Source organism: Colobus angolensis, unplaced genomic scaffold, assembly GCF_000951035.1.
Source record: "Colobus angolensis palliatus isolate OR3802 unplaced genomic scaffold, Cang.pa_1.0 Scaffold247, whole genome shotgun sequence".
In the NCBI taxonomy this organism is placed as follows: domain Eukaryota; kingdom Metazoa; phylum Chordata; class Mammalia; order Primates; family Cercopithecidae; genus Colobus; species Colobus angolensis.
Window position 1 is genome coordinate 2,759,817 of NW_012115677.1, and position 72,089 is coordinate 2,831,905.

Below are 72,089 nucleotides of genomic sequence, written 5' to 3' on the forward strand. Positions count from 1 at the left end.
TTGGTCTTTTAAGCTAGAGTCAGTGACGCTACTGGATGGTCCAAGTGTTTCCTAGGAGAGAAGCTTTTCAGAAAATGGAAGAACTGTAATAATTGAGGCACAAAAAAATAACTGAGGCTGGGCACAGTGGCTCATACCTTTAATCCAAGCACTTTGGGAGGCCAAGGCAGGCAGATCAGGAATTCGAGACCAGCCTGACCAATGTGGTGAAACCCTGTTTCTACTAAAAATACAAAAATTAGCCAGGTATGATGGCACATGCCTGTAATCCCAGCTACTTGAGAGGCTGAGGCATGAAAATCACTTGAACCCTGGAGGCAGAGGTTGCAGTGAGCCAAGATCGTGCCACTACACTCTAGCCTGGGCAACAGAGTGAGACTCTGTCTCGAAAAAATAATAATGAAATAAAAAGAATAACTGAAAAGATCCACTGGCAGGCAAACATGGAAGGTGATTCTATAAAGAGAAGAGAGTGCTGGGACTCTCTGATGACTACAGCTTCCTCTTCTCCTGTGGTCCCTTGTCCTCAAGCCTCAGGCATGGGCCACTCCAGGCTCTGGGTGACACAGACAATGTTAAGATGGTGCAGGTGTCACAGAGAATCAGAATACCCTCTGTCTTAGTAGGAGGACATGGTACTCGATCATGTTTATCCGCCAAACAAAAGCAAGACCTGTGACTGAAGTCACCAGCGGCCAAACTTGTACAGCTGTCCCACAAAGAGAGGTGGCAGCAAGGGCAGCCAGAAAGTCATGGGAGAGCCCCACCTGTGGATAATGAGCCAGGGTGAGGTCTGAGCTTGGCAGCCTCTCTGCTGGGCACTCGTGAGGCCTGTTGGCAAAGCCTTGCGTGCTGGGGCTGGGAGCTGGGCCAGGCTGGTCTGTTCTATTAGATTGGGAGACAAAGAAAAATCTAACCAAGGCTAGAAGATCTTACTTTGGACTACGGTCATTTTTTTGACAACTACACTAGGCCTTGGTTTCATATGGACACAGAGGGAACTGTATTAGAAGGGAACTCCCTTGAGGGTCCTCCATGCCTTCTTGTTCTGCGATTGAATGAAATAAACAGGACAAAGTCCTTGGTGAACTGGAAGCTGCTCCTCATGTGCACATTTTCGGGTCCCCAACGTGATCTCAGGGCACCTTGGTATGCAATAGGCACCATACACTTCTTTGGACACGTGTTGGGAGGCAATGAGGGCAACCCTCAGAACATGCGGTAGAGTGGGCGGTGCTGTTTGTGAATCTATGTGTGTCTGTGAGTGTGTGTGACTGTGTGTGTGGACGTGTGTGTGTGTTTCTAACCTAGTTTTGCTCATGAGGAGCTGCCAACAGGAAGAAGGAAGGATTGTTTTGCCACAAGGAGAGCTTGAGTGCAGTTGCTGGATTTTGTTTCCAGGAATACAGGGCCTTACCCAGGCTTTGTAGCTCCTGCTCGAGTTCCTGCCGCCTCCACCCTGCTCACACACTCTCGTCACCCAGACAATTACCTCTTGTCCCCTCAACAATTTTATTCCTTTGGATACTCAAACAGGTTCCTTTCTTGTGGCTCTTCCATGAAAATCTCGGAACCACACTTGAGGCCCTCATCGGCCAGGAAGCCACTCAGGGCCCCTCTGGCTTCTTTTGCAGGCTCTGTTTGTTTCCGCATCATCTGAGGTGCAATGGTAAACTCTTCCCAAAGCAGTCTTGCCTCTTCTAGTGACTATTTGCTCAGGCTGCCATCTCTTTTGCTTGCTGCTATCAAGAAGGGCCTTTAAAAATACTACCTCCCGTCAGTAGTATTTAAAAATACTACTGATGTCAGGCTGAGCTTGGCATCAGTGGAGTGGCTGTGGACATTCTGGGGAGATGAGGCAGGGTGAGGAAGGGGAGAGGTGATGCTACTCAGGCCTTTAAGGACCAGAGAGCAGAGAGGAGCAGAGACTGAGGCAGAACAAGGGTAATGGACGGGCTTTGCAGATCTGGGCAAATCAGGTTAATGTTGCTGTGGGTTTGTACTTTCATCAGAGGTGTTATGAACTCCAGCAATTTAAACATACTTGTTTTACAATATCTTCCATAGCCAGAAATGGCTTATGGATTATTGACTGTTTTTTATTATCTACATCTGTTTTTATATGAACTGGGGCACATTTATGCTGAACTTCTCATCGAGACTGTTTGGGATGTAACAGCAATGTACCTGAGCCAGGGAAAGAAGAAAGGGGGGAAAAAAAAAAAAAAAAAGAAAGAAGAAAGGGGGAATGTCTCACAGGACACAAGGATGTGTCATGACGGGAGGAATGTTGTCGAGGCCTCAGAGGAGTCTGGAACCAGAAAGGGCAGAGCATCCGTGGGCAGGGCAGCCATCTTTTCAGTCTCTGTGGATAGGGACACACAGGGTCTGGTGACTCTTTGTCTCCTGTTCTATTCGTCCTCCTTTTTCTTCAGAGATATAGATGGCTTACATTGCCTGGATTTACAGGTGCTGTGAATCACAATTCGATTCTCAGGAGAGAGAATTTGGCTCAGCTTGGTTAGGTGTCCACTCCTGGTCCAACTGTCTCTGGCAGAGTGGTGGGTGGGTGATGATGTGTAAATATGGCCACCGGGTGCCATAGCTGTGGGAGGAGGTAGTTCTCAGAGAAAGCAGGTCACCGTGGGCTGGAGAGATATCCCAGATGTGTCTTTTATAGCTGTTCAAAAATACATGTAACCTCTGTGTGCCTTTTACTTTCTCTCTGAATGCCCACATTAATCATTTGTTCAGCTGGTTTCTCCTCCATGTTGAAAGTTCCTGGAGGCCAGGGATTTGGTCTGTCTAGTGCTAGAAACCAGCAGGTTGACTTACACAATGTTCTGCATCTTATGAGAGTTCGCAATAGAGAATATAAGCAGGATATTTAACATCTTTTCAAACTTGTGCTTCACCAAGATTAGACACATCTTGTTCTGTTAGAAAATTTAGAATCAGTGGAATTTTAAGAGACTTGTGATTTGCACAAGGGTAAGACTTGTTCCTAATCCAAAAGTACAATAATATTGTAACAGGCTTTCTCTGATACTAACCTAGGGGAAAAGGGCAGCTATTAGTAGTAAGAATGTTATGAGTTTCCCCCTGTGGCGGCCAGGTTCAAGGACCTCACATAAGGACCTATACCTGGAGAAATTAAGTAATGAAGAAACTAAGAGACATGCTTTTGGGGGAATTGTTGGCAGAGCTGAGACACAAATGAGATCCTCTGCTCAGATCCTGTGCTCTGGCCTCTGATTGGCCCCTCATGGGTATCAGTGCAGACAAGATTGTGTTGTGAGATGTTCCTCATAGACACAATGCCCTCATAGGCAAGAAAATAAACTTTGGGGCCACTTGCTCTTGCAAACTGTGTGACCCTTCCAATACGATAAAACCACCAGGCAAGAAGAGTTCCATTTTAGAAAAGAGACCAAATTATCGCAGCAAGCAATATTATATCACTAAAGTTGACCAAAGTTATTTGACCTTAAATAAGTTTTCCCTGTAACCACTTAAAGGAGCAGGAGACTATAGAGGAATGAGTTAAGTTCCATATAACTGAGAATACACTGATAAAGTTGTTGATGGCTTTTTTTTTTTTTATTGGGTGGTCATCTTGCAGATTGCTTCTGTCAAAAACCTTTGTTTCAAATTCTAATATTTGAGTTGTAGGTTTGGCTTATTGACCCTGTTCAAGAGAATGAATGTGTATCAGTTCCACAGAAGGCAAATTTAGATTCAGACAGCCTTAGGTCAGATCACAGCCCCTGAACATAACTATATATAGTAAAAGACTGATGTCAAGCTCTGTGCTGATAAGGCAGGTACCTGTCTTGTCCCCAGCACCACTCCTGCATCTAGAACCGTTAGCACACTAACCCAAGGAAATGCTCAACGTCTCGCTCACTCCACTACCCAGTTCACCTAAGTGACCTCAGAGGTGTCTGCTGATCCTGGAGATGGGCCATCATCCCTGTCCCCTGCCTGTCCTGGAGGCATGCTGGAAAGCCACAAATAGGCCTTCATAGCAGCAAGAGGCAGCGGAACAGTGCCACTGCAATGTTGTCATCACTCTTGGTGTCTCAAGCTCTTTCCATCCTCAGCCCCTCCGTCCAGGTTTGGGTCTTTCAAGCTGATTCTCAAGTGTGGCCCCAGTGATAAGAGCCAGAAGTGCTGCTGTCTTCATTGCGGCAATTTTAAGGCAAGTCAGGAGTGATTCAGGCTCTTTCTGTTGATAGAAGGTTGTGAGGAAGATGGTGTGGCAGGCGCTGTGAAGGGCTGACCTTGAGGGTATCTGGAGTAGGAATGTTGTACAGCTTGTGTGCTCAGGAGCAGGCAAAGGGAAGATAAACAGAGATGAAGATGTGGTTGGTCAGGGCACAGTGATTCTCCCTGATGACCTCCATCTCTTTATACCCTATCATCAGCAGCTTGAGGCAGGGAAGGACTTGAAATGTCATATAGTCCAATAACCTACCCAACACTTGTATCCTATCTATTCCATACCTGTGATGGAATACTTCCAGGGCTGGGCAACTCAATACCTTCCATAGCCGTCTATCTCTGGAGACAATAGCTAGAAAGTGCTTCTGTTAAAATGGAAATAATCTACAAGTCCAAAAGTAGGGGAATGGTTAAATGTGTAATATCCATGTGGGATATTATGCAGCTGCTGAAAATAGTATCTTCAAGGAGTTTGAAAATGATATGTAAAGATAGTACAAATGCTAAATGAGAAAACCAGGAACTAAAACTATTTATAATACACAATTCCACATTTGTGAAAATTTGTGTGTGGGTATATGGGCTTATAGAAACATATGTATATTTGCATTAGAAAGACTAAGCCAGGCTGGATGTGGTAGCTCATGCCTGTAATCCCAGCATTTTGGGAGGATGAGGCAAGAGGATCATTTGAGACCAGGAGTTGAAGATGAGCCTGGGCAAAAAAGCAAGACCCCATCTTTACAAAAAATTTAAAAATTGGCTGGGCATCATGGCACATGGCACTTGGAACACTGAGGTGGGAGGATCACTGGAGCCCGGGAGTTTGAGGCTGCAGTGAGCTTTGGTCATGCCATTGCATTCCAGCCTGGGCAGCACAGTGAAATCCTGTCTCAAAAAATAAAACAATAAATTTAAAAAAAAAGACTAAGCTAATCTATGGGTTGAATCACAGGTGATTTTGTTGTGGTAGACACTGTTGGGGGCAACTGAAAAGCCATCTCCTTATCCTTGCTAGTCTTCTATTGTGTAGGTTGGAAAAGCCAGATAGTTTTTTTTCTAGCCTCTCTTGCAACCAGAATTGGCCATATAACCCAATGTGGCCAAAGAGATATACAAGGACATCTGAGAAATTATTTTATTTTCTTTTCTTCTTTTGAGACAGGATCCCATTATTGCCCAGGCTGGAGTGTACTGGCCCAGTCATAGCTTACTGCAGCCTTGAACTGCTGGACTCAAGTAATCCTTCCACCTTAGCCTCCCCGGTAGCTGGGACCACAGGCGCACACCACCACACTTGGCTAATTTTTGTATTGTGTGTAGAGACAAGTTTTTGCCATGTTGCCCAGGCTGGTCTTGAACTCCTGGGCTCGGATGATCCACCCACCTTTGACTCCCAAAAGGGTAGGATTACAGGCACGAGCCACCACCACACCTGGCCCAGTTATTTTCTTTTCTGACAAAATGATAGCACCATTAAGGAAAAGGTCCTCTTTGCTACGTTGGCTACCCTCTCGCTGTCACCCTCCTCCCTCACTTTGCGCGCAGGCTTGTGTTGTTAGAACTTCAGCAGCCATCTTGTGACCATGAGGCCACAGACAGAAGGATGAGGCCAACACTGAGGATGATGGAGAAGAAGGTTGGAGAAAGCCTAGAGCTTTAACCACAGGCTATTTCTAGTCTTCTTTTTAAGTAGCAAAAATTTTTCTTTGGTGAAGTCATTATTAATCAGGTTTTCTGTTACTTACAGTTAAACCAATACTAATGGGTGCGTTGGGTTTCTTCATTATACATTTCTCCAATATATCCCTGAAGTATCCACTCACTGTCCTGAGTTCACTCCTCAGAGCCAGACATTACAAGCCCAGTCTTTCTCCATGCAGTAGAATTGTAGATGTTTATAGAGAATTCTTGAGTCACCAGGAAGCTTGTTGATATGGTTTGGATGTTTGTCCCCTCCAAATCTCATGTTGACATGTGATCTCGAATGTTGGAGGTCACGGTGGAGCCTGGTGGGAGGTATTTGCTTCATGGAGTTGGATCCCTCATGAACCACTTGGTGTGCCCTCCCAGTGGTAATGCCTTCCCTTCATGTGAGATTTGATTGTTACAAAGTCTGGGATTTCCTCCTCCGTCTTGCTTCTCCTCACCATGTGACACACCTGTTCCCTGTTTGCCTTTCACTGTGATTGTAAGCTTCCTGAGGCCCTCACTCCAGAGGCAGATGCTGGTGCCATCCTTCTTGTATAGTCTGCAAAACTGTGAGCCAAATAAATCTTTCCTTATAAATTACCTGGTTTCAGGCATCCCTTTTTAGCAATGCAAAATAGACTAATAGTCTTGTCTTCTCCAGCTAAACAGCACTATTCCTACATTGTGCGATCCAGGGCTCTGTGAATCACACTAGCCATTTATTCTCCGAATGTATTCTGGTTTGCATCCTTCTAAACGGACAGTAGGCAGACCTGAAGTTGATATTCTGGGAGTCTAACCAGGAAAAATGGAACCGATTACCTATTCCCTCCTTTGTATCTTATTTTTCTATCAGAACAGCTTCAGATTTAGCTTTTCAGGTGCCCTCATCTGAGTTAAACCCTTGACCCTTTTTCATGTGTTTGCATGGACAGTTTGTTTTATTTTGGTTTATGTATTTATTTTATTCTCTCAAGTGCAGGACATTCCCTCATCCTTATTAAGTTTTCTCTTATTAAATTCAGGCTGGCATTCTAGCTTGTTGAGACTTTTGGGGATTCTAATTGGGTGTTTGCTGTTCCTTTCAGCTTCCTGTCCTCCCCAAATTTGATAAGCATGCCTCCTGTGTCTTCATTTCAACTCCTTGATAACAAGTGCAGCCCAGATGTCAGCTGACGTCACCCTGTCCTTTGAGATTTAAAATAAAATTAGCTCAAGCCCCCGTCACACATCCTGTGGGAAGTTGGAGGCCTCCTGCCAAAGATCTTCGCAAAGCTTCAGGGCTTTCATGGTCACTTGTGGTTCCAAGGCCTCCTCCAGCTGGCCTTGGGCTCACACACACCCCACCTCTGGCTGCTCTCCTCTTCAGCCCATGCCAACCAGACTCTTTCCTTGATTTCTTTAAGGAAACTGCTTATATAAGACATGTAGGTGTGTGGCAGACTTCACTCAAGACTTGCAGATACAGGGTGCGTTTGGAGCGAAGTTGTGGTTGCGCAACAGGTACTTATATTTGAATTATTAGGTATCCTTTTTCTGTCCTGGAAAGCTCCTCAGTAATAACAGCACCAGGACCTTCTCCCTAGCTTCCTTTTTCCAGGTGCTCCTCAAAACTGCCCGGAAAACCCAGATCCCAAGTTTTCCCATTAACAGCCCTTGCCCTGGTCAGGGTTTGGGGAGGAGAGTGAGCAATGGGAAACATAAGGGTAGACCCTGGGCAAATTTGTGAAGGAGTGTTTAAGATGCCCCCAGCCTCCCTTTTCAATTCAAAAGTTAATAATATATTGCATTTAACCAACATAATCAAAATATAATTTTACCATGTGTTATGGGCTGAATTGTATTCCCTCAAGATTCATATGCTGAAGCCCTAAGCCCCAGTGCCTCAGACTGTGGCTGTATTTGAGATAGGGCCTTTAGAAAGGTAATTAAGGTAAAATGAGGCTCTTAGGGTGGGCCTGGCTCCAATTTGTCTGATGTTCTTATAAGAAGAGAAAATTTAGACACACAATAGACCATGAGAAGAGGTAGCAAGAGGACAGTCATCTGCAGGTGAAAAAGAGAGGCCTCAGGGGGCACCAACCCTGCCGGCACCTTGATCTTGGACTTCCAATCTCCTAAGCAGTGAGAAAATAAATTCCTGTTGTTTAAGCCAGCCAATCAGTGGTATTTCGTTATGGCAGTCCTAGTAAACTAATGTGACATGTGGTCAACATAAAAAAAAAATTTTATATACATATATATATATATATATGTTAAGGAGTATAATGGGTTGAAATGTGCTCCTCCAAAGGTTGTGTCCATGTACTAACCCTTGGAACCAGTGAATGTGACCTTATTTGGAAGAAGGGTCTTTGCAGATGTAAATAAATTTAGGATCTCAAGATGAGATCATCCTGGATTAGCAGGGTGGACCCTAAGTCCAATGACAAGTGTCTCTGTAAGAGAAGAGAAGAAAATACAGAGACAGAGGGGCAAAGGCCATGTGAAGACAGAGGGGAAGATGGGAATTATGCAGCCACAAGCCAAGGAATTCCTGGGGGTGTCCAAGAATTAGGAGGCTCTATTAACATCTTGGTTTCGGACTTCGGGCCTTCAGAACTGGGAGAGAATAAGCTTTTCTCATTTTAAATTACCAAATTTGTGGTTGTTGAAGCAGCCCTGGAAAACTAATATGAGGAGGGATTTTGTGTTCTTTGTTCATTCTTTGAAATGTGGTGCATATTTTTTATTTCTAGCACAGCTCAATTCAGAATAGCCATGTTTCGTGCCAGTTTGTTTGGGAAGTGATCCCAGGCAGTTGGAGTGAGGGAAGGGATGGAGTCATAGGGCAGGAGGCCAAGATGCCTGGTCAAGTCGGCCCCAGCACACCCACCCCTCCCTCGTGCAGCTCACCTTTATGTCCTTGTTCCCACAATGGCCAGCGCCTTTCAGGTACAAGGGGGCTCCTGGGGCTGTCTCTTAAGCTGGAGTTCCCTCCCAGGGCGGCAACCGTTTCATCCATGTGAAACTCAGAGCCACCTGTGCAGTCTCCCTCAGGGTGCTGGCTGGTGATCCAATCTGAGCTCTGTGGCTGGGAGGCTGGGAAGTTTCCCCAACAATGTCCACATGCTGCCCTTCCCACGACAGAGGATCCGTGTCCACATTCCACCATTCTTTCCCCCTTGCATTAGTTTTCTAGGGCTGCCGTGACAAAACGCCACAAACTGGGTGGCTTAAGCAACAGAAGGTTTTTTACCTCACAGTGCTGCAGGCTGGAGGGTGAAGACCAAGGTGCAGGAGCATTGGCTCCTCCCGAGGGCTGTGCGGGAAGGATCTGCCCCACATCTCTCTCCTTCTTCTCCCAGGGTCTCTTCACATTGTCTTCCCTCTGTGGGTGTTGATCTCCGTGTCCATATTCCACCCCCGCTTCTTTTTTTTTTTTTTTTGAGACAGAGTCTCGCTCTGTTGCCCAGGCTGGAGTGCAGTGGTGCCATCTCGGCTCACTGCAACCTCTGCATCCCAGGTTCAAACGATTCTCCTGCCTCAGCTTCCCAAGTAGCTGGGACTATAGGCACCCATCACCACGTGTGGCTAATTTTTTGTATTTTTAGTAGAGACGAGGTTTCACTGTGTTAGCCAGGATGGCCTCGATCTCCCGACCTTGTGATCCGCCCGCCTCGGCCTCCCAAAGTGCTGGGATTACAGATGTGAGCCACTGCGCCTGGCATAAATTCCCCCTTTTTATAAGGACACCAGTCATATTGAATTAGGGTTCACTTTAATGACCTCATTGTAATTTGATGACATCCGTAAAGACCCTATCTCCAAATAAGATCACATTCTAAGTAGTGGGGGTTACGGCTTCAATATATCTTTTTGTGGGGAACACACATTCCACCTATAGTACCTCCTTCTCGTTTCACCTCATTATCAGACCCAGTGCCCCTGGACTTTCCCTGGAATCTATGGTCTATTTATTTCTCTAACTCTCTATGTTTTGTTTCCTCAAGTGTAAAATAGGGGCCATGATATTTATTTTACAGTGTTGTAAATATGAGGCCAGACTATACAATATGAGCTGGTGTTCTTATCGCTTCCCACCACCACCCCTGCCCCTCGTATACCCTAAGAGGTGGGACAATGCTAACTGGTCCCTGGCTTCTGTCACCAGCAATGAAGTAGCCAAAACAGGCAGTGTGATGTAAATCTAAGACAAAATTGGATTTTTCTAAGGGGAATCTGCCCAGGAATAAAGTTAGACAACGGAATATGCAAAACTATAGAAACAGATGAGTGTGTAGGATCCCTATAATGATTTTAACAGAGGAAGAATGAGTGCAGGTGGGCTTGGCTGGCACGTGGTTGTAAAGTGCTTGGGGTTAGCCCATGCCCCTTGCTTCCGTCTTGCCTGCCTCACCTCCCTAACCCCATAGTGTGGGATCATTGGCCGGTGCTCATGGCCAAGATAAGCTCAGTTCTCCAAATCCTGTGGCCTCATGCATAGCCCGTCACCGAAGGGACTCAGCTTAGCATGGGTGCCCCAGCTCGGACTGTTCCCACGTCCTCCCAGGGACTGTAGCCAGCCCCTCAGAAGCCTCATGGTCCAACTCAAGGGTTTTCAACAGTGCCTGCTCTATTATGCATCCACCTAGGATCTTTTCTTGAGTGGATGGAGAAAGTAAAATCTTTTTTTTTTTTTTTTTTTGAGATGGAGTCTTGCCCTGTCACCAGGCTGGAGTGCAATGGCATGATCTTGGCTCACTGCAACCTCCGCCTCCCGGGTTCAAGCGATTCTCTTGCCTCAGCCTCCCGAGTAGCTGGGACTACAGGCGCGTGCCACCATGCCCAGCTAATTTTTGTATTTTCAGTTAGAGATGGGGTTTCAACATGTTGGACAGAATGGTCTTGATCTCTTGACCTCGTGATCTGCCTGCCTCGGCCTCTCAAAGTGCTGGGATTACAGGCGTGAGCCACCATGCCCAGCGGAGAAAGTAAAATCTTATTCTCTTAGCCATAGAATTCACATCCCCTTTCCCCCTTACCAGTGTTGTTGAGAAAATACTCTAATAAGCTATCTAGAATGAGGAGTAAAGTTCCAAGAGATGTTGAGCACTAATAGGTGTTTATTGAACTGTTTTCTAATGGAAGTGCTGGGGGAACTTACCATCATGCTCTTATTTTGCTATTTTTTTACTGAGGTGAAATTTACATAACATAAAATTAACCATTCTAAATTAAATAATTCAGCGGTGTTTAGTACATTTACAATGTTGTGCAACAGCCACCTCTAATTCTAAAACATGTTCCTCACTCCAGAAGGAAACCTCAGACCCATTAAGCTGCCACTACCATTGTCCCTTCCCCCAGCCCCTGGCAACAACCAACTGCATTCTGTCTCTATGGATCTACTGGTTCTGGATGTTCCACACAAATGAAATTATGCTACATATGACGTTTTGTGTCTAGCTTTTTTCACATAGCACAATGTTTTGGAGGTTCATTCATGTTGCAGCACGTATCAGCACTTCATGCCTTTTTAGAGCTGAGCAATCTTTCATGGCATTAATGTAGACCACCATTATTTTACTTTGCCAAGTGGGATATGCAAACTGAGCACCAGAACTGACTTCTTCTGGCATTTTAGGAACTGTGTAGGGAAAAGAGAGAGAGAATGGAAAGTGAAATGATAGTCCTCAGAGAAAAATTTTAAGACAAAATTATAGATGTTTAAAGAAGACTCTTACAAAGGTTTCAGTGTGTGGTGTGAAATGAAAATCTTCTTGGTCTTCCTATGAAATCTTTACTGAAATTTATATTATTAATGTTTTGTGTCTTTAGATCTATTATTTTTCTGATATGATAAATCGCTAAGTGCAACCTTAACATATGATCAGGGCAAAAACTGAAGCTACCAGTGCAAGTCTCAGGTAACCTGGGTGCCTGGGTTCAACAGCCTTGGATTAAAACTGACTTCCCTCCAGAAGGTGACTAAAGGTGTATCCTCTCGGTGGCGTGAATATAGATGGTGATTCTGCCATCGCATCCAGCTTGCTTGAGAGCTAAGCCCAGTTTTGCCATATTAAGATATAATTTGGCTGCTAAAATTTTTTGGCTGAATGCTATGGTCTGAATGTGTCCCCCCAAATTCATATGAATCCTAATTCCCAAGGTGTTGGGTATGAGGAGGTAGGGTCTTTGGGAGGTGTTTGGTCATGAGGGTAAAGCCATCACAGATGGGATTAGTAGCCTTACAGAATCTGCCGGCACTTTCTCCATAACTATGAGAAATAAATTTCTGTTTTTATAAGCTACTTGGCCAATGGTATTTTGTTATAAGAGCTTGAAAGGACTATGACAATTATGAAGTGAGCCAACTGGTCTGTAAATTAAGTCTCTTTTTTTTCTTTCTTTTTTTTTCCTTTTTGAGACGGAGTTTCGCTCTTGTTGCCCAGGCTGGAGTGCAAAGTCGCAATCTCGGTTCACCGCAACCTCCGCCTCCTGGGTTCAAACAATTCTCTTGCCTCAGCCTCCCAAGTAGCTGGGATTATGGGCATGTGCCACTGCGCCTGGTGAATTTTGTATTTTTAGTAGAGACGGAGTTTCCTCCATATTGGTCAGGCTGGTCTCGAACTCCCAACCTCAGGTGATCTGCCTGCCTCGGCCTCCCAAAGTGCTGGGATTACAGGCATGAGCCACCACGCCCAGTCAATTAAGTCTCCATTTTAATCTGGTGTAACTGGGCCCATTCTCCCACCCTCACTAACAGTATGAAAGATTGGAGAGGGGAGGGGAGCACCTGATAAGGCCTTGTATGAGGAAGCGTCTCTGAAAGCCTTGGGTTGCTTTGCTCTCTTCCCTGAGCTGGGGTAGAGTAGAAAGAATTAGGTGATGGGGAAATTCACTGCAGTATAAAAACATAAACCTTTGGCCAACATGAAGATTTTCTTAATCTGATTAGGTGCCTGGCATTCAGAATCATTTAATGCCTATTGTACAAAATGAATAAAAATGTGCCGAACTTCAGCTGCTTAATAGAACAAATAAAATTATAATTTACTAGGCTAATACACCAAAAGGAATGGGGCTGTTTCTCTTTGGGGAGTCTAGAGACCTGTGATTCAGAGTTCTGAGTAGAAAGACTGATTTGAACACTGAAGAATCCATAACAACAGATAACAAACAGGTCAAAATCCAGCAAAGGGCGCTCACCCTTCCCCAAATTCCTCCTCTGTTCTGGTATTTACCATATCTGGAACAACATCAGAACCCTTGTTCTGATGATGTTTTTATAGGATTGACTGGAATGGCAATTACCCTAGAACATTTAACTTTTATTATCCAAGCAATTCCATCTAGAATATATAAATATGCAGGAGAAACTGCACTCAACTCCACCTTCCCATTGCTAATTTCCTTCCTTTCTAGTCAGTTAATAGGTCTCAAGAGGCTGTGTTAAGACAGTATGTTCAGAAGCTTTCAATTTTTAAAATTCTGTTTGAACATTTTCTCCCCAATCTATAATATCACTTCTCCAACAGAAAAGCAACAATTATAATATGGCTATGGCTTTTCTTTGAAAAGGAAAAAGAATGGGGTGGGAGCAAGGGTGGGCCAGAGAGGAGCACGTGGGCTTGAAACTACGTGAAGACATGTGTGGCCAATACGGACTCACAGAGAGGCAGCCAGGAATATGCTAATATCCCATCTCTCCTGTTCAGTGCCATCTAGCTCCTAGCGGTGGGAAGAGGCAGGAATGCCTGTCATTAACCTGAACCTGATGTTGATTGAGTATTGATGTTAATTTTCCCAACTTATCTTTTGGAGAAGGAGGGTGGACAAATGAACCTGAGGATATCTTTTTATCTTTTTTTTTTTTTTTTTGAGACAGAGTCTTGCTCTGTCGCCCAGGCTGGAGTGCAATGGCATGATCTCTGGTCTCTGCCACCTCCGCCTCGCAGGTTCAAGCAATTCTTTTGCCTCAGCCTCCTGAGTAGCTGGGACTACAGGCACATGCCACCACATCTGGCTAATTTTTGTATTTTTAGTAGAGACAGGGTTTCACCATGTTGGCCAGGCTGGTCTCGAGTTGCGGACCTCAGGTGATCCAACCGCCTCAGCCTCCCAAAGTGCTAGGATTACAGGCATGAGCCACTGCACCCAGCTGAACCCAAGGATATCAATGGGTTTGAGCTATGGGAACCTGATTTCTGAGCACTGCACAAAGACACTGTCACAAAGACACCTAGGCAAAGACAGATACTACTTCAACACTATGGATTTCACAACCACGGACAGCCACAGAAATCTACTGTTTGAATATTCATTGACTAAATATGTGTTAAGAATCCTCTAGCTGGTCAAACCTATTTGGGCTTTTTCTGCCTTCTCTGGTAAATTCAATATCTAAGGACATTTCCTACCACTCTCCCCTTTGTGTGCTCCAGCCGTAGTAGCATCCTCGCTGTTCCTTGAACATAACCAGGGTGGCTCCCAACCGGGGCTTCTATACTTGACATTCCCTCTATCCAGAAGCTCTCTCTCAGATAGCAATATATGGTTCCATCACCTCCTCAGGTCTTTGTTCAAATGTGATCATCACTGAGAGTTCCGTCCTTCCCCAGTTCTCTGACACCTCCATTCAGTTTGCTTGATCTTTCACTTATGTATTTATCATCTCTTTCTTTCTCCCCTGAAATGTGAGCTTCCTGAGGAATCTTGGTTTTTCACTGCCATATCCTCATCCTAGATTGGTGCCAGGCTTAGGGGAGGCACTAAGTAAGTATTTATGCAATGACTAGATGAATGAATGTCCTCCTAAAGTCACTTTCCTTGTGAGGAATCACATATCTGCATATCATCTGTACATTTTGAGGAAGTTAGCATCTAGGGCAACCATGTCCAACCCTTTGAATGCAAGGATTTTTTGCTTGTCTCTGTGGAGGAAATGATGAAAATTATGCACAGAGTCTTGCCCTGTCACCCAGGCTGGAGTACAGTGGCACACTCTCAGCTCACTGCAACCTCCGCCTCTGGGATTCAAACAATTCTGTCTCAGCCTCCCAAGTACTGGGACCACAGACACACGCCACCATGCCCTGCTAATTTTTGTATTTTTAATGGAGATGGGGTTTCACCATGTTGGCCAGACTGGTCTCAAACTCCTGAACTCAGGTAATATGCCCACGTTGGCCTCCCAAAGTGCTGGGTGTGAGCTACCTCACCCAGCCAAATATTTTATTTATTTATTTATTTATTTATTTATTTAATTTATTTATGCTTATCAGCTATTGTTAGTGTTAGCGTATTTTATGTGTGGCCCAAGACAATTCTTCTTCCAATGTGGCCCAGGAAAGCCAAAATGTTTGATACCCATGATCTGGGGCCTGTAATACGCTTTTGTTATTTTCATAACTACCCCAAGCAATGCTTTTTTAAACACATATTTATTTCCAGGTGAAAGTAACAGAAAATAGGAAATTCATTTGATCATTTAGCAAACTTCCGTTGAATATTCACTCATTCTACAATAGATCCTATGTAGGTCTAGAGATTCAAAAATTAATTAAGACATAATTGTTGATTTCAGAGACAGGCATGGTGGCTCATACCTGTAATCCCAGCACTTTGGGAGACTGAGGCAGGAGGATTGTTTGAGCTCAGGAGTTTGAGACCAGCGTGGGCAACATAGCAAGATCTCATCTCTACTAAAATAAAATAAAAAAAATAGCTGAGTGTGGTGGCACATGCCTGTAGTCACAGCTACTTGGGAGGCTGAAGTGGGAGGATCACTTGAGCAGGGGAAGTTGATGATGCAGTGAGCCCTGATCGCGCCACTGCACTCCAGCCTGGGCGACAGCGAGACCCTATCTCAAAAACAAACGAGCACACAAACAAACAAACAAAAAACTTCTAGGAAAAGAAAAACAAACCAAAGAAAGAACAAATAATATGTGCTATAGTGGAAACTATGTTACATTCATCAGGGTAAAAGGCTAAGCAGCTTTAACAAACATACCCAACAATTCTGTGGCTTAAAGAAACAATGAATTTATTTATCTTGCTTAACAGTGAGGGTGGGTAGGCAGGATGCTGTGTGTACACAGTCATTGAGGAATCCATATTGCTTCCCTTCCACCAGAAGACTTTGTCTTTCTGTGCATGATTGAGGTAGATTAGATTATTGCTCAAAAATAGTTATTTCCTCCCCTAAACCTCTATAAAAGATGTTTTCTGCTCCTTCCCTTGAATTTGGCCTCCACCATGTGACTTGCTTTGGCCAAGGCAAGGTTGGGAGCAGGTGTGGCTCAAGCAGAATTTTGACATGTGCTTGCACAGCTAGGCTCACCCTCTGCCATCCCTGCCATCCCTGCCATCACAGTAAGAAGATCCCCCAGGTAGCTGCTGCCCCTTCGGCTTGGGTCTCAAAATGAACACTTGTGGAACAGATCAGAGCTCAACCCCAGCAAGAGGCAGGCCCTGCCAGACCCATAGCTTGAAGTAGAGCCACTTAGCCAACTCTCCAAGAGAAGAAATGACTCTCATTTTAAGCCTGGATTTTAGGGTGGCTTGTTACCTAGTGCTAGCTGATGCAATGGTGAACACTGGGTTTCATAATACATCCATGTTCCAGCTCACAGGAAGGGGACAGAGAGCAGAAAAGTAATGCAGTGAGGTGGGAGTGGCCCAAATCACATCAGCTCACGTTCCCCACATGGTCACACAGAGCTGGGAGTGGGGGTGGTGTGGGAAAGTCAGTCTTTGGTAGTGTGGCCATATATTTAGCTACTTCCCTGTTGTTATGGAAGACAGGGAGAATGTATTATTTATTTATTTATTTATTTATTTATTTATTTTCTGAGACAGAGTCTTGCTCTGTCACCCAGGCTGGAGTGTAGTGGTGTGATCTTAGCTCAGTGCAACCTCCATGTCCAGGGTTCAAGCAATTCTCCTGCCTCAGCCTCCCGAGTAACTGGGACTACAGTTGCCTGCCACCATGCACTGCTAATTTTTGTATCTTTAGTAGAGACGGGGTTTCACCATGTTGGCCAGGATGGTCTCGATCTCTTGACCTCGTGATCCACTCGCCTCAGCCTCCCAAAGTGCTGGGATTACAGGCGTAAGCCACGGCACCCGGCCAGGGAGAATGGATTTTAGGGGCTAGCTAGCAGTATGTGCTTCATGTAAACAATGACCGAAATGCAGAGGTGAAAGGGACCATCAGAAGACATTTCCCAGAAAAACAAAATACTTGGGTTGAAGCCTGAGGGTGTGGAAAAGGCAGGAAGAAGCATTCCAGGCAGAAGAAGCAGTGCACACAAATGGGAAAAATATACAGGAAATTATGGCTTGATCAGGGGGCAGTAAAGAGATTGATGTGATTGGAGTGCAATCGATGGTGCTGGAAGGAGAGCCTGTGCAAGCAGAGGCCTAGCATGATTAAGACATTTGGGCAGCTGAGAGGGCACATAGTTTGTTTTACTTGACTTTCTATTCTGATGGATCTTTATGATCTTTACATAGTCACAGAAAAAAAAAAAGTAGAACTGAGGCATAAGTTTTACAATGTGCCAGAGCTGGTTGAGTATGCCTTCTCTGTTCTATCTGACTGGTTTTCTCCTAGGAAATGGGAGGTGGGCATGTGCTCCCACCTGGGTGCCCCCATGTCTTTGACATGGTCCTCATTCCTGCAGCTTCAGGAACCACAGTGCACCTTTTCCAACTTTCTGCATTACCAATCAAACTTCCACCTTCCCTTCTCCAAATGCTATCTGGGAAGCACATACATTTTTCTCCTCACTTCTCTAGCTCCTAACTTCCATGCAGAAACTAAACGAAGTCAAAAGATTACCCTAGACCAAGAAATGGAGATAATAATTTTCAACACCTTAATTGTTGAATTGTAGAAATGCTATAATGCAGCCTGCTATTTGGGGTTCATTATCTGGGAATCATGACCTGGACAGGGGGATGGATGAACTCTCTAGTCCATTATTAGATATTAGCCGTGACTCTTGATAAGTTCATTATGATGTGCCTTGTCTGTTTTGGACTCTGTTTCTGCTTGCTTCCTTTCTCAGTCCTGGCTAACAGAAGCTGGAGCTCACATTTTATGTGGCTTCCTGGTCTTTATTCCTTTCAAGAGCTCTCCACAGGGCAGGGCTTTATGGAAAGATGAAATTTATGTGGTGTCAGCAGAACCTAGTCCCAGATGTCCCAATGCTGAAAGAATTCTATCAGGCAGGTGCTGCGACATGTCTGCTTCACTTAGGGCCTGATAAATTGCAGATGTCCTAACATTTGCAACCATCAGCATGAAGTCCGGATACTATCACTCAGGATTCCTAAACTCATCTTCTCAACACTTATAAAACTGCCCAATCTTCAGCATGCTAAGCCAGCGACATTAAGTAAATGGGGAAAATAAAAACTCCTTTTAAGCACATTATCTTCTACATGAAAGCTCATTTTCCATGTGAATTTTTGGAAAAGTTCCCCCTGACATAATGTGCGTGCAGCTATGCCAGGAAGAGGGAGTCGAGAAGCAGCCCTGCTGTCGGTGCCTTCTATAAGCGTTTTGGAAGAAACTCCTGGAATCTGGCTTTCAGACAACCCTATGGGTTGGCTTCCTCTGATGATTCTGGGCAGTACCCGAGGAAGCAGAAGAAAGTGGGTTGCTTCTTGGGGGCTGATGGTGCAGCAATGGGAACTCTAGTCCTTCCGGTCCTGGAGATGTCCTAGTCACCCGACAAACCCCTCTGCATAAGGAGGGCAGCCCAGGGTGATTCCTTGCCCCTTACTGATCACTCTGTGGCTCCTGAGAGCTGATTGGACGAGGAGAAGACCTAACAAAAGGGCCGCTGATCTATTGGCTGGCCTGTCAACAGCATTCACCCAATAGGGATAAGGATAGAAACCAGCTGGACCAATCAAAGCCCTTTCTCTCAGGATTTGAATACAGTAAAGCACTCCGTAAAGCAAACAAAACTGAATAAAAGTAGAGACAGAGTGAGTGACTGAATCTCACACTGCTGGAGTCCTGGAGTAGGAACTCATGATCTCCCATCACTGAGTTGACAGAGAAAAAACCCGGGGGCCAGAGCTGCATAATATTCTAGTCCAGGGCTCTAGCCAGAAAACAGGAAGGATGGCAAAAAGTTCCTACAGCACTTGCTGTGTGCCAGGCACCGTTCTGAGCACTTTACCTGTGTGATCTCATTTAATCCTCACAATAATTCTGTGAGGTAGGTGCTTTTTATCATTCTCTCTTTATGAGGAGAAAATTGCAAAGAAACTACCTATAGGCATACCTCGTTGTACTACCTTTTGCTTTATTGTGCTTCACAGATGCTGTTTTTTTTTTTTTTTTTTTTGCAAATGGACTGTTTGGGCAACCCTTTGCGGAGCAAGTCTATCGGTGCCATTTTCCCAACAGCGTGGGTTCACTTCATGTCTCTGAGTCACATTTTGGTAATTTTCTCAATATTTCGAACTTTTCATTATTGTTATATCTACTATGCTGATCTGTGATCATGTCTTTGTTGTTACTATTGTAATCGTTTGGGGGTGCCAAGACCTGTGACCATATAAAATGGCAAACTTAATTGATGAATGTTGTGTGTGTTTTCTGACTCCTCCATCAATAGGCTGTCCCCCCCCCAGCCCCCCCCCCACCATATCTCTTCCTCTCCTCAGGCCTCCCTATTCCCTAATTATCAATTAGGTTAATTAATAATCCTACAATGGCCTCTGAGTATTTGAGTGAAAAGAAGAGTCACATATCTCTCATTTTAAATCAAAAACTAGAAATGATTACGCTTAGTGAGGAAGACATGTCAAAAGCTGAGAAGGCTAAAAGTTAGGCCTTTTGCACTAAACAGTTAGACAAGTTGTGAATGCAAAGGAAAAATTCCTGAGGGAAATTAAAAGGGCTACTTAAACAAACACACAAATGATAAGAAAGCAAAACAGGCTTATTGCTGATATGGAGAAACTTTTCATGGTCTGAATAGAAGATCTAACCAGCCACAACATTACCTTAAGCCAAAGCCTAATAATCCAGTGCAAGGCCCTAACTCTCTTCAATTCTATGAAAGCTGAGAGAAGTGAGGAAACTACAGAAGAAAAGTTACAAGGTAGCACAGGTTTAAGGAAATAAGCCATTTCCATAACATAATAGTGCAAAGTGAAGCAGCAAGTGCTGATGTGGAAGCTGCAGCAAGTGATCCAGAAGATCTAGCTAAGATGAAGGTGGCTATGCTAAACAATAGACTTTCAATGGCAAAAACTGCAATTACTTTTGTACCAGCCTAATAGAAGAAATTGCCTTTCACTGGAAGAAGATGTCATCTAGGACTTTCATAGCCAAAGAGAAGTCAAAGCCTGGTTTCAAAGCTTCGAAAGACAGGCTGACTCTATAGTTAGGAGTTAACGCAGTTGGGTACTTTAAGTTGAAGCCAATGCTCATGACCATTGTGAAAATTTTTGAGCTCTTAAGAATTATGCTGAAACTCCTCTGTCTGTGCTCTATAAATGGAACAACAAAGCCTGATGACAGCACATCTGTTTAAAGCATGGTTAGCTGAATATTTTAAGCCCACTGTTGAGATCTACTGCTCAGAAAGAAAGATTCCTTTCAAAATATTACTGCTCACTGACAATTTACCTAGTCACCCAAGAGCTTAATGGATACGTACAAGGAGATTAATATTGTTTTAATGCTTGCTAACACAACATCCATTCCATGGACCATGGATCAAGGAGTTAATTTGACTTATTACTCAAGAAATACATTTTGTAAGGCTATAGCTGTCACAGACATTTCTCTGATATATCTGGGCAAAGTAAATTTGAAAACCTTCTGGAGAGGATTTACAGTTCTAGATGCAATTAAGAACATTCATGATACATGGAAAGTCAAAATATCCGCATTAATAGGAGTTTAGAAGAAGTTGATTTCAACCCTGATAGATGGCTGAGGGGGGTTCAAGACTTCAGTGGAGAAAACAACTACAGATGTGGTAGAAATAGCAAGAGAACTTGAATTAGAAAGGGACCCTGAAGATGTGATGAAATTGCTGCAATCTCATGATAAAACTTTAACAAATGAAGAGCTGTTTCTTATGGATGAACAAAGAAAGTTGGTTTCTTGATATATAATCTATTCCTGGTGAAAATGCTGTGAATGCATTGTTGAGATGACAACAAAGGATTTAGAATATTACATAAACTTAGTTAATAAAATAGCTCCAGTGTTTGACAGAATTGATTCCAATTTTCAAAGAAGTTCTACTGTGGGCAAAATGCTATCAAACACCATGCATGCTACAGATAAATCTTTCATGGAAGGAAGAGTCAGTCGGTGTGGCAAACTTCACTGTTATCTGGTTTTAAGAAATTGCCACATCCATCCCCATTTTCAGCAACCACCACTCTGATCAGTCAACAGCCATCAACATTGAGGTAAGATCCTCCACCAGCAAAAACATGATTCACTGAAGGCTCAGATGATAGTTAACACTTTTTAGCAATAAAGTATTTTAAATTAAAATGTGTACATTTTTTAGACAAAATGCTATTGTATACTTAATAGACCAGAGTATAAATTAAACAACTTTTTTTTTGAGACAGGGTCTCTTTCTGTCACTCAGGCTGGAGTGCAGTGGCGTGATCTTGGTTCACTCTGCCTCCTGGGCTCATGCGATTCTCCTGCCTCAGCCTCCTGAGTAGTTACAACTACAGGTATGTGCCATCAGGCCTGGCTAATTTTTGTATTGTTTTTGTAGAGGCAGGGTTTTGCCATATTGCCCAGGCTGATCTTGAACTCCTGGGCTCAAGCAATGCTCCCACCTCAGCCTCCCAAAGTGCTGGGATTGCAGGTGTGAGCCACCACACCCAGCTGTAAATAACTTTTAGATGCACTGGGAAACCTAAAAAATTGTGTGACTTGCTTTATTGAGATATTCCCTTTATTGCAATATTTGCTTTAGAATTAATATTAGTATTTATTATTAGTATTAGTAATTAGTATTTAATATTAGTATTTAGTCTGGAACCAAATCCACCATATCTCCAAAGTGTGCCTGCCTATGTTTAATAGAATTATTTGATTGCAAACAAAGAAACTAACCCTACTAACTTGAATCGAAGGGAATTTAGCTGAATGCAATGAGGTAGCTCAGAGAGTGTATGGAAACACTCTAGACCAAGGCTTGGACTGCACAGAGCCAGAGAAGCTGTGAGCTCTAGGTATCAGCCCTGAATCGACACTGCTACAGTGGGCTGGAGGAACTCCAACACTCTTCCATTCTTGCAAATTCCAGGCAGAGAGATCTACTGGTCTCTCTGAGCTTGAGTCCAACACCCACCCTTTCGCTTGGGAGAGCAAGGGACTGGGTAGATTGTCCCTCTAAGACTATACACAGCCAGAGAGCAGAGGTTTCCCAGAACAAAAGTGGGGAGGCTTTCTCCTCGAAAGGAAATGGATGCTGATATGGTTTGACTCTGTGTCCTCACCCAAATCTCATGTTGTATTGTAATGCCCAGTGTTGGAGGTGGGGCCTGGTGGGAGGTGATGGGATAATGGGGGTAGTTTCTAATGGTTTAGCACCATCCCCCTAGTGCTATCTTGTGATAGAGTTCTCATGAGATCTGGTTGTTTGAAAGTGTGTAGCACTTCCCTGAAGTTTGCCCTTCCTCCTGCTACAGCCATGTAAGACATGACTTTTTTCTCTTAGCCTTCCACCACGATTGTAAGTTTCCTGAGGCCTCCTCAGTCATGTTTCCTGTACAGCCCACAGAACTGTGAGTCAATTAAATCTGTTTTCTTTATAAATTACCCAGTCTCCGGTAGTTTTTTATGGCAATGCAAGAATGAACTAATACAGATGCAAAGTAGGCAATACCAAAACGTGTCCACTGTAGCAGGGGTCCCCAACCACCAGTACCGGTCCATGGCCTGTTAGGAACCAGGTCACACAGCAGGAGGTAAGCAGCAGGCAGGCCAGCAAGCAAAGCTGAGCTCCGCCTCCTATCAGATCAAGAGTAGCTTTAGATTCTCAGAGGAGCACGAACCCTGTTGTGAACTGCTATGAACTGTTGCATGTGAGGGATCTAGGTTGCACGCTTCTTATGAGAATCGAATGCCTGATAATCTGTCACTGTCTCTGATCACCTCCAGATGGGACCATCTAGATGCAGGAAAACAAGCTCAGGACTCCTACTGAGGATCATCAACCATCCCCCACCTCACCCCAGTCTGTGGAAAAATTGTCTTTCAAGAAAGCAGTCCCTGGTGCCAAAAAGGTTGGGGACTGCTGCACTACAGGATTCATTGTAGCGAATTAAGGAGATGAAATCTCCATGAAATGCCACCATCCAGAAATAATCAATTTGTAACATTTTGGTGAATATTCTTCCTGTCACCTCTTTCCCTTGTGAGAGTTTATAAAAACGGGCCAGGCACAGTGGCTCACGCCTGTAGCCTAGCACTTTGGGAGGCCAAGGCAGGTGGATCACTTGAGGTCAGGAGTTCAAGACCAGTCTGGCTAACATGGCGGAACCTTGTCTCTATTAAAAATACAAAAATTAGTTGGGTATGGTGGCAGGTGCCTATAATCCCAGCTACTTGGGAGGCTGAGGCAGGAGAATAGCTTGAACTCTGCAGGTGGAGGTTGCAGTGAGCCAAGATCACACTGCTGCACTCCAGCCTGAGTGAGAGAGTGACACTATGTCTCAAAAAAAAAAAAAAAAGTCTATCACTCATACCTTTCTCTCTTCTTCCCTCGTCCTTCCCCTACCCCTCTTTTCCTCTCTCTTAGGTCAAAGACCTTACAAATGCTGCTGATCTCACTCACGTTTTCCCTCTTTCACTGCCTCGAGCTCAGTGTTTTTCCACAGATCTATGATGATAAGTTAATTCTGTTTTTTAAAAGTTTTCCAATCTGAGTTTCTGACTTACTTTTGTAAAATGCAATAAAATTAATTACCTGGGAAAATAAAGTAGGGAAAATGGGTATATAAAGTACACTCCCAATTTTAAAATTATTAGATTCAATAAACATAAAATTACTTATTTGTTATATATGTATAATGTTATCAAGGTTTCTAGACTGCCACTTTCTTACTTACCTTACAGTAGACTGGTAACAAATATGTAAGCACTTTACAGATTTTTCTTGCCTGCTACACAGAAAAGCCAATTCACTGAGACAGAAGTATTGCAGTAGAGAAAGAATATAATACATTCAAAGCTAGCCAAGTGGAAAGTTGGGAGCTTATTACTCAAATCAGCCTCCCTGAGAACTCAGAGGCCAGGATTTTTATGAATAATTTGGTAGACAGAGGGCTAGGGAATGGGTTCTGCTGACAGATTCGGGATGAAATTATGAGTGTGGAAAATGGTCCCTGTATGCTGAATTAGCTTCTGGGAGGGAGCCACAGGACCATGGGAAAAATTTGAGTTATCAGTTTCAGGTCCAGGTAAAGTCAGTCAGTCACAAAAAAACAAAAGTCTGAAAACATCTCAAAAGATCAATCTTAGGTTCTACAGTAGTGATATTATCTATAGAGGCAATGGGGGAAGTCACAAATCTTGTGAATTCTGGCCACATGACTCCTGAGTAGTAAAGGATTATAGAAAAGCAAGCTGGGAAACAATGGTTGGTTATTGTTTATAGCTATATTTTAGCAGAATTCAGGCATCTCTCGTTATCCTAATCTTGTGGCCTTTCATTACTCCTACAAAGGTGGTTTCAGTCCCCAAACAAGGAGGAGGTCAGTTTTAGGGAGGGACTATTATCATCCTTGCTTGAAAGTTGACCTATAAAGTAAATTCTTCCCATGGCTGGCTTGGCCTGTGTCCAGGAATGAACAAGAAGAGCCAGCCTTTGAGGTTAGCAGCAACATTGAGTCAGCTATGCTGGATTTCTCTCACTGTCATTATCATTGCAAAGGTGGTTTCAAATAGATTTCAAAGACACTTTGGGTAGTATTGTGCTAGATAATATCAACCCTTTCTTTCAGTGTCAGTTAAGATATCACTTCCTCCCAGAAGTCTTCCTGACAACCCTTCCCCACCCCACAACTGAACTAGGTGGTCTCATAGAATCTTGTGTGTCCCCTCTCAGAACATGAATCAAGCTGTGTTTGAAATGGGTCTGCCTTGCTGATTTGGGGGAGCTGCTGTTGCCTCTAAGTGTGTCAACCTTATGCAAACATTCAGGGCTCCAAAGTCAGTAGTCATCACAATCCCTTCTGTAAGCCAGTTGGGCAAAGGGGGTAAGTCTGCGTATGTGAAGGAAGAAATGCTGTTTGTCATTAAATTTAAGATGCCATAATACAAAAATTAGCTGGGCATGATGATGGATGCCTGTAATCCCAGCTACTCGGGAGGCTGAAGCAGGAAAATTGCTTGGACCCAGGAGGCAACGGTTGCAGTAAGCCAAGACCGCACCATTGCGGTCTCCAGCCTGAGCAACAAGAACGAAACTCCGTCTCAAAAACAAACAAACAAACAAACCCATGAATTGCAAAGTGCATCCCTAGTTCAGTAATTCAAAAATAAGAATTTTAAGACATGGGACTTGGTGTGGTGGTTCAAGCCTATAATCTCAGCACTTTCGGAGGCCAAGGTGGGAAGATCCTTTGAGCCCAGGAGTTTGTGACCAGCCTGGGCAACATAGGGAAATCCTGCCTCTACAAAAAAATAATGAAAATATCAACCAAACATAGTGATGTGCACCTATGGTCCCAACTACTGGGGAGGCTCAGGTGGGAGGATCACTTAAGCCTGGGAGGTCGAGGCTGCAGTGAGCTGTGATTGTGCCACTGCACTCCAACCTGGACGACAGAGTATTCCAGAGATGGTAAAGTACGTGTGTCTTTGAATTGATAACATGTGGGTGTTAAAATCTCAATCATCCGTCTTTTGACTAAAGTCTCAATTGTCTGTCAAGAGAAGATTTTGTAGAAAAGGATAAAACATAAAGTAAAATATATTTACGTTTATGATTATAAATACTTCTGCCAAAAGAGGGTATTTGTGGCTTCTTGTAATCCTTTGCAGATATTGTCACTAATCTCTCCTTCATTCCTCCAAATTATGCATGTACTTGGTATTCTTATTTCCTCATCCCCATCTTATCCATCAAGTAAGTAAAGCCCTGGATTCCTGAGTTGGTTATCCAAGACTTTGCAGTGAGTGAGTCAGAGAGGAATGGAATTTCTGTTCTCCTTACCCCCAGGTAGCATTGCCTAGAGCCATGCTGGGAAGATCACTCTGTGAGAAAAACCAGGAAACCTAATTAACAGGACAGGTCTGGTCCTGATTCTACATCATTTTCGTCTTCATATGGATGACTGATGAGGGGTGGCTATGACAGAGCTATCTGTATTGTCTGATCTGGGAAACTGTTTCTTTGAAAAGCTCATAAATTGACCTATTAAGACTATTATCTGTGTTCCAGGACTAAATAAAAGCCACAGCTGGAGACTCCAGTAATATGTAAACATGAATCTATATTAATGTGGATATAAAATTGCCTAGAAATCTCTTGATCAACAAATTTTTATGTATGTTTTGCTTATCTATAACTGATCTTATAGCTTCCCTTGCTTACTGGGCATCATTATATAATAATTAGTGTGTTTATATATGTTGAAGTATCTGCTAACCAGAATGATTTGGGATTTATCCAACTTGGTCCAAAAACAAATCTGGCCAGGGCTTTGATAATCCCTGCCTTCTAGGGATATCAATACATAAATAGTTCATATTAATATTTAGGAAGACAACAGACAAATGGCTGTTAAGAATGCCAGGACTTCCAGACAGACTAGTGATACCAGAAATAACGAGTGGAATCTCAGGAGTGCAAAACATTTAGAAAATTATGGGTCTAGAAAATGTGTTATTTCCCTGATAGTAGAAAAACATGTTGCCATAGAAACAATATTGAAGTGACCATTAGTGTCTCGAGCCTTCCCACAAACACTTGTGTAGCCTACAGTGAAGCCACCCTCTTATCCTGATAGTCCTACCCTGATTTCTGGCTGCTAGGACTCAGGGACTGGGAGGAGGAAGAAGGAGAAAAAAGGCATTTGCCTTACACCTTCTTTTCTTCATGTCTTTCTCTTCCTGGACCCCCCTCCAGGCAGCACTGCGCACAAGCTGCTTTATCTAGACCCTACCGAGGCTTGCTCTCTTTCCCCAAGGCCCCCAAGCATCTCAGTGACTTCCCTCCTTTTTGCCCAAAAGGAACTCTTATTCCCTCTTGGCAACGGAAAGCAATCAGATTTAATTGACTGGCACCAATTTGTGTTTAACTGATTATTCCCTATATTTGTTCTCTAGGTCTGCATTTTAAAAAATATTTTCCAAACTTTATCCAATGGGTGGATTGTAGGCAGGGAAACAGTAGTGAAAAATATTTAGTGTGCGTGAAAGGAGGATGATATTTAAACACGCACTCATGAACACAACAAAGTATATTAGTTATGGTTTTCAGATGTCAAGCAACAGAAACAAATTCTGACTAATTTAAATATAAAAGGCATGAACTTGATGTCTGTGGGGTAACTCACAGAATCAAAAGGAAAGTTGAACAATTAGACTTAGGACAAACAGGAATCGTGAAGTTTGAGTGGAAGAGGAAGATGTATTCTAAGCAGAACTGATGAGTGATACCTTACCAAATCAACTCCAATAGTCATTTAATCACTTGGTCAAACATTCAGATTCCTGAATAGTCTTGCTTGGGTCAGAGACCTTCTCCTTAGCTGGGACTGAGTAAGGCACCTTGATTGATGGTCCCAACCAAGGGGAGAAGGCGGTTCACTAGGATGAAACTAGGGTTCCATTCCTAGAAGAGTGGATGGACACAGGTTGGATGGCTCACTCTCTGCTAAGTGCTGTAGGTGCCAATCTCCTTGACCAGCTATGCCTGGAATTGTGTCCTTGAGTTCAATCTCCTACTCTCTACTTTTCACAGCTTCTACCCTTTTAGAACCCACAGCTGATCCAAATTCATTCATACAACAGGTCTTACAAAACAGCAATACTGATAAAATGCCTGGTTAGTTCGTCCTACCTCCAGGCCCCACTGTACAGGTCACTGAAAAGTCTGACTCCTTTCTGGGAGCTAAGGGCAATGGGCTGGGTTGGTATCCTGGTTGCACTTTTTATTTTGGCCCTCTGGGCAGTGTTCCAGTTAAAATGAAAAAAACAGGATTAATTCTAGTGACGTTTCCATCCCCTCATAGAACTATCGAGTCCTTCCTTTGTGACTGCTGTGGATCTGGCCTCTTAGAATGTGGAAAAACCCTTGCTTTGCCCAAGGTAGCCTTTCTGGCAGATAGATCTCAGAATTACTTTATTAAACAAAGTCTAATTAATGCCCAACGGAAGAAACAGTGACACAGATTAATATTTAACCTGTTGGAAAGAGTAACTGTGTGTTTGAGGTTTAGTAACAGATCTGCAGCGCAGGTTGACTCAGTCTCTACCTCATCAGCACTCCTTGGGTCACTCTGTTCCCTAGACCACAGTCTCTCCTTGACTTCATTCCCCACCCCTGTTCTCCTATGAGGAACCCAGGAGGAAACATGGAAGGCAAGCCTCAAACTGAAACTCACTAGCCAAAGGTGGAGCTGAGTTTAAGTTTAATATTTACTCATCCAGGAAATACTCTAATTAAGCCTGGCTCTTTAAATCTTAAAGCCCCACCCTGGAAGGACAGAAATGAGCTCTCCCAAAGGGTTTCATCCTGTGGATGAGGAATCCTTTTTCCCCTACATCCAAATATTTCTGAGATGGGTTAGGCAGGTCCTCTTTCCAAGTTCAAATGGCATAACTAGGATTGTGTGTTGAATTTCCATGGGATGCCCAGATGGCTTCCAGAATAAGAGCTGGCTGTGTAGATCCCTAATTCCAGACAGCCAAAAAGGATTCACCAAATATCTGGAGCAAAAGGAGATTTTCAATGCAGGGAGGCAGTTTCGTATAAATATAAGGGCCAGAGTCAGATGTCCTGGGTCAAATCCTGGTCCCACCACTGTTTTCTGTGTGACCTTTGAGTGTGACTCATATCTGTAAGCCTTAGTTTCCTCATGGGGAAATTGCAGTAATAGTATCTACCTCATTGGACTCTCGAGAGAATTACACAAAATAGTCCATGTAAAGTCCTTAGTACATAATAAGTGCTTAAAGAATATCTGCTATAAGTTATTTGACCATTCATTCAAAAAAAAATGACTTGTGCCTAAAATGTACCAAATAATGTGTAAGATAATGGTACATATATAGATATAATGGTATGTATGAAACTCCTTTTTCTGAAGAAGCTCACAATTTAGTGGGGAAGCTAACATAGAAGTTATTCTTCTATGTTGTAATAATTGCAACAATAAAGGTATTATATAAAAGTACTATTAATGTGCTTATTAACGGAGAGGGAGTTCCTTCTATGAAGAATTTTGGGAAGGCTTCATGGTGACATTTAAGCTGTGTCTTTAAGAAAGTTTTGGAATTTTTCATGCCCAGAAAAGAGGACCAACTATTCCAGAAAGAAGGAACATCCTGAGCAGAAGCACAGCAATGAGAAAAATCTCAATGTGTTTGGGAAGCAACAGAAAATTCGGCTGGAGTACCAGGGAGAAAGGTGGGTTTAGTAGGCAATGGGGCTGGAAAGTCAAGGTTAAGGATGTCATGGGCCGTAGATGTTTAGATTTTATTTTGCATGATCAGTGTTCCATTAAGGAAGATAATTTTACCGTGGCCATGATGGGAGTATTTACATCATGGGTATTGGCAAGCACTACAAACCTGGTCTTTTTCTTCCACAGAGTTGGTTGTTAAATGTTTGCCAGCATACCACTGCATGTGCACACATGCGTGTGAATGTGCACAGACACACGCACATACATGTGCACGCACACACACACACACACACTACCCCAGGATAGATTTCTTCAATTTTTTAAAATACAGGTGGCATCACCTTTACCGTATGTCTCAGCACAGCATATCAAGGAAAATGCTGTCATGCATGGAAATATTGTAGTATATTCATCATTCACAATTAGAGTTTCTTACCAAGATATTTATCTGTCTCCCTTTTGCAGTAAGTAATGACATTACTAGACCTATAGTCCTTAGATTTCTCCCCATTCTCCCTTTAAGGAATTCCTTATTGTGAGGGGCCTCACCCAAATAAGAAATCTGTACCTACTTTTTTAGGTGGAGTATTTTTTCCCGATTTTAAGACCACAGTTAAGAGCACTTCTGGCATAGAACCAGAAATCTTGCCAATTTCCCAAGTCCTTGAAAGAGTAATCACTCAGTAGCCAAGGATAAATTTACATTGGATGACTCTTTTGGCCTTTCTCGCTAACAGAAATATATTTATGAATTCAGTGGCGTCTCTGTAATATTATTTCCTTGCTTAGTACAATTTTAAGCCAAGTGTAAGCTCAAAATAGAATCAAATCTTGAATACATACTGTTTTAAGGCTGATGTAATATCTTTTTTTTTGAACATATATACCCAACAGATCAGCCATATGGTGTTGGGGGAGTGGGGGCAGCCAATGCTTTAGACTTTTAATCTACTTAATGGGAGAAATGTTAGACATAATTAAATATCTTTAAGCTTGAATCTTTCAGTGCAGTAAGTAAATGAATTAAATCTATCCAGGGGATAAAATAGAAACATTTATCAAGGTAGCAATTTGGGAAGCATAAGTCTCCTTAAAGTTCTAGTCAAACTTAAAATGTCTTGGCATTTTTGGCCCAATGCCTGAAAGATATGTATCAGCCTTAGTGTGTTTTTAATAATGGCACTCATAAAAAGAGAGGATGAAAAGATTAATTCCCTCTTCTCTGAGCCCCAGGATTTTCCTTTTTATTTTTTTGGTCCCTGTATTATCCTATGAACTTGCTGGAAGAATGTTGGAGGTCCCAAAAGCAGCCACACCCTGGGTGGCAAAGGTCAGGAATTCAAACTCGGGCACCCTGAAGAACTTTCTGCATGTGATAGATAGCTAAAATGCAGCATGCATGAAGGACAGGCAAAGATTGCTTTGAGAAGATTATATTTTCCTGTAAGAAGAAAGTGCTTGGTTCCTGAAATGATTAGGTTTCCACTTGGCCAATAGAGCAGAATTCCAGGAAGGTGCTCGCAAGCATGACATCCTGCTGCCTCAGATCCTACCTAGAGCCACTGTCCCAAGATCCTGGTTCCAGCTCAATGTAGAATTCTCAGTGTTGGTGGAAGCTGACATCAGTCACTCCTCTCTGTTACTTTGCCTGAGAAGACTGTGGTCCAAACAGCTGCCTTTGCTAATGTAGCCTTGCATCCTGGTCCTACGCTGTTCTGTCCTGCCTGTTGACTAGGAAATAATGCATCTACTTGCTAGCCAATAAAACAAATCAGGTACACAGGATTCCTTGCAGATAATTTCCTAAGATAGTACTAGTGCAGAGAGATCTGCACTGCTATAAGCAGTGATCAGAAGGCTAGAGGAAGGGAGTGAGTGATAGGGAAGAAGGGAGGGGGCTCAGTAACCAGGGCCCTACATAAAGACAAATTACATGGTGTCATGTGAAAGTAGCAAGAATTTCCATTAACTGCTCTGATGCCTTGCCTCTAATATCCCAGAGGTCCCCTCTAACCTAAAATTTTAATCTTGGCCATTTCTTTGCTTCTTAGAATTAGGAAATGGAGGACAGATGATGACCAAGAGATCTTTCCCCACCTCCACTGCTTCCTCAAGCTCTTGTTCTTTCTCTCCTTCTCCCTCTCCGTATATATACACACACACACACATATACAAATGCACATACACATGACAGACCTACGTTTGTGTGTGTGTATGTGTGTGTGTGTATATATATATTTATACATATTTTTTTTAGACCGTGTCTCACTTTGTTGCCCAGACTAGATGGAGTGCAGATCTTGGCTTACCACAACCTCTGCTCCCTGGGTTCAAGTGATTCTCCTGCCTCAGCCTCCTTAGTAGCTGGGACTACAGGTGTGCACCACCATGCCTGACTAATTTCTGTATTTTTAGTAGAGGTGGGGTTTCACTATGTTGGCCAGGCTGGTCTTGAACTCCTGACCTCGTGATCTGCCTGCCTCACCCTCCCAAAGTGCTGGGATTACAGGCATGAGCCACTGCTCCCAGCTTGTGTATATATATGTATAAGTCCTGATATTAGAGTTTGTTTCAGATCATGTTTTGCATTTTAACAGATATTTTTCTGGATCTCTGCTTTAAGAACACTGTATTGTCCTTTCTAATGATGATCTATATCTGTGTTCTTTCATCTCCATGTTTATTTTGAGCCACTGATTCTTGATGCTAAGTTTTTAACATTCTACATTTTCAATTCTATCAGTGTGCTCCACATAACAGAACTTGTTTGGGCCAAATACCCATAAAGAGAGTGTTTGCTTAACAATAGAGTAGATTCTGTGTTTCCCTATTGACTCACTTTAAGCACTGGTGAATGGAATGTCTTGGTCTCACGAGCTACCTGGTAACCATCAAAATCACCTTATTTGACTGGGGGGTATGAGAAGTGGAGGAAGAAGAATATAGTATTTAAGCTGCGATGACCAAGCCAAGGCCTTCCCTGGGCTCAAACTATATAAGAGACAAATGAAATGCAAGGGTATGCATTTACCATGAGATCCAGAGGATAGAGAGGTAAATTCATGAGTGATGCAGGGGAGGGGCAGACAGAACTGTAGTTTGAAGGTGGTTACCCAAGACCAGGGATCTCCAGGTGGCTCCCCAGGTGGGAGCTGAAGGATGGCTGCTCCTTTCACCAGCTGGGGAGCCGAATGGCACTACTTTCTGACCATTCCTGGATCAAGTGCTCCCTATAGCCAGTCCCTTGATGGCATTATCTTTGAAACCCTGGACATCCTATTTCTGGAATGTCTGCCCAGTTTCCTATGGCCTTGAGCATTTTCTTCCCTGTGTTGTAGACAGGTAACTCAACCCAGTCATATCTTGTACTTTTCCAGCATTGTTTGTGAAGTAACAGAGAGGAAACTAGGAAATGTGTGTGGCTGATATGGTGCCAGAGGGTCTCCACGGCCATGAATGCCTTTGTCCAGACTAATGGACATTGCTAGGCCTGAGACACTCGTGAAGGTCTTTGTATTAGTCCAGTCTCACACTGCTATAAGGACATATCTGAGACTGGGTGATTTAAAAAGGAAAGAGGTTTAATTGACTCACAGTTCCACAGGGCTGGGGAGGCCTCAGGAAACTTACAATCATGGTGGAAGAGGAAGCAAACATGTCCTTCTTCCAAGGCGTCAGGAGAGAGAAGAATGTGAGCCAAGTGAAGGGGGAAGCCCCTAACAAAACCATCAGCTCTCGTGAGAACTTACTCATTATCATGAGAATAGCATGGGGGAAACTGTCCCCATGATTCAGTTACCTCCCACCAGGTCCCTCCCACCACATGTGGGGATTATGGGAATTACAATTAAAGATGAGATTTGAGTGGGGACACAGCCAAACCATATCAGTCCTCATGGATGGGATCCCCAAGAAACAAGCCAGGGTTCTGAGCTGCTGAGAATTCAGACACAGGGATGAGCCACCTCATCCTTGTTTTAACAAACCCTGAGCTTGCTAAAAGCCCATGAGAAGCTGCTCATTTCCAGCTGTAACTTTCACATATCCACTCATCCTTAAGAAAAGAATAGATGAAACTCAAACAGCTGGGCTCTTTCATGCCAAAGTTCCCCAAACCTGTGAAACCCTTCTATGCAGCTTTCTCCACTGGCAGGATTTTGCACTTGGAGGTGATGACCCTGAGCTTGCATCATTTTCAATTTCTATTTAAAGGCACACCCCAGACAGAGAAATATTTGCCATAAATTGTTACAGCAACGTGACATTTGGCTTTTCTGCCACTAAGGTCACACTGCCATCGGCCTCTCACTTCCTCCTCAATTGCTTGTTCATTACACAAGGTTTCCTCAATTTCAGCAATTCTTGTGATGCAGATCCGCCTGCCCAGCCATTTATCACCAGTAATAACAAGGAGAGTGGTGATCTTTTACATCTCTACACAATGATCTGAGTCTTGGAAGGCTTCTGAAATTCCCTTGCCCCTCTGCCTGGCCAGGCAGGGCCTCTTTTCCTTTCTTAGTGTGGCATATCAGCAGTTCAGATGCAGGGCTCTCCTGCTGGGTAGGAGCTTGTAGGTCACAGCGATATCCAACAGATTCATTAACATAGCAATCGCAGGAGAGAAAAGAAGGCCAGGCGATTCTAGTGAATGCTGAGCCTTGTTCTAAATTCTCGTATAGAATATTGATAGAACCAGGAAGGAGTGAGAGATCTGAGACTCTGTTTTGCAAAAGAATTTCAGAGAGCCACTAGCTTGGAAATGAAGCCTATCAGGATGGAAAGAAAGCCATGCATTGCAAAGCCCTCCTGCAAACAAGCTCAGCTCTGGGAAGAAGGGTATTAACTAAAATAACAGCACGTGGTAGTCAACAAGTTCCCTAGCTGTGCCTTCACTGAAGCAGGTGAAAGTACTTTAAAATGTTGAATGAAGTGGGGGGAGGGGAACACAGATAAAGCCAAGAATTCCTTTACTCTCTGCCAGTGGTTCTGTGAATTATTCCCTTGGAATACTATGCCTTCTCTCCAGCCCTGTGTTTCAGAATCAAGGGACCTTCCTGCAACCTACAGACATTTCCATAGATTTTGACGAACCTACCCTGGTATCGGGGGTGGGAAGAAGGATGTGTTAATTAAAAACAAACTGAGAAAATGCATCTCTTGAGGAAGCAGGACTGTGCGCCTTCATCCATCTGCATCCTCCCTGTGAGTGGCGTTCTAGACAGGCACCCATAGCTGGCTTACACAGTGGCCTATGAGTGTTTGCCTGTCCGGGGTAACTCTGGGGTAGTCCAGAAAGCCTCTGCACTTAAGGAAGGTCTGAGCAGTGGGCTGTCTTGAACTCATAACCACGTTTAGGGAACAAAAGCTATGCACAGAGATTTAAGGAATTAAAAACTCAGAAAAAAGAACAACAATGGGACTGAAATAAGAGGAGACTGCTTTTTGCTACTGTCAAAGGCATGTGAACCAGAGCAACTCCATCTTGAATAGGAGCTAGGTAAAATGAGGCTGAGACCTCCTGGGCTGCATTCACAGATGGTTAAGGCATTCTAAGTCACAGGATGAGACAGGAGGGCAGCACAAAATACAGGTCATAAAGACCTTGCTGATAAAACAGCCTGCAGTAAAGAAACCGGCTAAAACCCACCAAAACCAAGATGGCCACAAGAGTGACCTCTGGTGGTCCTCACTGCTACACTCCCACCAGCGCCCTGACAGTTTACAAATGTCATGGCAACATCAGGAGGTTACCCTATATGGCCTAAAAAGGGGAGGCATGAATAATCCACCCCTTGCTTAGCATATAATCTAGAAATAACCATAAAAATAGGTGGCCAGGAGCAGTGGCTCATGCCTATAATCCCAGCACTTTGGGAGGCCAAGAAGGCCGGGGATTGATCACAAGGTCAACAGATGGAGACCATCCTGGCCAACATGGTGGAATCCCATCTCTACTAAAAATACAAAAATTAGCTGGGCGTGGTGGTGCACGCCTGTAGTCCCAGTTACTGGGGAGGCTGAGGCAGGAGAATCGCTTGAACCTGGGAGGCGAAGGTTGCAGTGAGCTGAGGTTGCGCCATTGCACTCCAACCTGGGTGACAGAGTGAGACTCCGTCTCAAAAACTAAACAAAACAAAACAAAAATAGGCAACCAGGCTCACGCCTGTAATCCCAGCACTTTAGGAGGCTAAAGCAGGCGGATTGCTTGAGATCAGTAGTTCGAGACCAACCTGACTAACATGGTGAAACCCCATCTCTACCAAGAATACAAAAATTAGCCGGGCATGTTGGCACACACCTGTAGTCTCAGCTACTGGAAAGGCTGAGGCAGGAGAATCACTTCAACCCAGGAGGTGGATGTTGCAATGAGCTGAGATCGTACCACTGCACTCAGCCTGCACAACAGAGCAAGACTCTGCTTCAAAAAAAAAAAAAAAAAAAAATTAACAATGAGCAGCCCTTGGGACTGCTTTGTATGTGGAGTGGTCATTCTTTTATTTCTTTACTTTCCCAGTAACTTGCTTTCACTTTACAGACTCGCCCTGAGTTCTTTCTTGCATGAGATCCAAGAACCCTCTCTTGGGGTTGGGATCAGGACCCCTTTCCTGTAACACAACAACTACTTTTTTGGCCATGAATTCCAGAAAACTGATATAACTTTTTTTTTTTTTTAACTTTTATTTTAGGTTCCACGGTACATGTGCAGGTTTGTTATATAGGTAAATTCACGTCACGGGAGTTTGTTGTACAGATCATTTTGTCACCCAGGTACTCAGCCTAGTACTCAATGGTTATTTCTCTGATCTCTCCCTTCTCCCACCCTCTACCTTCAAGTAGGCCCCAGGGTGTGTTGTTCCCCTCTATGTGTCCATGCGTCCTCATCATGTAGCTCCCACTTATATGTGAGGACATGAGGTATTTGGTTTTCTGTTCCTGGGTTAGTTTGCTAAGGATGATGGCCTCCAGCTCCATCCATGTCCCTGCAAAGGACATGTTCTCGTTCTTTTTTATGGCTACACGGTATTCCATGGCATATATGTACCACATTTTCTTTATCCAGTCTACCATTGATGGGCATTTAGGTTGATTCCATGTCTTTGCTATTGCGAATAGTGCCGCAGTGAACATACATGTACATGTGTCTTTATAATAGAACATTGTATATTCCTTTGAGTATATACCCAGTAATGGGATCAGGCCAGCCACTTCCTACAAAAAGAGTGTATTTTACAAATACAATATTTGGAACTTAAAAAAAAAAAAGTTGACCTTTCCCTACTTTGTGACTATATATAATCAAATACGCTAGTAAGTTGCATTTTTGCTTTTGAAGTCATCCTATTTCTCCCACTTTACAGTTTCTTTTGGTGGTGAGTTCTTGTAAGGAAACTTGAATGATAGATGTGACTTGCTCAGTACTGGTCTTCCTTCCTTAGTACCAGCTGCTGCTTTTGATCAAAGAGCAAACCAGGGAGGAGCAGAGGAGGGAGGAGCAGAGGAGGGAGGAGCGAAGGAGGACCGAATAGCTGCCCCTGGTCCCTCCCTCGAAAGCCCTGCCTCACATTAGTCACATCTCTTTACTCAGAAGGAAGAAAAGTTACCATTTGAGAAAATAAAAGAACTTTTATCTGAGGAATATGAGTCCTTTTAAATTATCAGGTCCAGAAAGACATTAAAATGAGATAGCAATTACATTCCACTACCCACTCTGAACTATGTATTTATCTCCTGAAACTGCTTGTTATTGCCACAAGTAACTATAAATTCACCTAATAGTGCCACACCAGACACTGAACCCACACCCTATACCTTAAAAATCTATAGCCAATCACTAGTCAATGTCATTTCTATAAACCAAAGAGAATTCCTTACAATAGCTTTGTATCAGCCCACTCCCAGTCTGCCCTTTTACCTTTAAAAATCCACTTGTAATCGTGTATATATTGAGGGCAATTGAATCTGTGCTCCCAAGTGGCAACCCTTAAGTTTGGCCCAAATGAACTACTTATATTAATTTTGCCTTAGCTCCTTCCCTTTAGGTCGACATGTTTGTTAGTGACTGAGAGTCGCTCTCTGCTCATGCTATTGATTTAGGTCCCTCTTGTGTCACAGCAAAGAGGGCAGTCATGGGAATGGGGAATCGGGGGCTGCGCAGGATGATTTGGTGTTTGAAAATGAACAAGTTGGGCTTTCTCTTGGAAGAACAGCAAGAATGGTACAGATTGGAGGTACAGAGGGGTTGGGGAAGGGGAAGGCTTAGGGTCTGCAGCTGCTGAGGGCACAGGCATTCCTGCCACTGGGCCTCCTGAAGGGCCACCAAGCAGGGCTATTGTGTTATACAACTCCAGGGGCCCCATTCACCCTGGGGACTGTCATGCTGGCATACTAGGTCTGTGGGTTCCCATCTGGCAGCCTGAGGGGGAGAGGTGACAAAGACAGTGAAAGCCCACAGTCCCGCCTCCACCCTACCTGCCTCCCTAGCTGGCTTCACTCAGTCATGCAGCTGGCTAAGTGGGAAGGGCAAAAGTCTCTGAAGGCCGAGATGTGCTCATGTGGGAGGAACCCTCTTCATGACTTTGCTGCATATTAAACATCTGCCATGTTATTCTATTTCCTGAATAGAGGCCAATGACCAAAACAAGACTTGTGAATGACGTTTGGAACTTGGCCTTCAAAACTGTACTTCATGCCTTACACGTTGCCCCCTAGACATTTCTTTTACTCTTGGTGCTTCCTCATTTGGGCCAAGTCCATTCATGTGATGACTGAGTTTGTAGTTCGGGCTCTGGGGTAAAGGGCTGGTTCATCACGCTCTATGGGCCTGGGGATTCTCTCAGGTTACCTCAAGTAATGGTAGATGTTGTAAAAACAGACATGGCAGAAGATAGGGATCCCACAAGAGCCCAGGATGGAGGACACTGGCTGCCCACAGAAGAGAGAGTAGAATTCAGGAGTTGGAATGATCTAAATTTTCTCTAGGGCTTACTTTGTTGCTCCCTCACAGTGACAATTTTGTATCCCCACCATTACAGTGACTCAGCTCTTTTCATCTTTCCTTGGCTTTTCCCAGCATCTGCCCAGTGCCCTGCATTGTGTTTCATCCCCTGTGCCTTTGCTCTGTGTCGGCACGTTCAGCTGGCCCTTCACTCAGGGAGAGCCATGGCTTCTGCTTACTTATGGCTTTGGTTCATCTGTGGACTCTTGCTGCTCATTGCCAATGAATCATTGCTCTTATGTCTTATGCCCATTATGCCCTTCACAATAATGGGCCTGGTTTTGACACCAACAGTCTTCTGGATTTCATGCAAAGACACTCACCAGGGCTGGGCACGGTGGCTCATGCCTATAATCCCAGCACTTTGGGAGACAGAAGTGGGCAGATCACAAGGTCAGGAGTTTGAGACCGGCCTAGCCAACATAGTGAAACCCCATCTCTACTAAAAATACAAAAATTAGCCAGGCATGGTGGCACGTACCTGTAATCCCAGCTACTAGGGGGGCTGAGGCAGGAGAATTGCTTGAACTTGGAAGGCGGAGGTTGCAGTGAGCCGAGATCGTGCCACTGCACTCTAGCCTGGATGACAGAGTGAGTATCTGTCTCAAAAAAAATTAAATAAATAAAGATACTCATCGGTCTGTACATTGCCTGCCTAGACCTGTCCCTTAGCAAGGGGGGTGGGAGATCTTTTCCCTAGAAGAAGACTGTGGGCTTGCAGAACTTGAAGGTTCCCTCCAGTATATAAAGAAAAGTGTGAAAAGGGAGAAAATGAAATTTTCTACTATTCCACAAAACCCTGGATGCACCCCTGATGCCAAAGTGTCTTGGAAGCCCGCTCTTTCAGAGTCCCCTATTACTCATGTGGCATTTCTACCAACAGAAGATTCTGCAGGTCGTTGGCCTGAAAGCAATGGCCAGCCATTATCTGCCTGCCATTTTGTAAATAATACTAATACTAATAATAATAAAACCAAACCTTTGCTCAAGGCTGTGAATACTAAAATTTGCCAGAGAAAGTGGAGGGAGCCGCATTACTTAAATCTTTTCAAAATTGTCTGAATAAAGCACTTCACTCAGATACACAAAGAATAGACTGGCGCTGACCCTGCAGGGCATCCATAAGATGATCTCAGAAGGTTTTTTTTCCTGCATCTGATTCTGTGAAAGAGAGAGGCTGGAGCTGAACCAATGAAACAAAGAAATAAGTTCATACCCCTCTCACCCCAAGCTGTTTAATCTCTAGTTGGGCTTGGATTCCAGATCGTTTCTACCAAAGAAGTTGTAAAAGCATCTACACATAATGTCATCCTAAAATATTGTAAGATCATCCTCTCAGTTTTAAAGAGAGAACCATTTCAAATAGCCTTTCGTGCTTCCATTTCTTCTTCCATAATTATTACACACGTTGTCATGTATGAACTCTGAATAAGTCTCCTAGTTCGCTCTGGTGCCTCAAAATGCCCTCCACCTTATAGCAGTCAAAGAGACTAAGATGTTGCCTTGCATGGCTTTTGCAGCTTCTGTTATTAAGTAAGGGTTGTTTGCTCTTTGAGATTCAAATAATCACATGGTAGCTTCTCAAGCAACAGCTAGAATCCCCAAAAGTAACAGCAGAAAGAAATGGGCATCTTTTGCAGGAGGTGTAGCTTGCTTTCTTTTCTTCTTCTTTCATTAGTTCTTTCTTTAGAAAGCAGACAAGAAGGTATTACTTATTGAGAAGGAAGTGTATGCATTAGCTACCATGGTAACTTATGTTACTATCAGCACTGTCCAGGCCAATTAAAGCCCTTTCATAATGTTCATTTTCTTTCTTTGGCCTGAGAAAGCCACTCAAGTCAGAGACAGATAAGTATCTTACAAGCACGAAGCATCAGGCTTCGTATGTCCCTTTATTGACTTTCCCGGAAATCTTACTGCGCACAATGGAATTGCATTTTCTCCCAAGTCTCTGGGAGGACCCTGGGCCCTGGACTGTGTCCAGCTCTAGCTCTGGACAGGGAGAGACCTTCTTATGTAGGGTTCAGTCTTGCCACTGTGCTCTTCTGCTGTTGCCTCCCAGTCGCTCTGCAGTTAGATTCTATCGATTTCTTCTTTTGCAGGGCTCTTTGTTTAGGCCCAGGAACCTGCTCTTATAATCTCTTTGGTGCTAAAACTGCTTGTCTGCTGAGATCTATCTGTTTATCCATCTACCCTTCCATCTATCCATTCATCCATCCATCCATCCATCCATCCATTCATCCATCCATCCATCCATCCATCCATCCATCCATTCATCCATCCATCCATTTGTTACCTACTACATACCAGGTGCTGTATTTGGGTCAGAGATACTGAGATGGATAGGACATTGTTTCTATCCTCAAAAAACTTACAGTTTAATAGATGAGGCAGACGGAAAAGCTGGTGATTTTATATATGAGCATGTAAAATTAACATCATATGAAAGGTTTACAGTAAAACATTTTATTTTCACTTCTGTGGTGCACATCCCTGGTTCTTCTCCCAAGTAAACTTAAGAAATGAATTGACATTCTCCCAGGCATATGTGTACATGCATATACCCAAGGTATCTGAGTTGGGGTGGACATACAGTAGATGTCTTCTGGACATGAGGACTCTAATTGAAGTGGTGAGGGTACAGAGTCACTCTAGCAGGGACCTTGTGGAGCTATGTCCCAGTTTTGGTGCCCTAGCAAACATGCTTTCATTCTTTCCAACTCCCATTCGCACAGCTGGGGGTTAACCCTCCTAGGTTACCAGGATATCCATGATGTCTACCAATCCCTATTTACCTGCTCATTATGAGACTTACTGTTTTCTTAGCCACTTCTTTGGAGATGATAGAAGGAACGCTAACATTTGCATTCCAGATTCCATGTGGGTCACTTCCATTGCTTCTTCGAGAAGGTTTGACTCCATCCTTCACACTTTATCGACTACAATGGGTATTCATCATAATGTAAAATAATGGGCAGGAAGAAAGACCACATTGGATTAAAAACATGGTTGTCCAACTCGGAGTAATATAGCTGATGTGCCAGTGGCTTGCAGCCTGGATAAAATACACATTAATAGTGGATTTGTAGTGAATAAAAGTTTGCACATGTTCAACGCTTATGTTCTTCTGGTATACACTGGACAGCCGTGCTTGTTAATAGTTGGTGGATTTCTGATTACTCAGTGTCCATGCCATACGAGTTCAAAACTATATCAGCTAAAAGTGTTGATATAAATAAGTACTTCAACATAAATAAGTACTTCATGGGACAGCTTTGAATAAAGCATGCCTGTATTTTATGTATTTTAATATAAGCAAGCATATATATTAGGCCTGGGATTTTAAAAGCATTTTCTGAGCCCCTTTAGCCTTTTCTTAAAGTTTCTCAAGGGTGACGTCCTTGGGTAAGCAATGGAGCCAAGTAGGCAAGGCCTTGGTCACCTTCCTCCACTTTGTCAAAGCGCCTGATCTTTTGCGTTGGGTTCTGAGTAAGATTTCTTTTGAAGAAAGTGCTCCATTAATAAGAAAAGTGGTTGAAACCCTATGAGGGTTTTATATTAAATGGTATGCTGGTGGTATGTCTATGGAGACCATGGGGATTCTAGGGGAGGGGCACCTAATTTAGTCTTGGGGGTGTGGCATGGATTAGGAAAGGCTTCCCATAAAAAGTAATTCCTGGCTGGGCACAGTGGCTCACACCTGTAATCCCAGCACTTTGGGAGGTCGAGGCGGGCAGATCACCTGAGGTCAGGAGTTCAAGACCAACCTGACCAACATGGAGAAACCCTTTCTCTATTAAAAATACAAAATTAGCCAGGCATGGTGGTGTATGCCTGTAATCCCAGCTACTCAGTAGGCTGAGGCAGGAGAATCACTTGAACTCAGGAGGTGGAGGTTGCAGTGAGCCAAGATCACGCCATTGCACTCCTGCCTGGGCAACAAGAGCGAGACTCCATCTCAAAAAAAAAAAAAAAGGTGATTCCTGAGTGTGTGTAGAGTAGAGTAGAACAATTATGTACCTTCCAGGCAGAGGTAGCAGCTTGTGGAAAGCCCCGGAAACAAGGCAAAGAAAATTTAGCTCATTCAGAAAAGTGGCAAGTGGTTCAATATGGCTGGCAGGTTTGGTTGTAGAGAAGCCTGAAGAAGCAAGCTGAGGTCAAGCCTGCATTCCTGCCCACTCCACTCTGTCAGTTTCACATCCTTCAACTAATGCTCTGGATCTGGGTGGTGCCTCCCAAACTCTGAACTTCAAATCCAATGCGGGTACCACATGTTTCTCCCTGTCCTTTCTGCACTGCTGAACTTTGACCCCAGCCACATGACCTAGCCTAAAAGACTGGACATTGGATCCTGACAGCTCACCTGTCCATTTGTTTTCCTGCAGTCTGCATATACTCATCAACTTTCCAGACTCCTGAGCCCTAGCAAGCCTGAGGCCTGATTTGGCTAAACCAAGTGCTGAACTTCCACCAGAATTGAAAATGCCAGAAGTTTCCTCCCCTTGTGTGCCATTGAGCACCATGATGGCTGCCGGCAAGAGAACTTTGGATCTTCACAAAGAGCTCAGTTCAAAGTCTCTAGAAAGCCGTCCTTTCTGGCGGAGAAACCATAAGTCCTATACTGCTTATTATGGTCTCCAAATTGTTGATTGTGACAAAGCAAGTTTTGTGTACAGGAAACAACGGCTTCCCTTCTCCTTTGGAGGATCTAAAAAATTTTGATCTTAGAAAACAAACCGTAAATAATTACATAAACATTCAGACTTTGCCTTTTTTCTTTTAATCTCATAATGGTACTGTAGTAATAATATCAGCACTACTAATTTCCCTTCAGTGTTCACAATGAAATAAAATAGCAAGAAAATGTAAATATTATAAATACTTGGTCCTTAAGACTTTGTGAGAAGACATTTATTGATTCATTGCTGGCTTCTAATTTGTTAATTATGCATCACTGAATGCAAATTTTCCCCCCAAGCAGAGAAAAAGACCATTTTACAGGATGTCATAGGGAACAGAAATTTCCCAAGTATAGGAAGTCCTTGAGTTAAAACTGTGCTTTCCAATGTGAACTATAGATTCAATGTTTAATTTTAAATATCTAAACTTTAACTTCTCTCAAGCCATAAAGAAGTTAAAAGCCAAGCCACTCTCTAAACAGAGGTTGGACTTTCTAATCTACTGTTATTTTTTATGGGACAAAAGTAATAGCTATGAGGAAATGTTAAGCTGGCTTACCCTATGTAGCTTTTCTGTGGGAAGTTAGGAATAAAAATATGACCCATCAATGTGAGCAATAAATACTTGCCATGTAGTTAGTGATATTAGACATCTACTGTTTGGAGATGTTCTGGGAAAAAAAGGAGGAGTCACTTTACCGTGAAGAATAAGACTACCATTAACATGAGAAAGAATTTCCTGGATTTGAAGGGAAAAATGGTTGATTTAATATTTGACATCGGTGTTATATAGATTTTTAATTTTTTTTTTTTTTTTTTTTTGAGATGAAGTCTCATTCTGTAGCCCAGGCTGGAGTGCAATGGTGTGATCTCAGCTCACCATAATGTCTGCCTCCTGGGTACAAGTGATTCTCCTGCCTCAGCCTCCAGAGTAGCTGGGATTACAGGTGCACACCACTGCACTCAGCTAAATTTTTGTATATTTAGTAGAGACGAGGTTTCACCATGTTGGCCAGGCTGGTCTTGAACTCCCAACCTCAGGTAATCCGCCCACTTTGGCCTCCCAAAGTGCTAGAATTACAGACATGAGCCACCTCACCAGGCCTGAGTTTTAATATTTTAAAACCACAGCAATACATGATTATAACTTGGATATTATAATGCTGTCTAATATGCTGTGACTAATGAAGCTCATTTTATAAAAATTATAGCCGGGCGCGGTGGCTCAAGCCTGTAATCCCAGCACTTTGGGAGGCCGAGACGGGCGGATCACGAGGTCAGGAGATCGAGACCATCCTGGCGAACACGGTGAAACCCCGTCTCTACTAAAAAATACAAAAAACTACCCGGGCGACGTGGCGGGCACCTGTAGTCCCAGCTACTCGGGAGGCTGAGGCAGGAGAATGGCGGGAACCTGGGAGGAGGAGCTTGCAGTGAGCTGAGATCTGGCCACTGCACTCCAGCCCGGGCGGCAGAGCGAGACTCCGCCTCAAAAAAAAATAAAAAATAAAAAAAATAAAAAAATAAAAATTATCAAGGTGGAAGCTTCATTTAATTCTCTAATGCAGTTGTGTAATTGAACCTTTTATTTAATTAAGCTTATTTGCCTCATAGTAGTAGATTTGATAGAATAAACACCATCTCTATGCCTCCCTATGATGCTTTTGTCATTCATTCATAATATCTGTCAAGCACCTACAAAGGGCTAAACCACTCTGTAAGGCAGGAGACCTCTAAGATAAGTAGGCTGTGGTCTTTGCCCTCCAGAAGTAAAAGATAAGTAGAATGGAATGTTTGATGTGCTCTAACGTAAGTGTGAACAGGATGCAGAGGAAAAACAAGGGAGGGAGGGGTTGAGTCTAGATGGACAAGGACCTGGTATACAGTCCTACAATGCAAGATTGACACATAAAAGATGAGAAGGTATCATGAAGAAGGCCCTGCACTGGGAATCAGATGGCTTGAGTTTGGCTGCTTGTCCAGCTACTTAGTAGGTTTAGATTAGGACTCTGGGCAATTCACTTCAACTCCGTGAGTTTTTTCAGCTATCAAATAGAAGTAATAATGGCTCCTTGGCCATCTCACAGAATGGCAGTTTTAAGGTTTAAATGAGCTGGTGCATATGAACATCTTTTTAAAAGGATTTAAAAGGCTAAGCTATGATATTTGGTAGTCTAGATGCATTAAATCCTTTTTTGACTTACAATATTTTCACCTTACAATGAGTTTATCAGTTGAAAATGCATTTAATACGCCTAACCTATTGCACATTATAGTTTAGGCTAGCCTACCTTAAGCATGTTCAGAACACTTACATTAGCCTGTAATTGGATGAAATCATCTAACACAAAGCCAATGTTAGAATAAAGTATTGAATTCCCATGTAATTTATTGAACACTGTGTATTTTGTTGAAATTGCAATGGTTTTGCACCATCATAACGTTGAAATATTATAAGTTAAGCCATCACAAGTCAAAGACCATCTATATATATGCATGTGTGTGTGTGTGTGTATAGATGTTTGCTATATAATACACATATATATTTATATTATGGGCACTGGCGTCCTGTCCCAAGCATTGTGGCTCCTTTAGTGCTTCATAATGAGAGAGGAAGATGAAGAATTTCGAGAGGACTCAGGAGAAATGGATAAGGAAGTAAAAAAAGAATAAAATGAGAAACCCAAGACACCATGTACAATAAACACAGGAAGGGCTCCAGGTGTTTCCTATCTCTACTAAGAACCAAATAAGAAGAAATGGATTTAAATCCCAGCACAAGAGATTTGGGTCAGGAATAAGGATGATTTTGTTTTCTCTAAAGAACTGTTAAAACATTAAGATGGCCAGAAAAAAAATGTTCTGGTTTTCCCCTCTGGGAGCCTTTAAAAATAGGGAGAATTGGCAAGGTGCGGTGGCACATGCCTGTAATCCTAGCACTTTGGGAGGCCAAGGTGGGCAGATCACTTGAGGCCAGGAGTTTGAGAGCAACCTGACCAACATGGCAAAACCCCATCTCTACTAAAAATATAAAAATTAGCCGGGTGTGGTAGCGGGTGCCTGTAATCCCAGCTACTTGGGAGGCTGAGGCACAAGAATCACTTGAACCCCAGAGGTAGAGATTTCAGTGAGCCAAGGTCACACCACTGCACTCCATCCTGGGTGACAGAGCGAGACCCTGTCTAAAAAATAAATAAATAAATATAAAAAAATAAAAAGAAGAATGGAGCTATCTTATGATGGGTCACTGTTCAGTGCCGAGTATATAAAACAGAGCTTAAGTACAAGAAATGCACTTGGTACAACTTAAAATTATTCCTTTGGGGGAGAACTGGAATCCTGAGGATCACATCAGGGCCCCACTCAGCCCTCTGGATGTGGTAGATGGGAAAGATACGCCTTCTCTTCTCTGGACCTCTGTTATTCTTTATTCGTTTGTATAACTTCAGATGTTTTATGACATCTCTATACAGACTGAGGCCATGAAAGTCATTTACTTCAGAATGAACCAAACATGCAACTGCTTTCTCTTAAGCACATGGGCTGATTTCCATTCTTGGTGGGATTCTATTATTCCATCCCATTGCAACGTAGAGCACTATACAGGCTTAGTGGACACTGGACTAACACAAGCCTATAAGTTATATCCTTTACTTCCATGCGGTCTAGTTCAGGGATTACTGGTATATAGCTGGCTGGAAACCAGGAACATTGGGACCTAATGAAAATTCTTAATTTGGCTGTTTTCTGGACTTTATAAAGGGAATAAAGTGAACCAGAATCTTTAATGCAGCCAGGTACAGATGTAGTCCAAAGAGAAGGCAAGGGATAGACTGCATAACCAGCTCAAACATACCCTAAAGACATAATTTGCCCTGTTGGAATTGTTCTGGACTATTTTAGGACTGACACCATGATTAAACATGGCTTCCATTCCAAACACAGATGAGAGGCTACAAATGGGCAGAGGCCTACGATGGGTTTGCCTGTTGTCTCTAGTCCTGCCATTGCTCCTGCCTCTGCCCTTCTTTGGCTGTGAGAGAAAGAATTCGGGACAAGAGGATGCACCAATGGGTCCTCTCCTTTCCAGTTGCAATATTTGGATCAGACTTGTTCTTGAAATGGCAATGTTCTTCCTTAAACATATTTTCCATCTGATCACACCATAGATCACACCAGAGCATGGGATGCTTTTTTCCACCCTCCATGATCAGGGAGTCTGCCTCTGTGTTTGTGTAGCCAGCAGAGAAAATGGCAGAAGTAAGAGGAAGTTTCTGTTGTAACTGTCTATTTTTAGTGGCTCATAAACTTCTCAATATTCCTTGGCCTGAAGCTACACATGCTTGGTCTCAGCCCAGAGGGAAGTTATTTTGGAAAGTTTGAGCAAAATCCTCTCCATTGCTGTTTGGGCTGGGTAAAGGAGACAGAAATAAATGGACTTTTGGAAAAACAGGTTGTGACTCTGGGGCTAGTGTGGAACTGGCCGCTGGAATCCTACCTGAGGTGTCCTCCCAGTCTCCCGTTAGAGGAGGCTGCTGACTAAGGTCCTTTAATCGGCCATCCTTCTAGCCACAGGAAAGTGGCATCACCACTGCTGCTGAGGCGAGTTCTGATAGCAGGGTGGTCAATAGGCTACACTGTGATGTGAAAGGAGAATGAACTAGATCCGAACTCAGGAAACCTGTGGTCTACACAGACAACTGGCTCTTACTAGTTGTGTGGCCTCAGACAGATCTGTTCCCTTCCTCTGGGTTCAGTTGCCTCCTCTATAAAAATGAAGCAGTTAGGCCAGTTCTCCAGCAGACACATTCTAAAGTTCTAATTCTGATCTGGAACAAGAGGATAGAAGTAGATTTCATCTTGAGATGAAAATACCCAAATAATTGGGGAGATATTCTCTTCATTCTTTGGAGGCAATGCTGGTCAGAAGCCACTGAGACCAAAAGTCAGGCTTTTCCTGAAGCCCACATGAGGGAAAACTTAAAACTCGAGGCTCTGGTGTACAAACGCATAGGCTTTCTTGTTTGTGGAGGGCAGAGATGCAGGAGAGATCTAAACAAAGGTGATGATTTCTAGGTGGTAATTCTGTGTCGTTTCCCAGAAGTAAAGCTATTTATCCATCAAAGCAGATGAAAATAAAGCTCAATTCTCCTTCTTCCAAAAATGCAAAACCATTTATTTATTCATCTATTTCTTCAACCAATAATTATTAAGTGCCCACTAATTTTCACCTTTTCCTGTTTGAGTGGGAAAACAAATGGACAGGGGAAGGGAAAGGTAAGGGAAAAAAATGGGTTGACACAGAAGATAGAGCTTGGAGCCTAGGGAGTACATTGAACTTGAAAATGGTATCCTCCAGGAAGGACCTAGAGCATCACTGAACTGAGTGGCCAGATGCCCAGATTATATATTTGTGCTTGCCACGTGCTTCCGGGTTTCAGAGGCAAATCCCCCGACCCAGCTGACTAGCAAGATGCTGGGCAGGATGCCATCACACCTACATCAGCCCTGTCACTTCCTTGCTCTGTCATTCATTCCCAGGGGAAGCTCTGAGTTCCCACACGTCCTCAGCCAGGAAGGTAGGCGTGGACACATCTGTGTGTATCACAGAGCATGGCTGATAAGCACCAGCTGCTGGACCCTATTTGGCCCAGAGCACCACATCCTCTTCCCTATCAGCTACTGCAGCAAAACCACAGACCTCATCCACAGCCAGCTTTTGAGAAAAAGAAGAAGGAATGGTGTGGGGAGCTTGACTGGGTTTCTTGCCAACCAGGCTAGACAGACCTGGTGTTGGTACTGCTGCTGTCAGAAGCTGTAGAGGAGTGGTGACATCCTTCTTCTGAGGCTTTAGCATGAAACCAAGAGAAAGAAATACCTCTACTTTCATCAACCTGAGAAAGCGATACCAGAGCATTAGAGTGGTCCTTCTCAGGCCTTCATGTGCATACACATCACCTAGGGAGCTTGTTAGAAGGCAAATGCTCAATCAGCAGGTCTGTGACAGCACCTGGGAGCTTCCATTTTTAGCAAGCTTCTAGATGATGCCCAGAAAGTTTGTCCATAGACCACACTTTGACTAGCAAGGATCTATGGTAGTCTCCCCAGCACCCCTCCCCAGAGGTAGGAACACAATCGCGAATCAAGCTGGACCAGTGAAAACCTCTCAACATGGGCCAAGGGGTGGGCACATGACCCCTGGAAGGCCAATCAGAGTTGTTTTTAGAAAAAAAAAATGGAGTAGGGGATGATCAATACAGAACTGAGAAGGAAAGCTCTATCCTCTAACTGCTAAAGGGTAAGCCAGAGCCACTACTAATAATGATTCCTATCTCAAGGAGAGAAGATGCAACAGATATGCAAGAAAAGGGGAACAGAGGAATGGAGAGGATCTTGACTGGTTCAATGTCCTGATTCTAGTTGTACCTAAGGACAGCTCCACCTTCTTGTGGTTTTCCTCTGTGAATTTGCAAATTGCCCTTTATTGCTTAAACCCAGTGGTTCTCAACCTGACTGCCATTAGGATCTGATGTCATGGTCTCTCACCTGGGGAACTGGATTCAATTGGTCTGGGATAGGATCTGGGCATAGGTAGGTTTTAAAGCTCCCCCGATTTGAATACATTGCTAAAATGGAGACCTGCTGAATTAAGCTCATTCAAGTTGGATATCTATCACAGCAACTGAGAGAGACTAAAGTGGGTTCTTAGGAACCACTGATCTAGAAGAGGAGTCGGACTCAACAGGAAAGCTGAGACAGACTCCAAGAGCACAGCATCTATAGAAGCCCTGACAAGAGGGAGGCCGTGGACAATACTCCAGCTTTCAGTGACCTTTCTGCTCCCTAAACTCTGTGCTGTAAGATGCCCTCTCTGAATCATGTGTAGTGCTCAGTCTTATTTTGGTCTTTGTTTCCAAGGGGTCTTTGCTTCAGATCCTATGCTCCTTAAGGGCAGGGATAGTATTTGTTGCCTCTTTCCTTTCTTCTAAAGCTTCAGCCTCTGTTCATTTACTGGTATTCTCACACAGGGGATAAATGGGCATCTGAGCATGTGCCATCATTGGCTGGCCTCAGCTTTCAAACCTGTCTTCCCAACTTCCTCCTTGACTGTGAAGAATTCATAAGGCTGCTGACTGTGTTCTCAGCATGGGTTTTGGAGGAGGGGAGCAGAGGCGGAGGTGAAGGCAGAAGTTCATCAAGTGCTTATTTTATAGTTCAGACCCACATCTTAGTTCAGAGTGGATGGAACATGCCAGAAGTGGGAGATCAAGGGGCTTGTGAATTCTTTTGCCACTTAGGTTCAACAACTTGTTCTCTTGAAATAGAAATAGCTGCTAGCATTTCTTTAGTCCAAGTTCAGGCCCTTTTCTCAGAAATGCAGTTGCCTGTGGAAAACTGACACTCCCTAATGAGTCCTTAACAACTGTCAGCCCCAGAGCAATAGTAATGATTCTGCAGGCTTCTTGCTAAATTCCAGCGATGGTTTCTGCCAGGGCCTGGGAACAGATGTGCACTGGAGCTCTTTGGGTGGTATCCTCTCCCCTTCCCTTGGGAGGACTTGCCCTGGGAGGCTTCCAGGCAGACCTTCCACAGCAGTGTGTGTGAGGAGTCCCAGGGAGTGGGTGTAGAGCTCTCGGGAGCCTCAGGGCAGTTCTCCCTGAACTCAAAGAATCTTAAGCACAATAGGGGACTGAGCTGACGGTTAAACAGACATGTGCTTTGCCAAGAAAACACACACACACACACCTGCATGCTCATCAACATGTAGAAAATCTTCCACAAATGTAAACACTGTCGTTCTTCTTAGATATTATTGCAAGGATGAAGGCAAGAACATGCATAAGACAGCTTCCATCGAAGATCCTCTAGGAGTCCAGAGCTTAGCTGTGGTCTTCTAGACTATTAATGCTACTACCTTGCTGTGTGATTTGGGATAATTCAGTTAACTTGTCTGGGCCTCAGATTTCTCATGGCTAGATATCTGGTCCATTCTAGCAACAACATTTTTACAATTTGGCCAATTATTCTTTAAGGTCAATAACCTTCAAATAATAGATGTGGGAAACTAATTACAATTATTGGCATGAATATTAGGGGACTATTTCCAAGTGACTTGATTCTGCATAGATGTCAATTCTTTTACTTTGTGGAGACTTGGCAGAAATAAAAGGCTAATTGGGAAGAAATTGTAGCCTCCTAGTTGTAGTCTTGGTGTATTAAATAGATCCCCCTTGGCTTAGTGAGATAGATAATTCATTTTCTCTAGCTCATTTGAGAATTTTTGTTGTGCTTTGTTTCTCTCTCCCTCCTTCTTCCCCCAGGCTCAATGACGGTCAGAGGTGACCTGTCCCAGCACACCTGGGAAGGACATGGAATGGGGTGGGGGAGTCTAGTCAAGTCAACAGCTGCTTACTGCGCATGCTAAAAGGGCACTAGATAAATAGCAAGGGATACCTACCTGGAGAACTGCCCCTCCCAGGCCATTCTGGGAGAACGTCCACCTCCCAGAGATGGAATCCAGCCAGTACTTCCCAGCTGGCTCTGAAATCGGATGCCTTAATGATCAATTTCCCCATCTGACTCCAAAAGACTTGCATGCTGGGGTAAAAGGGACATCTCTCAAGGGTGTAATAATCCACACTTCCTAATAAGGTTTCCAACACCACTCCTCTCAGTGTCTTTCTTGATTGATTGCAGATCTTTCTGTTGACAGCCTAAAAACACCCTTGATGTTACAATGAAGTGGGTTTCTACTTTTTTCATTTCTAGAATATGAAGGATTCAGAATCTGTGTTTTATATCCTCCATACTCCCACCGTGTTTTGTGTCCACTTCTCTGTTGCCACGTAGCATGGTTGTATTTTGGTTATTTGTATACTTCTCCCTCATTTAATGACCATTTCCTCAAGGATAAGAACTATGCCTTCTTCACTCCTGTAGACTCAGCAACTAATGGCATAAAGTTTGTAGCACATTGTAGGTGTTAACTAAATGTTATTTCAATGACTGCTTTGCATGAACTACATCACAGAATTTGGGTGATCTTCCAGGAAAAGTGAGACTATCAAGAGTCAAAATACAAAGGATTGCATGGTTTTCAGTTCTCAGTAGGGGGAGTACATTTAATTTCACATTCAGAGCCCGAGTTAATTTTTATTAGTATAATCAAATTATTGGTTAAGTCAGTTTTCTTTCTTATAAGTAAAACTCCAAAGTCTTCTAAGATAAAATGAAGTAATCCCATGATGCCCTAAATATGTAGAAGTAACAAAGCTTGTATGTTCGTTTATCCATCCATAAGTATTTGTTAAATAATAAATAAATTAAAAATTAGTTCTTAATTAACAGAATATATGTATATTTCCTGTAACTTTCTTTGACCTTCATCATTAAAAAAAAAAATCTTTAAATGAGAAAACATAAACCAGTGTTGTGTGTAGCACATAAATGTTAGCTATTTTAATTATTTTAATGTAGATAGAATGGAATGCTTCCCCATTCAATACAAATCTGAACCCATCCTTCTATAAGGAACCCACTCCCAAGATAACAGCTTTAACCCATTCAAGAGGGAAGAGCCCTCATGACCTAATCACCTTTGAAAGGTCCCACCTCTGGGCGGGGTGTGATGGCTCACGCCTGTAATCCCAGAACTTTAGGAGGCCGAGGCAGGCAGATCACGAGGTCAGGAGATTGAGACCATGGCTCAATCTGGCTAACACGGTGAAACCCCGTCTTTACTTAAAATACACAAAATTAGCCGGGCGTGGTGGCATGCGCCTGTAATCCCAGCTACTCAGAAGGCTGAGGCAGGAGAATTGCTTGAACCTGGGAGGCGGAGGTTGCAGTAAGCCAAGATTGTGCCACTACACTCCAGCCTGGGTGACAGAGTGAGAGTCTGTCTCAAAAAAAAAAAAAAAGGTCCCACCTCTGAATACTGTCACAATGGCAGCTAAATTTCAACATGAGTGGGAGGAATCAAACATTCAAACCATGCAGATGGGAAATAGGACAGGTGGTGTACATTTCATGACTGGTGTCTTCAAAAGCCCCAAGGGTATCTGGTTAATTCCATCAGGATTGAGAGGATTTGGTGGTGTTTTTGAGAACCCTGATGAATAAGGTCTCTTTACAGGGCAGTCTCTCCTCTCACCATTTACCCAGCCCGTCTCCCTACCTCAGCAGTGAGGACAGGGCTCCATCACCCACACTAGCTTTCCTCCTTCCCCCAAGCAGGTGGCTATCTATCTGCAGGGATTAGGCAGACTTTCTGGCTTTATGTTATCCTGGTGTCCCCAAACATGGGCACGAGAGCCATGTCCATTTTAAGGATTGCTTTGTTGTTTATGAACAGGAAGCCAGGTGACAACCCTTATAAGGTGCATAGAGCCAGGTGATGTGGCTGGGGATCAGGGTCCAAATTAGGGTGAGGCAAGTGAGGACAAGGCATGCAAGTGCAGGGCTGGATCTGATGGTGTCTTTATTTAACATTTTGATATTTTGTTCATGCTGGATTTTTGCATTAAAATATTCTCTTGCTTTCTGATATTTTTGGTATCCCCTTATATTTTGATGAAGTCAACAGTGTTTCAATCACCAGCACTGTCAGATTAGATTTAGTTGTTGAATTGGTGTTTTTTTTAATGGTTTCAGAGCAGATCAAGGCCTTGGAATTTGTATAATAGGATGATGCATCATTACTTCTGAGTTAACACAGATAAATTAACAGTGCTTGGCGCAGGTTAGGAACTCCACAAGTGTAGGTTTCCTTTCTTCCACTCTCAAGGGTGGAAACGTCTCAAAGCTTGAGGGAATCTTCTCCAGCTTAATGAATATGTCCAAGTGAAATGTGGTAGGTGAGTAGGTCTCTCTGGATCTATTCTCTGCTGCGACAGAAGGATTGTTTTTACTTCTGATGTAAGAAAACTGTTTGCCTGCCTGTGGCCTCCCATAGCACTTCTTCTCTCCTGGATTACCGCCCTTCCACTGCTAGTGCATCTGCTCCCATGTCTGCCTCCCACAGGACTGTGAGTTTCTCTATGCAGGGATGTTGTCTTACCTTGTTTCTCCCTAGCAGTACCCAGCCTAGACCTGCTCAATAAACGTTTATGAAGTGAAGGAATCAGTTGGGTAGTGTTTCCGACATATGCAAAATGTTTTTGGGAGACACCTTATTATGGTGCTTTTTTGCTGGCCTAAACTTTTTGTACCAGAAATTCTTTAACAAAATCAGAACCAAATGCATTCTGTGAATGTCATCTAGCTCTCTCTTCCTATATTTCCATTTATGAGTGTTCAATGTATGTAGGGTCTGGCCATTTAGGAAAGTCAGTTTTGGGCCAGACTGCCTGTCACTTGAAACCATTATTTTAGTAATTGAAAGTTTTCTTCAATTAATCAGGACCTTTTGGGTTTCAAGTGACAGAATCCTACTCAAATTAGCTTATTTGGGAATTAGCTCAAATAACAGAAAAGTCCAGGACTAGATAACTGCTCCAGGAGTTGAAATGATGTAATCAAGCTGCATCTCCCACCACTGGTGAAGATGGTTTCAAGCATTCTGGGGCTCACATGCAACCTGCTTAGCAACTCCCATTGAGGAAGAGCTTCTTCACATTAAGTCCACCGGGAAAGTCTTGGGAGAGGACTACATCATATGCTCACGTGTGAACCCATCACTGGAACCGGAGGTAATGGGCCACCTTGAACAGGCCCAAGTCCTATTCCCACACCTGTGGCAGAGGAGAGGTAAGGGTTAGCTCCAGCTGAACTGTACCACCTGAGTCCCTCAAGGGACAGGGGGTCTCTCCCTTACAGAAGAATAGGATGACTTCTGGGCAGGCAGAAACTACAAATACCTACTACATTCTTTTTTTTTTTTTGGAGACGGGGTCTGGCTCTGTTGCCCAGGCTGGAGTGCAGTGGTGTGATCTCGGCTCACTATAATCTCTGCCTTCTGGGTTCCAGTGATTCCTGTGCTTCAGCTGGGACTACAGGCACACACCACCATGCCTGCCTAATTTTTTGTGTTTTTGGTAGAGACGGGGTTTCACCATGTTGGCCAGACTGGTCTCGAACTCCTGACCTCAAGTAATCCACACGCCTCAGCCTCCCAAAGTGCTGGTATTACAGGCGTGAGCCATCGCGCCTGGCTGCCTCCTACTTTCTTACATCAGACATGACACTATATTTGTTACATTTGCTTATTTTCCATTTAATTTTCATTTTTGCATTTTGTCTTCTTAACGTATCTTCACTTAAGCCACTAAGTAGATCTATAATTAGAGCAGTTTATAGTTTGACCTTCATCTTTTTTTCTCTAGGGGAAATTTTTTCAGGCCTTTTTTCAGACCTGTTCTTTTATTTTTCCCTCCATATTGATCTGCTTTTCTTGATTTGCCAGTCTCTCCCTTTTCATCCTCAGTGCTTGCTCTTCATTACCCAGGGTGGATCCTGGGCTTCTGGTTATTAACAGCAGTATCACGTGTGTGCTGTGTGCATGCGTGCATGCATGCATGGGTGGATGCGTGTGTTACGTGTTGTTTTGAATCTTGACCATCTTCAAATGTCACTTACAATGACTTGAGGGAGCTGCCTTGTTCCACAAGGCCTACTTCTGAGAACCCCCAGGTGCGTGTGGTCGGGGTGCTCACTGGGGGTGTTTAGGGAAGGAATGCTGATTCTCTGTTCTCACACCACCAAGCATTTGCATGTACTGTTATCTCTCTCTGAAATGCCCTTGCCTGGTCTATTTCTCCTTGTCCTTCAAGTGTCTAATCAGGCCTCACTTCCTCTAGGAAGCTCCCGGGCCGTCCAGTCTGGGCTTGGACAGGGTTTTTTCCTAATCAGCCAGTGCAGCCATTTATAGAGTCAATTGTTTACTGCTGGAGTCATTTCCGATTGGTGAGTTAAAGATCTTGAGTATTACCTATGGTTAGAGCCCCTCCTCTGAGTTCCACTGCATCCCATATATATCCCTATTTGCTCATTATCATGCTGTTTGGTATGCACCTGTTTGTTTATCTTGCTCTCCTAATAACAGGTGAGCCTCTTGAAAATAGGGACTTTATTCCTAGTGCCGGAGCTTAGTAAGCCTAGGATAAATGTTTGGGGAATAACCCACCGCCTCTACTCAGAGCCTCTTGCACTCTGCTGCAGGTCCCTGCTGTTCCCAGCACACATCCATTACCGCATCATTGCTGTTCGTTTGTGTGTCTCATTTCCCCCATAGCATTGTAAAGTTCCTTGTGCTAACCAAGTGGTTTATTCGTTTCTGTTATCCAGCCCATAGTACAATGCCTGGCATATATAGAAGGTGCTAAACAAGTGTAAAAAAATATTTTTAAACTTATGTCTCTTTAACTACTCAGAGGCAGATTATTATATATCTTTTTGTTTGTATCTTCTGGAGTGCTTGGCTTAATATGATTTTTGTCAACACTTGGTTTAGATATTCCTTAAATGTCCTCGGGTACCAGACTGTTAATTTGCACAACTAGACTTCTGTTACTCTTCATATTAGGAGGAGAATAAACTCAGAGGCAATGAACACAGTCTGGGCATTTTGTCAGTCCCACAGTCCTATTGTATCCTGGGATATGTCTTCCTTAGGCACCTGGCAGAGAGTGCCCAAGCCTTTCAGTAAGCTGGGAGTCTCAGACCTCAGATGAGTAATACAAGGGAATGGGGTCCATCAACGAGGGCAGTGGTGGGTCTGCATCAAGTGCACACTTGTCGAAGCTAGAAGAAGCCAGAGGGAGCCCTGAAAGGCAGTACTGGGAAGCCTCCCAGAGACAATGGGATGCAGCAAGGGCCTTGTCGCTCCACACTCACGATTGAGTCTACGGGTGGAGAGGGATTATCTGGGGCCATGAGTGAGCTCTGAAGTAGACAGAAGGAAGCTGGCTCTTGGCTACATGCAGTGGCAAGCTGGGGGGCCACCACAAACATGCCATGTGTGTCAGAGGATATGGATGGAGTAGGCAGAATACCCAAGACAAATGTATCCTGAACTGATCTCAGCCAGGCTGTCTTTGGGGCCCAGGGTGGAGGCCATGCATGTAGAGACAGGCTGCAAGATAGGGGTTGTTGCTGTCTTCTGTGTTCTGAGCAGCCCGGATTCTGACAACAGTGCTCCTCCTCATCCTAGGAGGAGGCAAAGCCAGCTCAAACAAACCTGATGAATAATGTGTCAGCTGCCCTTCAGATAAAAGAGCACGGATCAAGCCTGGCTATCCAGTCAGTAATTCACAGTCACTGAGTGGCAGCGGGCTCACAACCTGTGCTGGTCAAACTGGGGAAGATCAGGACAAAACTCTAGAGAAAATGGGAAAGCTCACATCTACTTTTTTATAATTGCAATTGAGTTTAGTAAGATTTCTGAGTATGGAGAAAACAGACTTGAACCACTTTCCTCTCGGAAGGAGACACTTTCTTTCCCAGCCAGTTTACGTCAGAGTAGAAGATGAGGCTTTGATAAAACAATGTCTTTATTTCCTATGTATATTTCTTTGTTCTGAAAAGAGCACTAATGTGTTTTCATGTTGGGTTCAAAGAAGAGATTGTCCTGGAAAAGTCACAGCTTCTTTGGAAGGGCAACCAGGATGTAAAATCATTTCTACTAAATCTTCGCCCTGCCAAGCTGAGAATTGAATTTCCTGAACCAGAGTGAACTCTCTGGCTCAGGTGGTTTTTAATTAAAGCAGTTTATAGTCAGAAAATGTGCACACATGCAGGCTCACACAAAATCAATAAAGTCAAGAGGGGAAACAGAAAAAACCTGACTGTAATTGAGAAGCACTTATGTGGCGGGGCAAAAAAAAAAAATTAATTTTTGTTTAAAATATTTGTATACATTGCCTAATTACAGCCAAAATTCAAAATGTGTTGCCTGCTATTTACTATCTTCCCCCTTTCCAGCTCTACTCCGACAAGATAAAGCTAGGTTTCATCCTAGATTAGGCACTGCTTCTTATTTTTTCACATTTTAACAAGTATACAATTTGAATGTCTAGTAGAACACATGGAATAATTTGCTGCCACTTTCTTTCAACCAACTCTATGGGAATGAGTTATTAATCAGTGTCCCCTGACACAAGCTTCACCGTTTTGTCATTTTTGTGAAGTTTGCTGGCATATAAATATAACCCCCACATTCTTTTATGAAATACATAAATGCAATAAAATAGTTGCTTTGGTTCTTTTCTGGAGGCAGAAGGAGAAAAATGTCAAACTTCAATTGTTCAGTGTTTCTAACAGACCCCTTTTGTATAACCAGTATGACTTTCCAGCACAAAGTTCTGAACAGATAATAGCTTAAAAGGCTATCTGAACCCATTCTGTTATGTAGATGAAAGAAAGTCTTTAAAATTAATCTATGGCATCTCTGAATAAAAAAGAAGGGCACTCATCCAACTCATTTCCTTGGGCCAAAACAGTGAGCAAGCAGACCAAAAATGCCAAGATTCTGCTGCTCAAAAACCAGAGTCTGACATGGCGCAAGCACAGCAGATTAGCAACTAGATTTTTACTTCTGACCCGTCACTGTTTGGAAATATGCAACAGCGTGCTATTATTCAGTGTTATCAGTAAACTAAGAGGCAATGTAAGGCATCTGACTAAATAAAGTGTAACATACTCATTAAGAACTGTTTTGTAACAAAATATTATTTTATGAGATGTAAATATTTAATGGAGATAAAATAATCCTTATTTAAAAAGTAGAACATCTGTTAGAAGACTGTCTAAACCAGGGGAAGTAACTGAAAAACTATGTTTGTCAAATTGGGATGAACATACTGGGAAATATGCATGACATATCACACTGGAGTATCAATTTTATTAATAAAATAGTGTCTGTAAATTTATTTATATTACAACAAATATTGTATTAAGGAATTTAATGTAAACATGACCGAAATGAGGTATTTATTTATTATTTTTGAAATTTTTGATTTGGGGGGTACATGTGCAGAGTTGTTACATGGATATATTGCTGTGATGCTGACGTTTGGGATACAAATGGTCCTGCTGCCGAGGTGGTAGGCATAATACCCAAAAGGTAGTTTTCCAGCCCATTCCACATTCCCTCCCTCCCTCATCTAGTGGTCCCGTGTCTATTATTCCCATCTTTATGTCTATGTGTAGTCAATGTTTAGCTCCCACTTACAAGTGAGATTATAAGGTATTTGATTTTCTGTTCTTGCATTAATTTGCTTAGAATAATGGCCTCCTGTCACATCCATGTTGCTGGAAAGGACATAATTTCACTTTTTTATGGCTGCATAGTATTCCATGGTGTCTATATACCACATTTTCTTTATCTGATCCAGCGTTGGTGGGCACTTAGGTTGATTCTGTATTTTGGCTATTGTGAATAGTGCTGCGATGAAGATGCAAATGCACATGTCTTTTTGATAGAATGAATTATTTTCCTCTGGTTGTATCCAGTCATGGAATGCTGGGTAGAATGGTAGTTCTAAGTTCTCTGAGAAACCCCCAAGCTGCTTTCAACAGTGGGTGAACTAGTTTGCATTCTCATCAACAGTGTATAAGTGTTCCCTTTTCTCCACAGCATCTGTTATTTTTTGACTTTTTAATACTTGCCATTCTGACTGGTGTGAGATGGTATCTCATTGTGGTTTCATTTGCACAAAATAAGAGATTTAAATATTTTTTGAGTTAATAGCATTACTTAAAATGGCATCTGCCATTAATGGTATTCAGATGAAAAGGAATGGAAGCATTCAATTATCAGACCTAATCAGAGGAATCAGTTCCAAAATAATTATGCAAATCAATGCTGTTCCTGTATGCAAGCAATAAACAGAAATTATAATAAAAGTATAGATTCCATTCACAATAAGACACACACACCATAAGATATAGATAGTGCTATTGTCTGAATGTTTGTCCCCACAAACTCGTATGTTGGAACCTAATCCCCAGTGTGGTAGTGTTAGAAAGTAGAACCCTGTCTCTACAAAAATAATTTAAGAATTAGCTGTGCATAGTGGTATGTGTCTGTGGTCCTAGGTACTTGGGAGGTTGAGGTGGAAGGATCTCCTGAGCCTGGGAGGTCAAGGCTGCAGCAAGCCCTGACCATACCACTGCACACCTGTCAAGACAACAGAACGAGACTGTTTCTGAAAGAAAAGAAAAAAGATATATTATTAATAAGTCAATCCCCCAAATTAAGCTCTGATTTCCAATCCATTCCTAATAAAAAAAAAACCAATAGGATTTTGGAGAAAACCTGACAAAAATGTTTTAATACCCTTTGGAAAGAAAATCTATGTAAGGGCCAGGCACGGTGGTTCATGCCTGCAATCCCAGCACTTTGGGAGGCTGAGGTGGGTGAATCACTTGAGGTCAGGAGTTCAAGACCAGTCTGGCCAACATGGCGAAACCCAGTCTCTACTAAAACTACAAAAATTAGCTGGGTGTGGTGGCATGCATATTTTAAAAGAAGACTTTGAATAATATTAGGAAGATCTACTAGCTTTAAATCTCTGCCGGTAAGTTACTGACAAAATTCCTTTATAATAAGTAACATGAGAATGAGATTTCCTCTTCAATAAGAGCACCAAGACCCAGCTAATGCCCTCATTCAGTGTTTCTCAAATTTGGTTAGTTTATAGACAGCTTTTCATGGAACAAATTATTAGTCCAAGTGATGACTCAAATTTTTTTTTAAGTAATATTACTTCATGACCATCAAACAAAACTAGTTATATACTTCTTAGGTTTTTGACCCTTAAACAAGTATAATGCTAAAAAACATTTATCAATTAAATATCCATAATTATAAAAATCAGTGAAATTCAAATGAGGAATATTTTAAAAATGTGACAAATGATACTTTATGGAAACCAAATTGCTGGTGTTGGATTGAATAGGAGGAAGATGTGTCTGGTTGTTTCATGTTTCACTAGCTGGTTGATGCTTTTGATCTGGAATATGATGAGCCATTATTTGAGGCTTAGTTGTTCCCATCACTATTATTTTTAGCTTGTATATTTGTTTTTATCCATTGTTCGACTATGTTGATGTCCAATCAATTTAGTACATTGTCTTGTATATGATATTGTGTACAGTGTTGCATACAGCATTGAAAGTTTAGCACCAGTTCTCTTGGAAACACAAACGCAGATAACGAACTCAAGCCAGTATTTAGTTACAAGATGGTCAGCCTAATGGGCCAGAACACTCTGATATGACTTTTCTTGGATCATAATCCAAAGAAAAGCCCCAAATTTAAAAAATTATCTCAGAACTTGTGAATCTCAGTTTGAGAAAACATTACCCTAGCTTACTTCAAGTACTAATTGATTTTAAAAAGAAATTCCAGGATAACAGAAGAAATTGGGTAGTATTTTGTGACTATTGTAAGTGAGACTTTGTGACATTGATCTATGTTTTCAGCACCCATCTGTGGCATGGACTGGCTGATTCTCCTTTAGAGATGGGCACTGCTAAGCCTATTCTGCAGATGAATAAATTGAGGCAGACAACAGCACTCCAGGGGCACAGAGAAAGTTGTGGTGAAATTTAGGTTCGAAGTCAAAGTTGTGCCTGAGAGGGAGAGTGAGGGGCAATGACAAAAATTGCTTAGCCTTGGCTTTCTCTGACATTCATTTAAGCTGTACCTTTTGTCTTCCCTAGCTAAACAGGACTTGGCATCCCAGACCACAACGCAGCGAGCCTCATCAGGCACTTGTGCTAAACATGCAATCCCTGTGCCTGACCCCCTGTGTCCTATTCAGCTACAAGGGATGAAATGGAAACTAACCACTTACCACTTTTCTGAGACCATGAGAACCAGCAGTCAGCTTGCAAGATGTTATCCCCTTCTAATTATAGGTCCACAAGCGGTGAATACTTGCCATGGGAAGCTACTAGTCTTTCCCAAATGCAGGTGTCCCTTCTTGAACAGCTGCCAGGAGCTCAGCAGCCTTGGAGGCCCTTCAGATAAATAGCACTTGAGGTTACATTGCCTCAGCTGTGGCATGTAGAGACACAACCCTCAGGTATCTGGGCGTGGACTTGCTTTAGTCATAGGGAGACTAGAGAGGCTGTTCCTTCAAATCAGACCAACTTATAACCATCTCCCCAAACATCAGGGGAACAGCACCCTAGCCGTAGTTACTATTGTAACCAAAGGAAATACCCAGAGAACACAGAGCGCCAGACTGTGCCAAGTAGATTCATTATGAGCGGTAAATAAGATAACATTTAGGATTAAATCAAGCTTTCCTAGGCTTGAGACTTTTCTGCAACTCCACAGAATAGCACTGGAAAATAATTTCGGTTTTATAGTTCTTATTATTAACTATGGTCAGGGCTGGAGTCCTGTTTTTAAATTACCAGATTTGACTTGTTTGCATGTTTGAGGTTACCTGCCAAAAGTAGTCACAGAAAACCAGGTTGCTCTCATTCTGTACTTATGATTTTTGTTTTTAGGACCCCAAAAGTGAGCTTAATACATTATTATAGGAAGTTTGACTTACGATCTTTACTAAGGAGCTTTTAAACGTTAGTCAAGGTTTGAAAGCCAAATACTTATAAACATGTTCCTACAGGCATAAAAGGGAGGATGTAAACCAAACTGTTAACAATGATTATCTCAAGGGAGGGGCACTGGACCGGGTGGAAAATGTCACTTTCTGTTTTATACGCTTCTATTGTCTAAGTTTCTTTGTTTAATACCGAGCATGTGACTCATACTTTAACTGTTTAAAAACAGTTTTTATTTAGAATAATTTCATTCACTTATGAAAAGTTAAACTGGATTCACACTCATGTCACAAGCAAGCATGATTCAAGGCATATTAGAAAAGTTGATTTGATTTGATTGATTTTAGGAGGAACTTGTGGAAATAAACCAACATAATTTAGGGTAGAGCCTCTTCCTACAGCAGGAGAGATGATTTTTCTCAGTCTCTTCTCATCCAGACCTCTGGATTGAGAAATGGTGCGAAACTAGGCAGATTGCAAGCCCTTATATGGAACCTTGGGGGCAGTGACTGGTGATTACTGTGCCCCATTAAGGCAGAGGATCCAGCCTCAGCAGAAAGCCATGGAATTGCCTCAGCCTCTGCGAAGTGTTTGCTCTACCACTGCATGATTTATTTGCCACTGCAGAACCCTATGAATCCTACTGTGTTGTGATGTTGAGAAGAAGAACATGCTACTTTCATTTTAATCTGGTTTTCTGGGGAAAGTACTTGCTAGGATTAGGGAGACTCACAAGCTGGGCCTGGCTCTGCCCCTTATCCTTTATGGGTCTCAGTTTCCTTAACTCTATGCAGAGGAGAAGACTGAATTTTATATGATCTCTAAGGTCTCTTTTGGCACAAAAATCCTTATGACCTTTGAAGTGGTTCCTAAACCAAGAATTTTGAGTAGTGAGTACCATATAGTTCCTTTCTTGTCCTTATTGATTGATGGATTGAGACAGGGTCTTGCTGTGTCACCCAGACTGGAATGCAGTGGGGTCATCATAGCTCACTGTAACCTTGAACTCCTGGGATTAAGGGAGCCTCCTGCCTCAGCCTCCTGAGTAGCTCGGACTACAGGTGCATGCCACTGTGCTCAGCTAATTTTTTTATTTTTTAAATTTTTTTGTGGTAGAGTCAGGGTCTCACTAAATTTCCAGGGCTGATCTCAAACTCCTGGTCTAAACAATCCTCCTGGCTTAACTTCCCAAAGTATTGGGATTTATAAGCATAAGCCACCATGCCCAACCTCGTCCTTTTTTAAAAAACCCAACTTAAGTAAACATAGCAACTCGGTCGTAGTCATATATGTAGTCATATAGGTGTATGTTTTATGTTATGTGTGTATGACATGTCAGAGAAAAGTCAGCCCAACCTGCTTTATAAGGATGGGAGAGGGAGGACCAAGAGACACGGAGGGCTCGGGGTTTCTCATGAAACAAGTATGTATTTGGGATTAAGATCTTGTACTCCTTGCTCCCACATGGAGACAAGTCTGCCTTCAAGTTTCTCTTCATCAGTGCAGGACCTTATAAATAAGGACCATGTCACCCATTTTCCTTTAAATTACTCCTAGCTCACAGGCAGAGGTGGTACAGGGTGGCACCCTCAGTGATGTTCTTCTGGCCAAGCCATTCCTGCTCTGATGGGGCCACTCTGGAGTGAGCGGGTGGGTTCCTGAAGTAAGCTGATGACTCACTTGGTCTTGGCCTGATTCCCTCAGGTATGGAATCTGTCCCAAGGAAGTCTTGTGGAGAGTAGGGAAGGGATACTGCACATGAAGTGCCCAAACTCCTGGCCACTCTATATGTCAGACTCAGCTTGAGTCACTTCCAAGCATGGATGTGATTTGATGATGACCAGCCCGTTACATACTACATTGTACAAAATAAGAGAGGTCAGAGTGGCCTTCAGACCTCATCCTGAAAGTGAATGTTAACTTGAACACCTCCTCTGACAGCCTTCCCTTCTTTGTTTGTTTCTTTTTCCTTGTTTTTTCTATACTCCCGTTCTTCCTTCTTATCTGACTCTTGACTTCCCATGGCATTCATGGATGGACGTTGTGTATTTTCCTATCTGCAACTCAGTTCCAAAGACAAAAAAGAAAAAAACCTACTGAGCCCTATCTGCCAACCATCCAAGACTTCCAGGTGTTTCTAAATTCTTTCCTGAATGTCTATCTCCAGGACTAAGGAGGTCTGGGTCTTCTTTTGCAGGCTATCAACAGATTGCCCCTCATGTTTGACAGAAAAGCTTTGACCAAAGCTTAGTTTTACTTCTATGAATAAAAGAGATAATTGTGGTCGGTGGTTAAAACCATACACACACACACACACAATGTATATATATATATACCATATATACACACACACACACACACACCATATATCTATATATCTATCTATCTATCTATATTTTTTTTTGAGAGAGAGGATCTTGCCCAAGCTGGAGTTTAATGGCATGATCATGGGTCACTGCTGCCTCAACCTCCCAGGCTCAAGTGACCCTCCCACCTCAGCCTCCTGAGTAGTTGGGACTACAGGAGCATGCCACCACACCCAGTTTGTTTGTTTGTTTATTATGTATTTTGTAGAGACAGAGTCTTACTATGTTGTCCAGGCTGGTCTTGAACTCCTGAGCTCAGTGATCTTCCTGCCTTGACCTCCCAAAGTACTGGGATTACAGATGTGAGACACCATGCCCAGCTTCTTCCATGTTCTTTTTTTTTTTTTTTTTAATAAAGAGACAGAGTCTTGCTCTGTTGCCCCAGCTGGAGTGCAGGGGCATAATCTCGGCTACTGCAGCCTTGACCTTGCCAGCTCAAGCAATCCTTCCTCCCACCTCAGCCTCCCAAGTAGCTGGGACTACAGGGAAATGCCACCATGCCCAGCTAATTTATTGTTATTATTTTTTGTAGAGACAAGGTCTCACTATGTTGCTCAGGCTAGTCTTGAACACCAGGGCTCAAGCAATCCTCACACCTCAGACAATATTCTTAAAGATAAAAGAGAAATCACCATTAGCTTTCTTCTCTCTAGACCACATTGCACTAACTCCCTGTGCCTTTACTTATAAGTCATATCTTAATAATTTTGATTATTATTGGAACCCTTGTCAGAAGCCCTATGTCTTTTCTTAAAAGGATGACTAAAATGAGACGGTGTGCTATGTAAGATCTGATTTTAAAAGAACAAAAACCTCGGCTCTTTGAAAATCATGATTTATATAATGCATTCATTTTCATATAGGCCAACATTATACTGGTTTTTTTAAACAATGCTCCCACATAGGTAAATTATTCTTAATTTTAGGTCATTTTTCTTTTTCCACATTAATATTTCCTTAACTTATTTTTGGGTGGAAGGATTCTGCCCAAAAGTTAACCATTTTTATTCATCTACTTTTTGCATTAGGTTTTTCTGTTCACAAGGAACAGAGACCCTCTTGAGTTATCTAAGGCCATGGGGCTTGTTGTAAGGGTCCTTGTGGACCACAGCGGAACCTGAGAGCCACCAGAAATCTTGGCAGCTTGGCACAGGGCCACTGCTGGCCTCTCATGTTCATTCATGTGTGTCTCCCCCCGTTCCCCTATTCTCTTTCATTCTGCATTTCTATTTCATTCGTCTCTCTACAGTGACTACCTTGCTCTGCTCCCTCAGAGCTCCTGTTCTCCGTGGACTTGGCTTGCACATGCACTTGGTCACAATGATCTCTCTTCTCCTTTCCCCACATCGTAACTTTCCAGCTTAAGTTATGGTTGCCAACTGGGTCATTCTGTCTTTCAAAGCAAATTCCCACGAGTGAGGATTTGATAGGACCAGCTCATTTTTTCATTCCAGCCTGTGGAGTGACTGAGGCTCAAGAGTGACCCAGCACCTTGGGTCAGGTGTTCACCTATGTCCCTCATCATGCTGGGCATGTGAAATTGTCATTCCAAGGACATGTAGCTGGGAGCAACTGATCAGGCACTGTGATTGATAAACCTCTGGTACCTCCTAAATGAACTGAACAGTCTTCATAGAACTATTCTCCCTACTTTCTGAGAGTGAATTTTCATTATCTCCCAGAATATTAATTCTTCTAAATTAATTGTCATATAAAAGTTGGGGGCATATATTCTAACACTTTTTATCCACCTAATAAATACTGATATTAAATAAGGTCAATTGTACAAATGAACTCCATGGGACTTTTTTCTGAATATCCCAGGTGGATACTGTCCCACGGAACACTACTACGTTTTGGGTTGAATCCATGAGCCATAACTGTAACTCATACCAAAATAAAGTCAAAGAGTATACTTTTTCTTGATTGGTAACCTATAGAGTCCCAGGTTCTGGGAAGCAGTTGAGAGTGAGGGTTGCTTGCACAGGCTCTGGAGCCAGCTTGCCTGGGATCAAGTCCTGGCTTTAACACTTCTGAGCTGTATCATGTGGGGGGCTTATGTGACCCCACTGCTCCTCACTTTTCTTGTATATAAAATGGCACCACTAAGAGTATTTATGAGACAGGCTATTGTGAGGATTTAAAGAACTAATCAAGGTAAAACGTTTTGAACAGTATCTACTATAAGGTAAATACTCTACAAAATAGTTACATTGTTACAATTAATTCCATAACCTTTTGTTGAATACCAACTATATAGCTTAAGCTAGTTTCAGGCAGAGTTCTGTGAATTTTACAATCACAGTGGTCTTTTTATTAAGCCATTTTTAAAGTTTTATTTTTTTAAATTGACAATAACTGTACATATAACAGACATGTTTCAATACATATAATGTATCATGGTATAGGGTCATTACCATATTCATCATGTCAAACATCATTTCTTTGCTTTGGGAACATTTAGTGTCCTCTTTCTAGCTATTTGAATCTATATGTTATTGACTGTAGACATCCTACACTGATATAGAACACCAGAATTTATTCCTCCTATCTAGCTGTAATTTTGTATCCTTTAACAAATCTCTCCCTATGGCGGCCTTCCCCCTCCTTTTCTGAGCCTCTACTCACCTCTGTTCTACTTTTTACTTCTATGAGATCAACTCATTTTTAGCTTCCACATATGAGCGAGAACATGCAGTGTTTAACTTTCTAGCACAATGGTCTTACTCAAGAAAATACAGATGGATTTCCTAGTCACTTTCTATCAGTCTATGTGGCCATAATTTTATTATAGAAAGAAATTAGACAAGTTGCTGTGCCAAGCTCTTTACAGAATCACATTGGTAATTTTCTGTCATCTTCATATGTATTATTTCATGAATTTCCTATTATGAATATTTTCAACTGCCTGGGATCAAATTGAGAACAATTGCATGATTTTTACTGTCTTCCAGAATATTAGAGACTTAGTTTAATTAATTCCAATGAAAGTTTCCTCAATTCAATATAAAATATTTTACAAAGATCATTCTGTGAATCTTACAGTGATATTGTTCTTTGCATTCCCCGCCCCGCATCACTTCTGGGTGTAGTGACTTGAAGCATAAATATATTGGTGTGAGAGTCTATACTGAAATAGGCACACCAGGCCCTCTTGGATCTGAGTTCAACAAAAAATGAAGTGTGGCGTTGCTAGTGATCATCCTGAACTAAGCTGCAAAAATTCTGCTCTAAGGTTTTGTCAAACTAAATAGACTGATATTGCTAAGTATACATATCAGGTTCACTGCCTCTAAACAGGCAGCCTCTCGTAACCTAGTGGTAAACATTTTGATTAGTGAGAAGTGTTTTCACATCTGCTTATCTGAAGCACAAGTGTTTTTCTCCTCCTCACTGAAAGATTGGGATAAGGCAAATATCATCAGCTCCATTCATTTCCACTTGCAGTTTCAGCTAGTATGTAAATACAAGGCTCAGAGGACCAGAAGACGTCTTAAATTAACACAGTATTATAACTGCATCGCCCAATGCTAGGGAGTGATGGGAAATTGGCATTCCTAATAGAGCTGTGGTGAATATTCATTTTTCCATCTGGAAACTAAGTATGTGTGAATTTAGGAGATTAAAAACCGGTGTGACTTCAGCACTATAACTATACAAACTTTACAATCTTGAGAGTGAAATTCAAATCAAAAATGTGTTTCTGTAAAAGTATTGAATGAGAACTAGAACTGAAACTAATTAAGTCCATTTGTCAGAAGTAACCTAGGGCACAATTACATTTTAAAGAAAACACAGGTGGGGGATCCAGGACCATACTTTGATCACTCTTTTAGAGACTATAGGAACTTGGAGAAGTTCTCTGCTCAATTCCTCCACAGGATTCCAATTTCAACAAGAGTTGCCAGGATCTCCTTAGAAATACAGAATATTGGAGAAATGGAAGGAAACAGTAACTGGAAGACACACCTTATGCCATAAATAAAATCCTGTAGTTAGAGCTTGGAGTGAAAATCTTCTGGGGATGACAGCTCATTCCTCTCTTAGAATTGCTCTTTAGAAATTAATGGGCTTGGCTTTGTATCTTCAACTGTTCTTCACAAATGAACCAAACTGGGAATCAGTTGGAGTCACTGAAGCTTAACACAACTCCAGCTATTGTTTACATGGCTCCCATGAAACCCCTGAGCCAAACTGATTAGATTTACAGTTCATTCGATAAGCCTGTCTGCTCATGGCACATAAGGCAGTGAACCTTTTCACAAAATGAAACTAGAGCTGGAAAGGGGGGAAAACACACAAAATCTTTAATGAAGAGGGAGGCTGAGACTTTGGTGGAAGAACTTTTAAGTTTTTAGAAAGCCTCCCTTGTACTGGAGTTCTTAGGCTCCACGTTGAATTGACACTTTGGGACTTGCCCTCCTGCCTACCAGAAACTCTACAGTGCCGTTTTCAGATTCTTTGTAATCATAGATATGTTTAACGCTAACAACAACTAAGGATTGGAAAAGACTCTTTAAAACAAAGATGAAGTGGGTCAGGGAGCACTGTGTGGATCCGTGGAAGCCATCACCAACCACACGATGTCAGACAGAGCGGCTTTTGTTTCCAGCTATCTCCCATCCCCACCCTAAACAAGAGGCTTGGGGGAAGTGTGTAAAACCTATCCCAGTGGCACATGCCTTGGACCTATTATTGAGTGGTTGGGAATTAGTCATGGAACCATAAAGTCATCACCCCCAATTTTTAGTCCCTTTTTAGCCAGCATAACTGATCTCACTTCTCAAAGAGCATGACTCAATTTCTTTGTAGACCCTGGCCTAGCACTGCAGAATTGCTCCCACTGTGACAATGGCAGAGGAGGTGGCCAGCTGAATAGAAGCTGACACCTACCATCAGAAGAGTCCCTTGTGGGAACTTTACACCATATCTGTTTTGGCTATCCATTGCTTCATCACAGACTGCCCTAAAACTTAGTGGCTTGAAGCAACAACCATTTTATAAATACCTCTTAATTCTGTGAGTCTGTGATTCAGGTAGGGCTTGGCTGGGTGGTTCTTCTGCTCCATTTAGTGTCAGCTGGGGATACTCGGTTATTCAACTGGTGAGTAGGCAGGTTTGTAGATTCCAAGACAGCTTCACTTCCACAGCCTTGGCCTAGACAGCTAGAAGGGTGGGTTCAGTTGGACCTCTCCCTTTCCATGTGGCCTCATATTTACTCCACCATGGAAGCTGGGCTTCTTACATGGTGGCTCAAGGTTCAAGAATGCATTCCCAAGAGTCCCAGGAATAAGACATGAGATTTCTTATATTTCAATCCTGAAATTCCCAGGTCATCATGTCTGCTAATTTCTGTTGGTCAAGAAAGTCACTAAGCCCAGTTCAGATTCAAGGGAAAGGGAAGTAGACCCCACTTCTTAATGAGAGGAGTGTCAAGAAATCTGTAGCCATCTTGAATCTGCCTCAAACACTTTCTTTTGACCTTAGAAAAAGAATTCAGTATTCTAAATCAAGTCGTTTTTCATATATCTTACCCAAAAATGGGAAAAAAAAAGGTTTCTTTTCTGTAGAAACCTTCACATAATCCCAAATTTAAAAAAAAAAAAGGCATATTCCTTATTCAAAATATGCCATATTCTCTGCCAAGCTTGGTTTTTCTTAGAACATAGGCTCTAAATTTGGTTTTGTTGGTGCTCTTCTTCTCCCCACCAACATGGCTTTTAATTCTTTTTTTTTTGAGACAGACTCTCACTCTGTCACCCAGGCTGGAGTGCAATGGCCCAATCTCGGCTCACTGTAACTTCCACCTCCTGGGTTCAAGCAATTGTCATGCCTCAGCCTCCCGAGTAGCTGGGATTACAGGTGCCTACCACCACACCCAGCTAATTTTTTGTATTTTTAGTAGAGATGGGGTTTCGCCATGTTGGCCAGGCTGGTCTCGAAGTGACCTCAAGTGATCCCTCCACTTCGGCCTCCCAAAGTGCTGGGATTACAGATATAAGTCACTGCGCCTGGCCCATGGCTTTTAATTCTATCGTGAACTCAGTACTTAATAATATTCAGTAACACTTGAGAGATCCATTAAATGGAATATATGACTGGGAGTAATAACCTAGCTTTCAAATGGATAACTCTTGGCTGGAAATTTTACTGTCAAGCTTGAATAAATCACAGAGAAAATTGATGTTTAGGTAAAACAACAGAGCCCATAAATATTAAATTCTGGGACTCACACATTGGATGCCTCTTCCCATTCCTCGCATCATGGTCTGCTATCTCATACTAAAACCATACTCCTTCACACACCTCCGATGTCTGCAGAATTCTGTGTACACTATAGCTGTGGCTTTGAAGGATATCATATCATCCTTGCAGATGTGAACAGAGGCCATTTCCTTCAGTCTTTTCATTTTCATTGCAATGAAAAGGCACACTTGTAGTATTCTCCAAGCTCATAAACCTCAGCCATGTCTGCTATGATACTCAATGTATGCTTTCTCCCAAATATTTTCCTGAGAAGACCTTGCTGGCATTGAGCCTCTTACCATCTGGATATGTACAGTTAGAATAGGGAGAGGGCAGGGTTCAGAGACTGACCCAGTTATTTACCATTGGGTGGGTTGGACAATGGAGGGAGAAATGGTTAGAGGAGTCTATCATCTCAACCATTTACTTTCTAGTTCATGTTACCATGTCTTTGTGTGGTGACTAAAGGATGGGACGCACTGAAGATGGTAGCTTTATAAGTATCTTGGCACAGTAGACCAAAGAGTGAAACAAATACATTACCCAATTTAGGGAATCTACCCCTCCCAGAACTCTGCTGCTTTGTTCAAAGTGCTTCTCAATTTGTGGTCATCATGGCCCCCTTTCCAATCTACCCTCCTCTCCCCATTTTCCCTCCAACCTCCCCAAAGTCCTGTGCTAGGAATTTCCATTCTAGATTATGCAGCTCATCTTAACTTTTTCCTCGATATCTTTGGA